At 44.1% G+C, this 72,089-nt stretch overlaps 2 protein-coding genes across 2 annotated transcripts; one reads left to right on the plus strand and one right to left on the minus strand.

Annotated features, from left to right (window-relative positions):
- The first annotated feature begins 26,096 nt into the window (after positions 1-26,096).
- Positions 26,097-33,931, plus strand: LOC125508856 (protein ETHYLENE-INSENSITIVE 2-like). Its single transcript, XM_048673652.1, has 7 exons — positions 26,097-26,638; positions 27,242-27,328; positions 27,494-27,607; positions 27,692-27,904; positions 29,179-29,355; positions 29,517-32,105; positions 33,281-33,931. The coding sequence occupies exons 1-7, from the start codon at positions 26,381-26,383 to the stop codon at positions 33,560-33,562; spliced, it is 3,720 nt and encodes a 1,239-aa protein (XP_048529609.1). The 5' UTR covers positions 26,097-26,380; the 3' UTR covers positions 33,563-33,931.
- Positions 33,932-37,219: 3,288 nt separating this feature from the next.
- Positions 37,220-40,988, minus strand: LOC125508857 (protein DCL homolog, chloroplastic-like). Its single transcript, XM_048673653.1, has 3 exons — positions 40,663-40,988; positions 38,064-38,178; positions 37,220-37,663 (listed from the first exon to the last, which is right to left on the minus strand). The coding sequence occupies exons 1-3, from the start codon at positions 40,899-40,901 to the stop codon at positions 37,466-37,468; spliced, it is 552 nt and encodes a 183-aa protein (XP_048529610.1). The 5' UTR covers positions 40,902-40,988; the 3' UTR covers positions 37,220-37,465.
- Between the last annotated feature and the right edge of the window lie 31,101 nt (positions 40,989-72,089).

Genomic DNA, 72,089 nt, shown 5'->3' on the forward strand with positions numbered 1-72,089 from the left:
AGGATTTCGTCCGCCGAAAGCGGGTTGCATGACGCCTTTATGAGTCTACTAACGGGCTTTGAGGTACGTAAAATGATATACCTTTGTGATAGTACCGCACATTTTTAGGTGTGCCCTGTGTAGACAGTAGCCCCTGAGACTCTGGTTGTCACCGAGAACAGCGGAAAACAGAGGATCATAGTCCCAGGTAATAACCATACCGCCTTTATGTGCAAGTAGTGGAGGCTTCGGTGGCTAGTCGGACTCATGAGTTTGCCGAACTAAAGCGGCAACTGGATGCGGCGGATGCCGACATCGAGCTTGTTAACAAGCGGCTTGACGAGGCACAGGGTAAGTGATATTTTCTGGTGAATGTCACATAGTAAGAGCAGCATGATGTCAGTATCTTTAATATGTTGTGACTACAGATCGAGCTGCCACCGTGGAGACCCTTTGGGCGGAACTTGCCCGGGCCAAAGAACAAGCAAGGAGTAGTAATGCGGCTGCTTTGAAGGCGACCGAAGAGTTAAGAGCCGAGAAGGCCGCGCATTGCGAGAGCAAAGAGAAAATGGCCAAGATGGCTGTAAAGTTGAAAGACACTGCCGACCGTTGTCAGTTCCTCGAGGAAGAAAACCGAGCGAAGGCGACGGACCTTGAAAAGGCCACGATGACGACCAAAGACACCCGTTCTGCCATGAGAGCGAAGAAGGAGGAGCTGCGTGAAGCGTGTGACATTGTGGCTGGGAAGCCCTTTTTGCTGCGGAGGAAGTTCGGAGATCCGCAGTATGCCCCTCTGGATCGGCTATGGAGTTCGGCAGATGCATATCTGGACTTGGTGGCGAGCGTTGTCGATGCGGCCGAATACTTCCGAGATCAAACAGATCGTGAAGTGGACAAGCTGTTCTGGTCGCAGTTTAACGTTCCAGAGCGTCCACTTCCATTGACCGATCAGCTAGCCGAATGGGCCGAACTCAATAGGTTGTCCGGACTCGCCATGAGGTCTGTCATGGATCAGTTATGGCCGGGAGGCCAAAGCCGAACAGTTATTTTAGCCTAGTACAGCAGTTCCTTGGTGCGGTGCCGCGCATCAATGCGATGAAGAGGTCGGCTTGCATAGAAGGCTCGTGGATGGCCCTTGTCCGTGTCAAAGCATACAGGGCGGAGATGGATGCTACCACTGTCGCGGCGCAGGGTTCGGCCATAGGCCGAGTGGCTGCCGAGCACTATTTTTAAGAAGTTCTTAAGGGTGCTCGTTTGATAGAGGCCCAGTGCTCGAAGAATATTATGTTTGAGTGACATGTATTCCCGTTGTAAAAACAATGTTTTATTAAATTTATCAACGCTGTGTTTATACTTTTGCCCGAAAGTATTGTGATGCCTCCTGTGCGGCCGTTTATGTATATATGTATATAACCTGAAAGATTGCGGTCGTCGGCTTTAGCCCCCATGCATACAATGCGGGGGTGTTCGCAGAAGACGCGTATTCACACTTAATCCAACGTCTTGGTCCTAGTAAGGAGGTGATAGCGCGGCGAACTAGGCAACCGGACTATGATGCTTTAACACTTTCACTTAGCCATAGGAGTTTGACAATGGGGCTACTATATAGCCCCTGGTGGCTCCGCACTCGCCTGGATTCGGGGTGCGTACATGCCTGGCCGAGAAACGGCCCTTCGTTAATGCGGAGGAATCTCGAAGATTCCGATAGGTCATCGAGTGGTTAACCTGTCTCACGCTATATCATGACAGTCAGTTTTCGGCTTTCTCTACTAAGGTGCTCGTCCGGATGAACCAAGGCACAATCGTAGTAGTTCTCCTGGTGCCGCCTTAGCCGATAGAGCGGAACGTAAGGCAGCAAAACACAGGAGCCGGGCAAACCCAACATTTGACCAAAGACATGATTCGGAGCTGATGCATATAAGGCCAAACTCATGACGCCAAACACTCCCTAAGGTATTCGGTGTTTATGGTGTAAACCGGGTCTAAACAGTACCCTTTGTAATAAGCCCCTGGTGTCTAGGTACGTGCAGTATTCTGGCGTGGCCACATGCCAAGACGTCAGCATCCTTCTCGGTTGTACTGAGAATCCGAGGGATGTAAATCAACAAGAGACAGTAAAAAAGGTTTACGCAGGGTCTTAATCTACAAGAATCCTTGGAACGGGTCCATGCTGCACGTCTGCGCCTGTGTCTCCGTTGTGCCGTATTCTGGACAGGTGTAGCACGATGGTCATCTGAAAAAGAGAGGAACTTAATTGAAAAGTTGTCGTGCAAAAGTTAAGTTATACTAAATAAACAATATACAGTTGAAAATGAGTGAAGGTGAGCCTTATTGCCACTTTTGCGTGCGCGTTGAGCCCCTTGTATTGTAATAGGGGTATAGCCATCAAACCTGTATTAATTACATATAGCTGAGCTAGACTCGTCTAGCCGTGTTCGTGGTCTTAACGACCTATCAAATGCTTGAGTTGGTGAGGCCGTTTAGTGTGCGGCGGCTAAGGCGGCCACACCGTCTTCGGCGCGCAAGGAGCGCTCAATATTTCCATTTACTGTAATGATGCCACGTGGACCGGGCATCTTGAGCTTGAGGGAAGCGTAGTGCGGTATTGCGTTAAAGCGAGCGAAAGCTTCGCGTACGAGTAGTGCTTGAAAGCCACTTTGGAACAGAGCGACGTGGAAGGTTAAATTTTCGTTGCGGAAGTTGTCGGGGGAGCCGAATATAACCTCTAGTAGCAGGGAGCCCCTGCAGTGAGCCTCCGGGCCTGGCGTTACTCCTTTAAAGGTAGTATTGTTGCGGAAAATTTTTGTTGGGTCTATCCCCATTTTGCGGACTGTGTCCTGATATATCAGATTTAAACTGTTGCCGCCGTCCATCAGGACTCGGATGAAGTGGTATCCGTTAATTATTGGATCTAATACCAAGGCAGCCCATCCTGCACGCCGGATACTTGCCGAGTAATCCCGATGGTCGAAGGTGATCGGTTGGGACGGCCAGTGGCGGAGCTCCGCGGTGATAGACCCTGGGGCATGTTCCTCTAAGGGTGCCGCTTTGTTTCTCCCTTTTATCACGTGCAACACGTTGACTGTTTTGACTTCTAGTGGGAATTTCTTCTGTTCCCCTGTGCTTTGATTGCGAGGCTCATCCTCGTCTTCACTTGGTGTATCCTGCCCCTTGTGTTCGGCGTTGAGCTTGCCGGACTGTTTAAAGACCCAACATTCTCTGTGGGTGTGATTTGCAGGTTTATCCGGGGTGCTATGGATCTGACATATTTGATCCAGAATTTTGTTTAGGCTGGACAGTTCGTCTCTGTTGCCTTTAGAGGGCGGCTTCTGCTGGCCTGGCCGAGAGCTTCTAAATCCGGCGTTTACCGCCGTGCTCTTCGGGTTGTCTTCCTTATTCCAGCGCTTGTTCTTGCTGCGTCGTGATTTCCCATTTCCATCCCTGGCTTCGGATGTACTTGGGTCGCTGGTGCTGCATCTGGCTAACCAGCTGTCCTCGCCCGCGCAAAAACGGGTCATGAGGCTTGTTAATGCTGCCATTGTTCTTGGCTTTTCTTGACCGAGGTGTCTGGCAAGCCATTCGTCTCGGACGCTATGTTTAAAAGCTGCTAAGGCTTCGGCATCCAGACATTCGACTATTTGGTTCTTTTTAGTGAGGAACCTATTCCAAAGCTTTCGGGCTGACTCACCGGGCTGTTGAGTTATATGACTTAAATCGTCTGCATCCGGTGGTCGGACATATGTCCCTTGAAAATTTGCCCGAAAGGCGTCTTCGAGCTCTTCCCAGCTTCCGATGGAGTTTTCGGGGAGGCTTTTAAGCCAGTGCCGAGCTGGCCCTTTGAGCTTGAGGGGTAAGTACTTGATGGTGTGGAGATCATCTCCTCGAGCCATATGGATATGGAGGATGTAATCCTCAATCCAGACCCCAGGGTCTGTTGTTCTGTCGTACGCCTCTATGTTTACGGGTTTGAATCCCTCTGGAAATTCATGATCCAGCACCTCATCGGTGAAACATAGAGGGTGTGCGGCACCCCTGTATTTGGGTGTACCGTGGTATTTGGATGTTTGTTGTGTCGCATTGTATGTTGGAGCGCGCCTGCGTGGTCCATAGATGGATCTAGTTGCGTCGTCCTTTTGATGCGAGCCCTTGCGTGGATCGCATACTGGTTTATGTGCGGCATCGATTGCCGCTTTATGTTGGCTATGAGGTCGTCTATCCGACCGGATGGCCGTTTTATTTTTTAATTGTGGAGGATCTAAGGCCTCCTCATCGAATTCAGGTAGCAACTTTCGCTTCGGATAGCTCTTGGTGTGGCGATTACTGCTGTACTTCGCTGCTGTGTTGAGTACTTCACTCCATTTGATTTTGAGTGTGTCTTGTGCAGCCTTGAGCCTTTACTTATGTTTTTTCAGACTCCTCGCCATGGCAACAAGCCTTTGGTGGGCATTATGTTGCTCCTGGCGCCTGTCCGGTGTGATGTTGTCCGGACTGTTATCTTCGACGGGGTTGGGTTGTTCGGCTAGATTTTCCGTGTTGCCGTGGTCGGGCAATGGTTCACCCTGCTCTAACGTTGGGTCTATGTGATCGTTATTTCTGCCGAGGCGGGGTTTGGAGCGGCGTTTACGCTGCCGCTTTGACTGCTGCTTGAGGGAACCACCCTTCGCTGCGTCCTTCCGTTCCTCGTCGTTATTTTCTTTGGGTGTGTCCACCATGTATACGTCATGTGATGAAATGGGCGTCCAGTGCCTTGTGGGCAGTGGTTCCTCTTCGCCTCCCATATCATCGTCCATACCGGCGATGTCTTCGGAGTTGAAGTCGAGCATGTCGGTTAAGTCATCGATAGTGGCTACTAAGTGGGTGGTGGGTGGGCGGCGAATTTCTTCGTCATCCGCATCCAAATCCTGCCGGACGTAGTTCGGCCAGGCCTCTCCTGACAAGGAGAGAGACTTTAATGAGTTCAGTATGTCGCCAAAGGGCAAGTGCTGAAAAATATCTGCGGAGGTAAACTCCATGATCGGCGCCCAATCGGATTCGACAGGGACGGGCGCAGGCGGTTCGGAGTCCGTGGCCGGAGAAGGATCCGGCAATTTGGCAGCACGACTCTCGTGAAGGGTAAAGTTGATATTCGGCTCGATCGCCGCAGAGGGTACGGCCTCCGTGATGGGGTCTATCCACCCATCCATGGATGGCGAAACTGGCTCGGAATTGAGGGTCGGAGCGGCTGCCGGTGCGATCTCCTGAATACGGTCCGATGGTAGAGCTAAATCATACTCATCATGATCGCGTGGCGCACAAGGCAGGGGCTCAAATCCGTCGAAGATCAAGTCTCCGTGGATATCGGCCGTGTAGTTTAAGCTTCCAAACCTGACCTGGTGGCCAGGGGCGTAACTTTCGATCTACTACAGATGGCCAAGCGAGTTGGCCCGTAGTGTGAAGCTGCCGAACACAAAGATCTGTTCGGGGAGAAAAGTCTCACCCTGGACTGCATCGCTATCGATGATCGTAGGAGCCATCAAGCCTAACGGCGACGACACAGAGGAACTCTCAATGAAAGCACCAATGTCGGTGTCAAAACCGGCGGATCTCGGGTAGGGGGTCCCGAACTGTGCGTCTAAGGCGGATGGTAACAGGAGGAAGGGGACACGATGTTTTACCCAGGTTCGGCCCCTCTTGATGGAGGTAAAACCCTACGTCCTGCTTGATTTATTCTTGATGATATGAGTATTACAAGAGTTGATCTACCACGAGATCGGAGAGGCTAAACCCTATAAGCTAGCCTATGGTATGATTGTATGTTGTCCTACGGACTAAAACCCTCTGGTTTATATAGACACCGGAAAGGGCTACGGTTACACAAGGTCGGTTACAAAGGAGGAGATATACATATCCGTATTGCCTAGCTTGCCTTCGACGCCAAGTAGAGTCCTATCCGGACACGGGACGAAGTCTTCAATCTTGTATCTTCATAGTCCAACAGTCCGGCCAAAGGATATAGTCCGGCTGTCCGGAGACCCCCTAATCCAGGACTCCCTCAACCGTAGTTTGAGGAGTTCATGTATTCAAGTGTTAATGCTTTGGTCCGGTACTCTATTAAAAGGAGGCCTTATATCCCTTAGTTTCCAATAGGACCCCGCTGCCACGGGAGGGTAGGACAAAAGATGTCATGCAAGTTCTTTTCCATAAGCATGTATGACTATATTCGGAATACATGCCTACATTACATTGATGAACTGGAGCTAGTTCTGTGTCACCCTATGTTATAACTGTTGCATGAGGAATCACATCTGACATAATTATCCATCATTGATCCATTGCCTACGAGGTTTTCACATATTGATCTTTGCTTAGTTACTTTTCCGTTGCCACTGTTACGATTGCTACAAAAACTGCTACTGTTACTTTTGCCATCGTTACCGTTATTTCCATACTACTTTGCTACTAAATACTTTGCTGCAGATATTAAGTCTTTCAGGTGTGGTTGAATTGACAACTCAACTGCTAATACTTGAGAATATTCTTTGGCTCCCCTTGTGTCGAATTAATAAATTTGGGTTGAATACTCTACCCTCAAAAACGGTTGCGACCCCCTATATTTGTGGGTTATCAAGACAATTTTCTAGCGCCGTTGGTGGGGATCATAGCTCTATTCTTTGAGTCACTTGGCATTTATATCTGTTGATCACTGTGAGGAACTTGAAAGATGAAAGAACAAAGATTGTTCCCTCAACTACGAGGGGAGGTAAGGAACTGCCATCTAGCTCTGCACTTGATTCACCTTCTGTTATGAGTAAATTTGCGACACCTACACCTATTATTGATTCTGATATGTCGCATGTTATTGATGATGCCACTTCTGCTATGCATGATGCTTATGATGAAACTACTTCTATGCTTGATAATACTGTGCCATTAGGTGAATTCTTGATGAACAACTTGCTAAGGTTAGAGAGAATGAAATTATTGAAACAGATAATATTGATGAAAGTGATGATGAAGATTCCCCCCTAGATATGAATTGTCTGATGCACCTGAGGTTATGTTATGGATGAAGAAACTACTAGAGATCTTTTAGCTTGCAAAGATAGATATGATCTTAAGAAACTGTTAGCTAAGCTGAAAGAAAAGTCTTTGAATGCTAGAATGAAATATGACCCTGCTTTTGCTACTTCACCTATCTGTATTTCTGATAAGGATTATGATTTCTCGGTCGATCCTGAGTTAATTACTTTGGTTGAATCTGATCCTTTTTACGGCTATGAATCTGAAACTGTTGTGGCACATCTTAATAAATTAAATGATATAGCCACCCTATTCACTCATGAGGAAAAAAAGTCGTTACTACTATATCCTTAAGTTATTTCCATTCTCATTAAAGGGTGATGCTAAAACAGGGTTTAATTCCCTTGCTCCTGGTTGTGTGCGTAGTCCCCAGGATATGATTTATTACTTCTCTACTAAATATTTCCCCGCTCATAAGAAACAGGCTGCCTTAAGGGAAATATATAATTTTGTGCAAATTGAAGAAGAGAGTCTCCCACAAGCTTGGGGGAGGCTTCTCCAATTACTTAATGCCTTGCCTGATCATCCTCTCAAGAAAAATGAAATACTTGATATCTTTTATAATGCACTAACCGATGCTTCCAGAGACCACCTGGATATTTGTGCTGGTTGTGTTTGAAGGGAAAGAACTGTTGAGCAAGCTGAATTGCTATTGAATAATATATTGAGTAATGATAATGATTGGACACTTCCTAAACCAACTCATAAGCCAACTCCGAAGAAAAGGGGTATTATATTTCTCAGTCCTGAAGATATGCAAGAGGCAAAGAAATCTATGAAAGAAAAGGGTACTAAAGCTGAAGAAGTTAAGAATTTACCACCTATTGAAGAAATACATGGTCTTAATAACCCGACACAGATAGTAAAGGTAAATTCTCTCTATAGATTTGATGAAGGTGATATTCCTCGTAATAAGTCTGCTAGCCAATGCTTGGATGAGTTTGATAATTTTATTGTTAAACAAGAAAACTTCAATGCTTATGTTGGTAGACAATTGAAACATAATGCTTATATGATTGAACACTTGAGTGATTATATGTCTAGAGTTAAAGGTGACCTTAAACATGCTTCTATGGTTACCACTCAAGTAGAACAAGTGCTTAAAGCACAAGATGATTTGCTTAGTGAATTGAATAATAAGAAAAATGATAATGTTGTTAGAGTTGTGACTAGAGGGGATAAAATGAATCAGGAACCTTTGTATCCTGAGGGCCACCCTAAGAGAGTTGAGCAAGATTCTCAGAGAACTAATGTTGATACACCTGGTCCGTCTAAGAAGAAGAAAAAGAAAAATGATAGGACTTTGCATGCTTCTAGTGAACCTGTTGTTGACACACCTGAGAATCCCAATGATATTTCTATTTTTGATGCTGAAACACAATCTGGTAATGAACATGAACCTAGTGATAATGTTAATGATGATGTTGATGCTCAACCAAGCAATAACAATGATGTAGAGATTGAACCTGTTGTTGATCTTGATAACCCACAATCAAAGAATCAACGTTATGATAAGAGAGACTTTGTTGCTAGGAAGCACGGTAAAGAAAGAGAACCATGGGTTCAGAAACGCATGCCTTTTCCTCCTAAACCATCCAAGAAAAAGGATGATGAGGATTTTGAGAGCTTTGCTGAAATGGTTAGACCTATCTTTTTGCGTATGCGTTTCACTGATATGTTTAAAATGAATCATTATGCTAAGTATATGAAAGATATTGTTACAAATAAAAGAAAGATACCGGAAGCTGAAATTTCCACCAAGCTTGCCAATTATACTTTTAAAGGTGGAATACCTAAGAAACTAGGAGATCCCGGAGTACCAACTATACCATGCTCCATTAAAAGAAACTATGTTAAAACTGCTTTATGTGATCTTGGAGCCGGTGTTAGTGTTATGCCTCTCTCTTTATATCATAGACTTGATTTGAATAAGTTGACACCTACTGAAATATCTTTGCAAATGGACGATAAATCAACTGCTATACCTGTCGGTATTTGTGAGGATGTGCCTCTTGTGGTTGCAAACGTTACTATTTTAACGGACTTTGTTATTCTTGATATCCCCGAGGACGATAGTATGTCTATTATCCTTGGTAGACCCTTTTTGAATACTGTAGGGGTTGTTATTGATTGCAATAAAGGCAATGTCACTTTTCATGTTAATGGTAATGAGCATACGGTACACTTTCCGAGGAAACAACCTCAAGTCCACAGTATTAGTTCTATTGGAAAATTTTCAATGATTACTATCGGAGGTTTTGAATTCCCTCTCCCTACTGTCAAGAAGAAATATGATATTCTTATTGTTGGGGACATGCATATCCCCGTTGAGGTAACCTAGTGTTATTCGAAAAATTCTCCGGTTTGATGCGATTCGGAAAGAGTTTGTTAACAAGACTTGATCAACCTTGTTAGTGGATTCCTTTTGATGAGCATGAGATGGATGAAGTTAGAAAGCACAACTCGCTGTACCCTCCTTTTACTTTCTGTTATTTAGATTAAATAAAGCAAAAATAGTATTTTCTGTCTGTTTTCTGAATTATCCTTGCAATAAAAAATACCCCAAAAATAAAAGTTCTCCAAATGTTCTGAAAATGAAATATGATTTTTTGTGGAATATTTTGAGAGTCTCTGGCACTAAGAACACACCAGGGGGTCCCACCATTTGGCCATGAGGGTGCAGGGCACGCCCAACCCCCTGGGGCGCGCCCCCTGCCTCGTGGACCCCACGTGGCCCCCCTCCACTTATTCTAGCATCCACACACTTCGTCTTCCTCCAGAAAAAAATCATCCTGTGGCTCAAACCCGTGTTCTAGCTCATCTTGCTGCCATTTTCGATCTCCTTGCTCAAAGCTCCATTCACAAAACTGCTTTGGGGGATTGTTCTCCGGTATGTGACTCCTCCAATGGTCCAATTAGTTTTTGTTCTAGTGCTTTAATTATTGCAAATTTTTGTTGCTAAGGTGACCCTGTTCTTGAGCTTACATGTCAAATTTATATGGTCAAAAGTAGTTTTAATGCATGATATAGCCTCTAGGCACTTGGGGGAGTAGTTGCTATCAATCTTGTTGAGTTTGGTTCACTTTTATTTTGAGTCACTAAAAAATTCAGAAATTTTTCAGAGAAAGAAAAATGCATAGGAAAATGTACCAAGGTGGTTCCTCGAGGAAGAAAGGACCAAGGCTCGCGATACGTGAGCCGGACGATGAACCACCGAGGGAAGCTCAAGTGCGGCCTTGTGAATGGCCGTCAGAGAAGTTTATGGTCCAGGCAGGCATCAAGGATGAATTTGATACGTATATGCGTAATGCTGATCTTGAGGACTTCATGTCAGATAAGTGCCTGCGGTACCACTACTTAACTGATTCCTTTGTGAGGAGGTTTAAATTTACATCCTCGCGCAATTCTCACACTGTTTTATTTGAACTTTTTGATAAATCATATACCATGGACTTAGAAGATTTTAATACTCTTGTAAACTCCCGCAGTGTGGCAATGTTAGTGAACCTTGCAAATCTGAATATAAGGACTTTCTTGCTAGTATCACTGTGGGAGAATCTAGGGAAATCACACAAGCTACCATAGGGAGCATTCGTTTCCCTTCCATACATTATTTTGCTCTCTTTATTGGTAGATGCATTAACGGTAAAGATGAGGCTTGTCACATGTGCGTTCCAAATCTTAATGTCCTCAAAATTGCGGTATTAGGTGATAAACAATATAACTTGGGGGCCATTGTTGCACGAAGGTTGCATCTTAACGGTATAAGTAGAGATTTTCTTGGTGGAGTTTATGCAACTCGTGTAGCTAATTATCTTAATATACCCATACATGGAAATGATATAGAGTTGCCTCCTGCTTATCTAGATTATAGTGCTATGGTTCGCCATCAGTTTCTTGAGAGGAATGAACAGTTCCTCCAGTACCGACTAATCTTTGACAGACAACGCACTGTCCATGTTGCCTTCCATGCTCCTACTTTCTTTAACTTTCAGGCAAAAAGGAGATATGTTATAACCAGGGAGGAGGCGAACGAGTATGAGAGGAGGATGGAGGCAGCTCGCCTCGAAGTTGCAGCTCTTCAGGCAGTAGCTGCTGCATCTCAGTACGACCCCAGCTACGACTTCGGATATCCGCCAGGACAGCAGTGGCCATAGACCAACTTAGGCCAAAAGCCTAAGCTTGGGGGAGTACGTATTTTTCACCGACATTACATTCATGTTCACACACTCATTCTAGTTGTCGGTGCTCATACTTTTTCATTGTACTATCCATGCTAGTTTATTTTCTTTTTCTAAGCCTTCTTCTTGTGTGTTTGAAAAACCTTAAGAAGAACCAAAAAAATTAGTTGTATCTTTTAGCTAGTTTACTTTCCATGCTTGTAGTAGTAGTAATTAAAAGAAAACCCAAAAAGATTTCTCGTTCTTCTTTTGCTTGTTGGGAGCTTTCCCATGTAAATAGTTTTATTTCTTTTCTTATTCTTTGGGAGTCGAGAGGAGAAGACCATGATGAAAAAGTTGAGCGGCTCTCTTATGCATTATTGTTGATTTAACCAAGAGCTCACATTACCTTGTCTTCTCCCTTGTATTAAATGCTTGCAGATTCCAGCTTAGTCCAATGCACGTGCACTATTATTATTATCCACACCGTTCGGTCGTGCAAGTGAAAGGCAATAATGACGATATATGATGGATTGATTGAGATGAGAGAAGCTGGTATGAACTCGACCTATCTTTTTTTGTAAATATGATTAGTTCAAACTTCCTGATTCAGCCTATTATGAATGAAACATGTTTGCAATGACAATTAGAGATTATAGTTTCCCATGTCATGCTTAATTAGGTAGGAGTTTATAATGGTTTACCTTGCGTGCCAACATGCTATTAAAATGGTTGTGATGTGGTATGATAGGGTGGTATCCTCCTTTGAATGATTTGAGTGGCTTGACTTGGCACATTTTCATGCATGTAGTTGAAACAAAATCAACATAGCCTCCACGATATTTATGTTCATGATGATTTATATCCTACTCATGCTTGCACTCATTGTTGATTAATCTTAATGCATGTTCATGACTGTTGTCGCTCTCTAGTTGGTCGCTTCCCAGTCTCTTTCTAGCCTTCACTTGTACTAAGCGGGAATACTGCTTGTGCATCCCCTTCCATAAACCCCGAAGTTATTCCATATGAGTCCACCATACCTCCCTATATGCGGTATCTACCTGCCGTTCCAAGTAAATTTGTATGTGCCAAACTCTAAACCTTCAAATGAAATTCTGTTTTGTATGCTCGAATAGCTCATGTATCAACTAGAGCTGTCTATATCTTCCATGCTAGGTGGGTTATTCTCATGATGAGTGGAATTCTCTCATCACTCACGAGAAAATGGCTGGTAACCGGGATGCCCGGTTCCATGCTCAAATCAAAATAATTGCAAACAAAACTCCCCCAGGATTGTTGTTAGTTGGAGGCACCAGTTGTTTCGGACAAGCCATGGATTGATGTTTGTTGGTGGTGGGGGAGTATAAAATTTACCATTTTGTTTGGGAACCGCCTATAATGTGCGTAGCATGGAAGATATCAAGATCTCTTGGTTGTTATGTTGACAATGAAAGTATGCCACTCAAAATATTATTTATCTTTGTTTCTAAACTCGAGATCTGGCACCTCTGCAAATCCCTGCTTCCCTTTGTGAAGGGCCTATCTATTTACTTTTATGTTGAGTCATCATCCTCTTATTAAAAAGCACCAGTTGGAGAGCACCGCTGTCATTCGCATGCATTGCTATTAATTTACATTGAGGATGACCGTGACTGGATCTCTTTTACCATGAATTACAATGTTTAGTCAGTCCTTGATCTTCAGGGGTGCTTGCATTTATGTTTTGCGGTCTCAGAAATGGCTAGCGAGATACCATCTTGTTATATCATATTATGATTGTTTTGAGAAAGTGTTGTCATCTGAGATTTATTATTATTGCTCGCTAGTTGATTATGCCATTGATATGAGTAAATATGAGACCTAAATGTTATTGTGAATATGGTTAGTTCATAATCTTTGCTGAAAACTTGAATGCTGGCTTTACATATTTGCAACAACAAGATCAAACAGAGTTTGTAAAAGTTTTACTTTATCACTTTCAGTTTGTCAACTGAATTGCTTGAGGACAAGCAAAGGTTTAAGCTTGGGGGAGTTGATACGTCTCCGATGTATCTACTTTTCCAAACACTTTTGCCCTTGTTTTGGACTCTAACTTGCATGATTTGAATGGAACTAACCCGGACTGACGATGTTTTCAGCATAATTGCCATGGTGTTATTTTTGTGCAGAAATAAAAGTTCTCAAAATGACCTAAAAATCCACGGAGACACGCTTTGGAATTTATAAAAAATATCGGCGAAAGAATCAGCATCAGGGGGCCCACACCCTGTCCACGAGGGTGTCGGGCGCCCCCCTGGGGGGCGCCCCCTGGGACTCCACCGACCTCAACCCCAACTCCATATATTCACGTTCGGGGAGGAAAAAATTAGAGAGAAGGATTCATCATGTTTTACGATACGGAGCCGCCGCCAAGCCCTAATCTTCCTCAGGAGGGCTGATCTAGAGTCCGTTCGGGGCTCCAGAGAGGGGAATCCATCACCATCGTCATCATTAACCTTCCTCCATCACCAATTTCATGATGCTCTCCGCCGTGCGGGAGTAATCCCATCGTAGGCTTGCTGGACAGTGATGGGTTGGATGACATTTACCATGTAATCGAATTAGTTTTGTTAGGGTTTGATCCCTAGTATCCATTATGTTCTAAGATTGATGTTGCTATGACTTTGTCATGCTTAATGCTTGTCACTAGGGCCCGAGTGCCATGATTTTAGATCTGAACCTATTATGTTTTCAGGAATATATGTGAGTTCTTGATCCTATTTTGCAAGTCAATAGTCACCTACTATGTGTTATGATCCGGTAACCCCGAAGTGACAATAATCAGGACCACTCCCGGTGATGACCGTAGTTTGAGGAGTTCATGTATTCACTAAGTGTTAAATGCTTTGGTCCGGTACTCTATTAAAAGGAAGCTTTAATATCCCTTAGTTTCCAATAGGACCCCGCTGCCACGGGAGGGTAGGACAAAAGATGTCATGCAAGTTCTTTTCCATAAGCACATATGACTATATTCGGAATACATGCCTACATTACATTGATGAACTGGAGCTAGTTCTGTGTCACCCTATGTTATAACTGTTGCATGAGGAATCGCATCCGACATAATTATCCATCATTGATCCATTGCCTACGAGCTTTTCACATATTGATTTTTGCTTAGTTACTTTTCCGTTGGCACTGTTACGATTGCTACAAAAACTGCTACTGTTACTCTTGACAACGTTACCGTTACTTCCATACTACTTTGCTACTAAATACTTTGCTGCAGATATTAAGTCTTTCATGTGTGGTTGAATTGACAACTCAACTGCTAATACTTGAGAATATTCTTTGGCTCCCCTTGTGTCGAATCAGTAAATTTGGGTTGAATACTCTACCCTCGAAAACTGTTGCGATCCCCTATACTTGTGGGTTATCACCCAACAAACACCTTCGGAGGCACTTGTAGAGCATCTTTATAATCACCCAGTTACGCTATGACGTTTGATACCACACAAGGTGTTCCTCTGGTATTCGGGAGTTGCATAATCTCATAGTCAAAGGAATTTGTATAAGTCACGAAGAAAGCAATAGAAATAAAACTTAACGACCATTATGCTAAGCTAACGGATGGGTCTTGTCCATCACATCATTCCCTAATGATGTGATCACATTAATCAAATGACAATACATGTCTATGGTTAGGAAACTTAACCATCTTTGATTAACAAGCTAGTCAAGTAGAGGCATACTAGGGACACTCTGTTTTGTCTATGTATTCACACATGTATCAAGTTTCCGGTTAATACAATTCTAGCATGAATAATAAACATTTATCATGATATAAGGAAACACAAATAACAACTTTATTATTGCCTCTAGGGCATATTTCCTTAAGTCTCCCACTTGCACTAGAGTCAATAATATAGATTACATTGTAATGATTCTAACACCCATGGAGTCTTAGTGTTGATCATGTTTTGCTCGTGGAAGACGCTTAGTCAATGAGTCCGCAACATTCAGATCCATATGTATTTTGCAAATCTCTATGTCTCCCTCCTTGACTTGATCGCGGATGGATTTGAAGCGTCTCTTGATGTGTTTGGTTCTCTTGTGAAATATGGATTCCTTCGCTAAGGCAATTGCTCCAGTATTGTCACAAAAGATTTTCATTGGATCCTATGCACTAGGTATTACACCTAGATTGGACATGAACTCCTTCATCCAGACTCCTTCATTTGCTGCTTCCGAAGCAACTATGTACTCCGCTTCACACGTAGATCCCGCCACGACGCTCTGCTTGGAACTGCACCAACTGACAGCTCCACCATTCAATATAAATATGTATCAGGTTTGCGACTTAGAGTCATCCGGATCAGTGTCAAAGCTGGCATCGACGTAACCATTTACGACAAGCTCTTTGTCACCTTCATAAATGAGAAACATATCCTTAGTCCTTTTCAGGTATTTCAGGATGTTCTTGACCGCTGTCCAGTGATCCACTCCACGATTACTTTGGTACCTTGATACGTCTCCAACGTATCTATAACTTTTTATTGTTCCATGTTATATTATATTCTGTTTTGGACATTATTGGGCTTTATTATACACTTTTATATTATTTTTGGGACTAACCTATTAAGCGGAGGCCCAGCCCAGAATTGATGTTTTTTTGCCTATTTTAGGGCTTCAAAGAAAAGGAATATCAAACGGAGTCCAAATGGAATGAAACCTTCGGGAACGTGATTTTCGAAACGAACATGATCCAGAGGACTTGGACCCTATGTCAAGACATCAACCAGGAGGCCACGAGGTAGGGGGGGCGCGCCTACCCCCAGGCGCGCCCTCTGCCCTCGTGGGCCCCATGTTGCTCCACTGATGTACTCCTTCCTCCTATATATACCTACGTACCCCCAAACTACTAGATATTGAGCTAAAACCCTAATTCCACCGCTGTAACTTTCTGTATCCACGAGATCCCATCTTGGGGCCTGTTCCGGAGCTCCGCCGGAGGGGGCATCGATCACGGAGGGCTTCTACATCAACACCATAGCCTCTCCGATGAAGTGTGAGTAGTTTACTTCAGACCTATGGGTCCATAGTTATTAGCTAGATGGCTTCTTCTCTCTTTTTGGATCTCAATACAAAGTTCTCCCCCTCTCTTGTGGAGATCTATTCGATGTAATCTTCTTTTGCGGTGTGTTTGTTGAGACCGATGAATTGCGGGTTTATGATCAAGTTTATCTATGAACAATATTTGAATCTTCTCTGAATTATTTCATGTATGATTGGTTATCTTTGCAAGTCTCTTCGAATTATCAGTTTGGTTTGGCCTACTAGATTGATCTTTCTTGCAATGGGAGAAGTGCTTAGCTTTGGGTTCAATCTTGCGGTGTCCTTTCCCAGTGACAGTAGGTCAGCAAGGCACGTATTGTATTGTTGCCATCGAGGATAACAAGATGGGGTTTATTTCATATTACATGAGTTTATCCCTCTACATCATGTCATCTTGCTTAAAGTGTTACTCTGTTCTCTTAAACTTAATACTCTAGATGCATGCTAGATAGCGGTCGATGTGTGGAGTAATAGTAGTAGATGCAGGTAGGAGTCGGTCTACTTGTCTCGGACGTGATGCCTATATACATGATCATACCTAGATATTCTCATAACTATGCTCAATTCTGTCAATTGCTCAACAGTAATTTGTTTACCCACAATGAATGCTTATGCTCTCGAGGGAAGCCACTAGTGAAACCTATGGCCCCCGGGTCTATCTTCCATCATATTAATCTTCCAACACTTAGTTATTTCCTTTGCCATTTATTTTACTTTGCATCTTTTATTTCTCTTTATCATAAAAATACCAAAAATATTATCTTATCATATCTATCAGATCTCACTCTCGTAAGTGACCGTGTAGGGATTGACAACCCCTTATCACGTTGGTTGCGAGGATTTATTTGTTTGTGTAGGTGTGAGGGACTCATGCGTGGCCTCCTACTGGATTGATACCTTGGTTCTCAAAAACTGAGGGAAATACTTACGCTACTTTGCTGCATCACCCTTTCCTCTTCAAGGGAAAACCAACGCAAGTGCTCAAGAGGTAGCATACTTCCCTGCTAAACTTATAGCAAGGCACACATTAGGTCTGGTACACAGCATTGCATACATGATAGAACCTATGGCTGAGGCATAGGGAATGACTTTCATTTTCTCTCTATCTTCTGCAGTGGCCGGGCATTAAGTCTGACTCAACTTCAACCTTGTAACGCAGGCAAGAACCCTTTCTTTGACCGATCCATTTTCAACTTCTTCAAAACTTTATCAAGGTATGTGCTTTGTGAAAGTCCAATTAAGCGTCTTGATCTATCTCTATAGATCTTGATGCCCAATATATAAGCAGCTTCACCGAGGTCTTTCATTGAAAATTTCTTATTCAAGTATCCTTTTATGCTATCCAGTAATTATGTATTATTTCCAATCAACAATATGTCATCCACATATAATATTAGAAATGCTACAGAGCTCCCACTCACTTTCTTGTAAATACAGGCTTCTCCAAAAGTCTGTATAAAACCATATGGTTTGATCACACTATCAAAGCATATATTCCAACTCCGAGAGGCTTGCGCCAGTCCATAAATGGATAGCTGGAGCTTGCACAGTTTGTTAGCACCTCTAGGATCGACAAAACCTTCTGGTTGCATCATATACAACTCTTCTTTAAGAAATCCATTAAGGAATGCAGTTTTGACATACATTTGCCAAATTTCATAATCATAAAATGCGGCAATTGCTAACATGATTCAGACAGACTTAAGCATTGCTACGGGTGAGAAGGTCTCATCGTAGTCAACTCCTTGAACTTGTCGAATACCTTTCACAACAAGTCGAGCTTTGTAGACAGTAACATTACCATCGTCACTGCTCGTCCCCAGTGGCCTTTAATTGGGTATCAAGACCCGCCCGGCGATAAACCGCCAGGGCACTTGTGACTTGTTTGTGTGCAGGAGAATAATCAAGTTTGATCTGCATAAATCAATATTGTCATAAGAGTAAAAGGATCATCTTTCAAATTGGCGGATCAGCAGTATTGCGCAAAACAGAAACGTGCACGATGGCATGATAGATTCAAGTTTTTTACTACCCTATTACATGACTCCATGAGCCAAATGGGATCAAGTGTTTTTGCAAGAATCAAATATATAAATCGCCTTGCGGTTCACTCTTCTTGGCCTTGCCGGCTTGAGGCTTCTGGGTCATCCTTTTCCGGTTCTTCGTCCTCTTCTGCCGTCTGAAAGTTTGGTGATGACCGATCGATGCCAGATAAAGCTTGAAATTCAGCCTCGTCATTTATAAGATCAGACGACTCAAATTCAAGGGCAAAAGTATGCTTATGGATTGGGGGGATTAAGTCCATCACTCGATAAGCCAGAGTCGGCATCTTCTGGTTCTCCTTGTCATAAACCAGATGGTGCCTTGAAAGGTCCGAGTCATTGGCAATCATAGTCGCCATTGGACGTATCTCTCTCACGCAAGCAGATAAGTCCTTCTGATCAAACGGTGTACCATCCTCTTTCAAGCTTGGGTAACCAGTGGCTACCTCAGACGGTTCAAGCTCTGGTACCCATGCCTTGGCCCGTCTCAAAGCCGCCACAGCACCGGCTCTCGCAGACGATCGCTTCATTTCCTCCATTCTAGCAGGAAGCATAGAAAGTTTTTTCAAGACATCTATCAAAAGAGTAGGTGCCTGATTCATTGGAGAAATTGCAGCCAGTGCATGTTGAGTTCTGGTGTACAGCTTTTCGACAAGTGTGTAGACAGCTTTGAGCTTCACAAGCATGTCCTGCTTAAGGTTGCTGCTCCTAGGACTTGAAAAAACACAGATTGGTTAATGGCGGTTTATATTAACATGACAAGGATTCACTTTTTGATGATTATCAAAGCGACTCGCCAAAGATAGCAGAAACCATCTGAGAGACACGGTGCTTTAAGCCGGAGAGTTCAGTGGTTACTTCTTGAAGAGCTGCCTCGGCTTTTTCAGCTCGCTGCGTTAAAACAATCTTTTCTTCAGCCCAAGTGTTTTTCTCCGTCTTAAAACTGGTCTTCAGCTTTTCTGATTCAGCTATGCTAAACCTCCGCCCACTCGGCCATGAAATCTGCCAGCACCTAAGATTTAATAACTCGGCACGGGCAAAACACAGTTTTGAAAGGGAGGAATTTAGTTTCCCATTTGGCTATATGTCCAGTTGCATCCCTGTTGTTAATGATGTCTCCAAGGGGGACCTCGGATGCCACGGTGATAGACCACTCTTGAAAATAGTGCCACAGTTTCCGAGATGCCATGAAGACTGCGTAAGCGATCTTCTGGTAGTGCAGATACCTTGTTTTACATAGGGTTAATACCTTGGAAACATAAAGTATACCGACTTGCAACTGGAATTTGTGACCCCCAGCATCGCGTTCGACCACGAGGACCACGTTGACGACTTGGTTGGTGGCCAAGATGTAAAGCAACATCGGCTCACCTACTCTAGGTCATGTAATTATAGGATTGGTAGCGAGGAGCTTTTTGATGTCTTATAGAGCATCGCTTGCCTCACTGATCCATTTGAAATTCTTTGTTTGCTTCAGGAGTTTGTATAGTGGCAGGGTCTTTTCCCCTAGTCGAGAGATGAATCGACTGAGGGCGGCTACGCAGCCTGTAAGTTTTTGGATGTGATTGAGCTTGGTAGGTATTGCTAACGCAACCAGGGCTCAGATTTTAGCTGGATTGGCCTTGATTACTCTATGGGAAACGATGAATCCAAGTAGTTTGCCTGCCGGTACCCCGAAGACGCACTTCTCCGGATGGAGCTTAATGTGATATATCCGGAGACGGGTGAATATTTCACCCAAACCCTTTACTAGCCGACGGACGTCCTTGGTTTTGACAACCACACCATCTATGTAGGCTTCCGTCGTCTTGCCGATATGATCCTTCAGGCACGTTTAAATCATGTGCTAGTATGTTGCGCCGACATTTTTTAATCCGAACGACATTGTGTTGAAGCAAAATGGCCCATAGGGCATTATGAACGACATTGCTTCCTGATCAGATTCCTTCATCTTGATTTGGTGGTATCCCGAGTATGCGTCCTAGAAACATAAAGAGTCATGTCCTTTCGTGGCGTCAATGATTTGGTCGATGCGCAGTAAAGGAAAAGGATCTTTAGGGCAAGCTTTGTTGATGTCTTTGAAATCAAAGCAAAGCCCCCAAGATTTGTCCTTTTGGGGCACAATGACCAAGTTAGCCAACCATTCGGGGTGCTTGATATCGCAAATGAACCCGACTTCTAGTAATTTAGCCAATTCCTCACCCATAGCTTGACGCATGAGCTCGGGGAATCGTCGAAGTTCCTATTTAACTGGTTTTGAACCTTTGATCAGGTTATGCTCGGCTAGATCCCTGGCATATCTGAAGGATGCCAGGCAAAAATATCCCATTTTTCTTGAAGGAAAATTCGTAGTGCCTCATCGGTCTCTGGGTCCAACTCAGCACCAATGGACGCCATTTTATTTGGGTCCATAGGGTGTACTTGAAATTTGACAATCTCATTTGCTAGTTTGAACGAGGCCGATTTGTATCTTTTGTCAAAAATGACATCATCTGAGTTGACCGTGGCCCGAAGCGTTGTTAGTTCTTTGACTGTAAAGGCCTCTGCCAGTGACTCGAGGGCTAGTGAGGCCGTTTTATTTTTGGCTCGGAGTGCCTTGTCCGAGTTGCCAGTGACAGTTATTACTCCATTGGGGCCTGGCATTTTGAGCTTCATGTATCTGTAATGGAGTACGGCATGAAATTTTATGAATGCTTCTTGCCCGAGTAGGGCGTGGTAGCCACTTTGAAAGGGTACAACATGGAAGGTTAACTCCTCGGACCGATAGTTCTCAGGAGTACCGAAGACCACATCGAGAGTGATCTTTCCCTTACATCGTGCCTCCCTTATGGGAATAATACCCTTGACGTAATGAAGTTATGTTGGATGCGAGTTGTATCAAGTTGCATTTTTTCCAACGTGACCTCGTAGATGAGGTTTAAGCTTCTACCACTGTCCATTAGTACTTTATGTAGCCGGCATCCATCTACTATGTGGTCGAGGACCAGGGCGGCCGAGCATCAACTTAAGTCGATCGCTGGTTGGTCGTACAATTCGAATGTGACCGGGGTGTCCTACCACGCAGCCGGAGGTGTGCGTATCTGGGCATGGCCGAGCTCCTGTAAAGCCCGTTTTCTTTGGTTCCTGGACCTGTACGTTTGGTAGATCATCAGGACCTCGGCTTCGTCCGAGGATTTTGCCGAACGGTGAATAGTGCGCCTATCTGCGAGGATGGCCTCGCCACTCTTAGCCACTTGTTTCACAACCCAACATGCTCTAAGGCGGCGGGTTCTATTGGTGTTGAGAAGAACAGAGTGTATAGGGCATGGTTGGTCCAGTAGTCCGTCAAGGGCGGTCTAGGTTCCTGTTTTCGCTCTTTTCGTGATGATTCAACTAGTACGGGGTGCCCAGATGGTTCTCCTTGTTGTACGAGGTCAAGGTCTTTTAATTTTATTGACCGAATTGGTTTAGCATTTTCGGCTTGAGCCAACCACACGTCTTCAATGGCACAAAACTTCAATACCAGTTCGGAGAGCTTGAAGAAATTTTGAACTCGACACCGAGCAAGGGCGTTTAACACACCCTCGTTGTCACAATTGTGACGAAAAGCGGCTAGCACCTCGTCGTCGGGGCAATTGGTTATTCTGTTCTTGATGAACAAGAATCTCGACCAGAATTGCCGGACGGATTCCCAAACTTGTTGTTTTATATACATTAGGTCCCAGACATCGGAGTCCCTGAATTACTTGGGCAATACTCGATGTGGGGGTGGGTGGGATAAAAAAATTCAATTCGACGGGAGGAGGGGGACTCCAGCGTGCTCCCGTGTTCCTTGCAGGGAAGGTGCACACACACACAGAGAGAGAGAGAGAGAGAGAGAGAGAGAGGTATCCGGGTCCAGTCTGACATCCGAAACGTCTGCCTCTTCCAGCTAATTGATCTCGTGCCTATCTCGCAGACGGGAGCTTGGATATGAGGTTTCCTCAAGTCAGATTCCATCGACCGAGCTAATCAAAGGAGCATAAAGTTCTGAGCAGAGTTCCCGATCACACCTTGTGGCCTCGAGGGGGGCGTGCGGCTTGGGACCTGTCGTGCCTCTAGACGACCCGTCAGTAAGAGTCATTGGTGCACTAGAGGTAGCGAGGGGACTCCGGTTGCTAAATGGTGAAACCATTGTCTCAAGCTGATCACACAGCAAGTTCTCAATGAAAGCACCAGTGTCGGTGTCAAAACTAGCAAACCTCTGGTAGGGGGGCCTGAGCTGTGAGATCATATCGATGGGTAACAAGAGATAGAGGACATGATGTTTTTACCTAGGTTCGGGCCCTCTTTAAGGAGGTAAAACCCTACGTCCCGGTCTTGCTTATATTATGGGAGTATCAAAGTATATAGTTGATCTATCTCGAGATTGTAAGTTGTGGTCTAAACCCCATGGGTATGATGATGATGATGATGATGATGATGATGATGAAGGAGTTGGCCTATATGGACTAAACTATCTGGTTTACATAAGCACCAGGGGTATCTAGGGTTATGCACGGTCGGTTACAATCTAGGGATTACATGACGAATCTAACAGATATACTTGAAGTACACGCCAAGTCTTCGGTCGAAGCAGACTAGAGACCTCCAAAGTCCCTCCTCCGTAACGGGTCGGTAGTCCGGCACATTGACTAGACCAGCTAGACCGGGACCCCCTAGTCTAGGACACCATCACCAAGGTTTGTTCCTCTGTCGATATTATTACAGAGGCATTGAATGACAAATATTTGGGATTGCCGGCTACAGTTGGGCTTGATAAAAGTGAGAGTTTCGAGTATGTGATTGACCGGTTAGTGCTGAGACTTAATGGTTGGAAGGAAAGATGTCTACCTTAAGGAGGCAGAGAGATCCTAATTAAATCAGTAGCACAAGTTATACCCACTTACGCGATGATCGTTTTTAAAATTCCCAAAAACTTGCAAAGGAATCACAGACGCGATATCTCGTTTTTGGTGGGGCGATGATGTAACTCACAAGAGGATGCACTGCTTTGCATGGTGGAAGATGTGCATACCAAATAAGAAAGGTGGCATGGGGTTTAGAGATATACGTTGCTTTAACCTTGCATTATTGGCTAAACAATCTTGTCATCTCATTGATAACCCAGATTCCCAATGTGCATAGATCTTGAAGGAGAAATATTACCGAGATGGTGATCTTATGTGTGCAACGTTGAAAAAGAAAGCTTCATATACTTGGCAAAGTATTATGGCTGGGGTTGAAACCTTGAAACTTGGGCATATATGGAGAGTAGGGGATGGGTAGAAAATCAATATTTGGGAGGATGATTGGATCCCACAATCTCCATCAAGGAAGGTGATTACAACTAGATTAACAACATGCTAACTCGTGTGAGTGATCTTATAGACCCTGCATTAGGCGATTGGGACGAACTACTGGTGAGGCAAATGTTTTGGGAGATGGATGTCCAACGGATCCTTGCAATACCCCTTCCCTTGCATGAAATGAGAGATTTCCTGGTGTGGAATTGTACAAAATCAGGGACTTTACAGTGCGCTCGGCCTATCATTTTTTATGGCAATCCCAGTTTGGCCACAAGTTATAGAATTCTAGGACTCGATTTGGAGCCTATAGTGTCCAACTAAGACTTTTTTATCTGGAGGGGGCTATATAGCGCGATCCCGTGCCGATCAGTACTAGCCAACAAGCATCTCAAAATCAATGTGTGTTGTCCTACTTGCAAACTAGGTCCTGATACGATCAAGCATCTGTTGTTCGAGAGTAAGCTTGCGTCGGACGTGTGGAAGTTGCTTGGCATCGAGGATATTATCAAAAGGGCGATATGTGTGGACAGGGTTGGTGAGGCTATAGTAGAGCATTTTTTGTGTATAATGGAGCATGATATTCATATATTAGGTCTGCCCAAGCTGAGAGAAACATTGGCAAACCCAGCTTGGTATTTTTGGTATGAACTTAGAAAATTGACCCATGGAGAAGAAACTCAAAGTGCAGTCCAAATAAATTTGGCGGTGAGAGGAGGCAAAATTCATTATCTCATGCAGTCTGAAACCAATGCGGAGAGTGGCTGGTTGGGTAAAGCCAAGATACGGTTATGTGAAACTAAACGTTGATGTTGGGTTGGATCTAGATACACTTGAGGGATCGATTGGCTCAGTGTTGCGGGATCACAACTGGAAGTTCATTGCTGTTGCAAATGCATAAATTGATATATGCTTTGATTCTTTCACATGAGAGGCTATCATGGTTACATTTGGCATGAATCTTGCGTTGGATGTTTGTAAGTGTTTTGCATCTAGGATATTATCAGAAAGGTGCTCGATGTGGATAAGACCGGTGAGGCTATAATAGAGCACTTGTTGTGTATGAAGGAGCATGAGTTCATATATTAGGTCTACCCAAGTTGAGAGAAACAGCGGCAACCGCAGCTTGGTATTTGTGATATGAGCGTCGAAAATTTACCCATGGAGAAGAACCTCAAAGTGCAACCCAAATAGATTTGATACTGAGAGGACTTGCGACAAATTTCATAATCTCATGGAAACCAATGCGGAGAGTTGGTGGTTGGGTGAATCCAAGATACGTTTATGTGAAACTAAATGTTGGTGCTGGGTTGGATATGAATACACTTGAGGGATCAATTGGCGCAGTGCTCCAGTATCATAATTAGAAGTTCATTGGTGTCGCAAATGCAGAAATTGATATATGCTTTTGATTCTTTCACGTGAGAGGCTATCATGGTTACATTTGGCATGAATCTTGCGTCGGATGTTTGTAAGTTGCTTGGCATCTAGGATATTATCAAAAAGGTGCTAGATGTGGACAAGACCGGTGAGGCTATAATAGAGCACTTGCTGTGTATGAAGGAGCATGAGTTCATATATTAGGTCTACCTAAGTTGAGAGAAACAACGGCAACCACATCTTGGTATTTGTGATATAAGCATCGAAAATTTACCAATGGAGAAGAACCTCAAAGTGCAACCCAAGTAGATTAGATAGTGAGAGGACTTGCGACAAATTTCATAATCTTATGCAGTCCGAAACCAATGCGGAGAGTTGGTGGTTGGGTGAATCCAAGTTACGATTATGTGAAACTAAATGTTGGTGCCGGGTTGGATATGAATACACTCGAGGGATCAATTGATGCAGTGCTCCAGTATCACAATTGGAAGTTCATTAGTGCTGCAAATGCAGAAATTGATATATGCTTTGATTCTTTCACGATAGAGGATACCGCCAGTTAGATTTGGCATGAATCTAGCTCGTACAAGGGATGCAGTAAGACTGAGATCAATTCTGACAGCGTGGAGGGGTTTAAAAAAATTAGATGGCAGCTCTTCTTCAATTGCTAGTGTCATCTTTGATGATTGCTAGTTCACGTCCTTGAATTTTAATCATGTAATCTATAATCACTGTATCAAAGAGAGTAACTAGGCAGCTCACGGGTTAGCTAGGATAGCTGAGTTTTCTCCTTCTAAATTAGGGATAGATTCTACCTCTAGTGCAATCATCCCAATACTTGTAAGCGATATTACTCTTCTAACACATGAATAAAGGAGGAGATGATGGTAAAAACAACAACAGCAGCAGTAGCAACAGCCACACGAGATCCCTCACCTGACACCAGCAGACACAGCTGAGCCACAGAGAATCCCCTCCAATCTCTCCCCCATCTTCCCCGACCCCAAGAACCCATCTCCCATCAGTCCACCATCACTCTTCTTCCTCCCCCTTCTCCATCCATGCCCCTGCCCCTCCCCTACCTCTCCGCCCTCCTCACCCCGCCCCCCTCCCCTCTCATGCTCCTGCGTCTGCCCCCCTGCCTCCTCTCCTCCTCGTCCTGCTCCGCTCCTCTCCTCCTCCCCGCCATTCCTCACGATCCCAGCCCGCACCCCTAGGCAACCAAGCCCGCGACCCCCGATCCGATCCGTCCTCCCCGTCACGCAGATCGCTGGCTGTGCTAGTCTAGTGCCAGCCGGGATCCCGCCTGCTCGCCGCCGTCTCTGGGTTCGTTGCTAGCGCGCTTCTTCTCGCTCCGCCCGCCATGGACGGCGTCCGGAGCTTAGCACAGTCCCTGGGAGCCGAAGATGGCGGCCGGAGCAACCTTTTCCGCACGCTTGGCCCGGCGCTCTTCATCTCGATTGGGTACATCGACCTCGGCAAGTGGGTCACCACCGTGGACGCCGGCTCTCGCTTCGGCTATGATCTCGTGCTGCTCGTGCTGCTCTTCAACTTCTCCGCCGTCCTCTGCCAGTACCTCTCCATATGCATCGGCATGGTCACTACCAAGAATCTTGCCCAGGTAACCACCACTCTCCTCGCTTCCTTCTTCGTCTTGCTTTGCAGAGTTATTCAAACAGCTCTAGCGAGTCGCCATGGATGACCTAGATACGATTGACGGTGATCTCCAATGATACAATAGCTCCCATGTAATCAAAGTTCCTCTTTGTTTTTTAAGACAAAAGGTAAATTTTCGTTACCCGGCCATTCGAAAACACAAAGTTTCTTACAAACTGAAAGGTAAAGCTGGGTAGTGTACATGAATAATCAGTGCCCCCAAAACCAGAGGAACACTATCCAGAACTGCACGCAGGTAGCAAACTTGAGCAAAATCACGCCCCCAAAGCCAAAAGGCATTCCCCACAGCCGCACGCAGGCAGCAACCAGCAATCACCCACCCAAAGTTCCTCTTTTTTTTGGCTCCCTTTACCTTTAGAGAATTCAGCTCTTTCTAAATGTTGTCCATTTCCTTTCAAATAAATAAATAAAATGCTGTCCTTTTCCTTTCAAATAAATAAATAAATGTTGTCCTTTATTGTTCTGTATCATTCAGCTGTATGCATCGAATTCGTTCTACGGGAATTTGATTTTTGTTTTGTTGCAATACTTGTACATGAACATGAAGATATGCGTCCAGGAGTACAGTCAGCCAATATGTGTTGGCCTTGGTGTTCAGGCATTGCTGTCCTTGTTAACTGCAGAGATTACCATGGTATGTCTAGGCACTTTTCACAAATCTATATGTTCTGTCAGTGCTTCATTCTGGAAATTTTCTTTTCCTATGTGATACATGCATTAACTTGCCAAAGCATGTGATGTTACTGGTTCCCAAGTTCCAAAATTTTGATGGTCTGACGGTGATGTTTGGTTATTTCAGATATCAGGCATTGCAATGGGGTTTAACCTTGTATTCGAGTACGATGACCTTGTCACAGGCATATGGTTCGCAAGCTTTGCAGTTAATCTACTACCATATGCGATCTCCCATCTGGTAATTTTAATAAAAACTGCATCTCGTACAAGGAACCTTCTCAAATTCTTACGTGCGCTTGGCTCCTGCTTCTGCCCATTACAGGACAAGAAGATGGCTGGAATATTCAATGCCTGCATAGCAGGTCTCGCACTTGTTTGTTTCGTGCTTGGTTTATTGGTTAGTCAACCAAGAGTTCCTCTCGATATGGATGTGATGTTCCCCAAGTTGAGTGGTGAAAGTGCCTACTCGCTCATGGCACTTCTGGGTGGAAATGTAATAGCGCACAACTTCTATGTTCATTCATCATTTGTACAGGTAAGTACTTTCCGTGTTTCTTGTTCATGGTCACTTGAAAGATATTCAGGTAGTGTGGTGCATTAGTTACATTTGGGGCCCTTAATTTTTTTTAAACTTGTCTTCAGTTCCATATCAAGTTTGTGTGGCTGTGTTTAAACTTATATAATTCGGAATGTGCCGTGTATGGTGTTTACGACATTCCATATTTTGTCAATCAAGTTATGCCACCTTTTTCTTGAGATGTATCAACTTATACCACTGACAGTACTAAATACATCATAGACGATACAAAGCTGTTTTTTTCATCACCAGAAAAAGTACAAACTGTTGGAATTCTTGTTGTGCTGGTTTCACATCAATAGCACCTTATCTTCCATTGGAAGTTTTTAAGTGCAGATGTCTGTAGGCCCGTTTGGCCCAATGTAAGGCTTTCCCTTCAGTAATTTGATATGGCGCCTTCATGCGTTCTCACTCTTAGCAGTCAACGATCTTCAGTATTTGCTGTTTGACCTTCAAGACTTTTAAGTTACAGATTTCTCACCGGCTCACCGCTCATAATGGATACCAACATAGCTTTCATACTTTTGTACCCTAAAACTAGGTGGCTCAGATCCACCTTGAGTTTGTACCACATGTGTATAGGTCTGTTAGTCTAGGTTGGCTCATGCAAGGCTTGTATATACCCCTTTTCCGGTAATGGGTAGGCATATACTCCGTACTTGTGAACAGCACAATTCTCTCCCTCTCAGCAGAGTTATCACACAATCTTAACTAATCAGTATCCATGTTGCATTTTGTTAGACAAGATCAATCTTAGTCTGTAAACACCCCACTAAGCCATATAAGTTTAGATCCCGAGTCCTTGTTACCAGTGATGACTTTGTGGTATGATATACTGATGTGGTTTGTTAATCCCTAAAAGAATTGTGTGCGTCTGTGCGCAGGCATGATAGAAGATATGTAATTTATGTTCTTGTTTTCTCACAAAAGGAAAAGGCAAACCTGTTCATGCTACCTTACATGAAGTGTGATGAAAAACTCAACTTGATTTATGGATAATCAGTTGGACTTCTCAGTAAACAAAATGATAGCTAAAACACCAGCATTCTGCAGCCTGTCCCTATGTGGTTATGACTTTGACTTACGAGGTCTGGAAATTCAAACAGTTATATAACACATCAAGTACATCTTCATTTGTTGATTCGAGAAACAAGTTTATTTTGCTTAATTTGTACTCTGCATATTGTACCCCCTTTACCTTGTTTATGTTAATTTGAATATCATATGTGCAGGCTCAAAGAAGATCCCCTGTTACACTTGGGGCCTTATTTCATGACCACCTTGTTTCGATCTTATTTATTTTTTCTGGGGTTTTTCTTGTGAACTATGTTCTGATAAGCTCAGCAGCAGTTGGATCCGGTGATACACTGCTCCTGACCTTTCAAGATGTTGTAGAGCTAATGAACCAGGTCCGTGTCTTCCTTTCTGTACTTCCTACTTACCTTTTAAGTTTTGTATCTGACATGTCCCCCCTATCCCACATATTGAATTATTTGCGATATTGCCTTTTTTTATTTCAGTCCTGCATTGAAGTTATATTCTGAGTTTTTCTGAATCTTGTCTTCTGCAGATATTCATGAATCCTGCAGCGCCGCTTGTGTTCTTACTGGTTCTTCTCCTTTCGAGCCACATCGTCTCACTGTCATCTATTATTGGTAGCCATGCAATTGTAGAGAATTTCTTTGGTATAAACCTTTCTCTTTCGGCACATCATCTGCTACTCAAGGTTTTTGCCATGATTCCTACAATCTACTATGCAAAGGTTGCGGGCTCAGAAGCGATATATCAGTTAATTATCATCTGTCCAGTCATCCAGGCTATGCTCCTTCCTGCGTCTGTTATACCTGTTTTCCGGGTTGCTTCCTCAAGATCAATAATGGGCAACTACAGAATATCTTCATCTGTTGAAATATTGGCCTTTCTCGCATTTCTTCTCATGCTATTTACGAACATCATTTTCAAGGCAGAAATCCTGTTTGGTGATAGCACCTGGACAAACAGCATGAAAGGGAACACCGGGAGCCCTGTTGTACTTCCATATACTCTTATCGTCCTAATTTCATGTTCATGTCTTCTGTTTACACTGTTTCTGGCTGTTACTCCACTGAAGTCTGCAAGTAATGAAGCTGAAACTCTGGAGTTCTCTATGCACTCTCAGAGAGAACCATTGGGCAGTACTCACCATAGAGAAGATGTTTTTCTGGAAGATGTTGCCCATGAAGAAGTTCAAAGGCCTTCTACTGATGCTATTCTCAGGGATCCAATGGAAAGTCATCAAAGTCATCAGAAATCAGCTTTGGAGCATACTGAAAGTTCTGACACCACTGTAGAGTCTGATCCTGACAGTCAACAATCAACTGCTTATGCAGTGAGTACTCCTAAAGCTCAACCCTCACCACCTGTCTACCATGAAGAGCCAAAACCAGTTTGTGTGGCTGACTGGACAGAGTCGGTACCAAAGGTTTCTACAGCCAGTGAAGTAGAACATATTCATGCAGAGAACATCAAACGGAAGAGCGCAACTGAAAAAGATGTTGAAGTAGTAGCAGAAGTTTGCAGGGACAAGGATAGTGTTGCCTCACATAATTTGGAACATGAGAAGTCTGCTGGAGGCAGAGCACCTTCCAATCCTGATGGTCCACCATCTCTTACTTTCAGCAGGGGAAAAGACTCTGATGCTGGCAGTGGCAGCCTCTCGACACAGTCTGGTTTGGGCCGTGCTGCAAGGAAGCAGTTAGCAGCACATCTTGACGAGTTCTGGGGGCATCTTTTTGATTATCATGGTAAGCTTACACAAGATGCTAATGAAAAAAGGTATAACTTTTTGCTCGGACTGGACTTGAGAGCAGCTAATTCTGCTGTGAGGGCTGATAACCAAACCATTGAAGCTTCAAAGAGCCCCTTGATGAGAGATGCGCTGCGAGCATCAGCTACCTCACTGAACTCGTGGGACTCGATGTCCCGTGATAAGGATATCCGTAGTCTAGACTGGAGTTCTGGGCATCAGATGGGTCCAATGGGTTCATCCAACTGGTCTCAGAACATGAATTCACCATATACAGACATTTTGAGTTCAAGCAGCAGCTTACTTGAGCAAAATCCAAAATACTATTCAAATTTCAATATGCCATCTTACTCTGATAATCAGTTCTATCAGCCTGCTACTATTCATGGATATCAGCTGGCATATTTGAGAGGGATGAATGCAAGTAGAAATCAGCACTCTAACATCCCCCTGGACCCAAGACGGGTTCCTAGGTTATCTGAACATTCTTTTCCTAACTATGCTGATCCTGTTATGCATGCCCGCAACCAAAATTTACGGGGTTCATTGGGAGCTAACTCTCCACAAAGCCCAGCAATGAATCGCTTCAATGCAACGGTCGAGAGACCTTATTATGATTCTACCTCTGTTGATGAAAGTGAAAGTGTTGGCTCACCTGGATACTCAAAGAAGTATCACAGTTCACCTGACATATCTGCAGTAATTGCTGCAAGCAGAAAGGCTGCGTTGAACGAAGCAAATTTTGGTGGTGCTGCCGGAAATCAAGCATACCCAAGTAAGCTGGCATCTGAGAGATCACAATATGTGGAGTCGGCAGCCAGGTCCAAAGCCCAAATTGCATTTAATGAGCGCTCACAACATAATCTCCAAAGAGATGTCCTTTCTATGCAGTTGGGTATGAACCCCAACAATAAATCCCTTTGGGCCCAACAACCGTTTGAACAGCTGTTTGGTATGTCAAGTGCAGAATTGAATAAGAGCGAGGTGAACACTGGCCAGAGATCAAGTGGCATGACAAAGGATGATTCCTCTTACACAGAGTGTGAGGCAGAGCTTCTTCAATCTCTTAGGCTCTGCATCATGAATATCTTGAAACTGGAAGGATCAGGAGGGCTCTTTAGGCAAAATGGTGGTTGTGATGAAAATTTAATTGATCAAGTTGCAGCAGCTGAGAGACTTTCACAAGAAACAACTGAGAATCTGTTGTCGGCTGATCTTCTGCGCATGCGCGGTTGTGGTGAAACCTGCGTTTGGCAGGCTACCCTGGTTGTTAGTTTTGGTGTCTGGTGTATCCGCCGGGTACTGGATCTTTCCCTTGTGGAAAGTAGACCGGAACTTTGGGGGAAGTACACATATGTTCTGAACCGTCTTCAGGTGATTCCTTCGTCTTATGTACTTTTACCATTAAAATGTTTTTTTAGGGCAAATGACAGCGGGAAAGGCCCCCACTGATTTTTATTATTATTATAGTAAGTTAGGGATCAACTATACAAGCTATTTACATAGGTCAGGGGAAGGAAAGCAGGGGGGTTGAGGTGAGAGCAGCTAACAAAAATACAAGGAGAGCAGGGGGAGATTATAGAGAATGTACAAAAGAGATTATAAAAGGGAAGAGGATTTGTAGCACCTGGGTGCTCCACACCTATATGAACATTAAGTTCAAAAAAATACCAGGAAAATTTCAAAAAAAATCTGGGATTTTGGGATATGAAACCTGGGTGCCCAATCTACATTCATGTGAAATTTCGTGAAAAAATACCAGAAAACATATCCGTGGCAAAAAAGACAAAGAAATCCTATGTACCGAAAAAAAAACGGTTTGGATGGATTTTAGTTTGGACTGTATTTTCTTCGCTGCGGATACATTTCCTGGTATTTTTCTATGAAACTTCATACGGGAGTAGATTGGGCACCCAAGTTTGATATCCCAAAATTTCAGTTTTTTTTTTAATTTTCCTGGTATTTTTTAATTTAATTTTTGTATAGGGGGTGGAGCACCCATGTGCTCCTGTGTATTTCCCGTATAAAAGGGGCTAGTTTCTGTTTGGATCTGTGGACTAGGAGTGCAAAATGTGGCTACCCCTGAAAGAAGGATCCAGGCATTGGTTGACTCATCCATGTAGCAAAGGTTATATAAGCATCCTGACTGCATTACTTTGAAAATTAACCTCACCTTCCATTAAGTTACTTTAAATGCATATTTATTTGAGCATAGCAAGTTGGGCACATATCAACTTGCTATGCTGTTGGGAGTACTTGACGATGCAAATAAACTGACCCACTACTATATATGGCATTTGCATAGATTGGAGTTTGACTTATAGTTGTATATAATCCACAAGTGGAACAAACTTACCTTAATTCTCAACTTGGCATCTCTCTTGCGATTTCTCCTTGAGAAAAAGACAAACATAAATAATGGGCTTTGTTTGCTCAGTTGTATTGGATTGTTAGATTGTGCTGCTGTGAGAATGCAGAGGCAAAACACCTACTCTTACTGGGTTCATTTTGCTTGGTTTTTGCTGATGTTATATATCTACCTTACGCAGGGAATCATTGAACCCGCCTTTTCCAAGCCCCGGAAACCTCTCACCGGGTGCGCATGCCTTCAGATAACAGGCCCGGGTGCCAGGCCCATTTCTGGCACCTTCACCACTTCAGCTGCCATCTTGGAGACGATCAGGGACGTGGAAGTAGCTATCTGTGGACGCAAGGGTCGAAGCGGAACAGCCGCAGGAGACGTAGCTTTTCCTAAAGGGAAGGAGAACCTGGCTTCAGTTCTCAAGCGGTACAAGCGTAGGCTGTCGAGCAAGCCGTCTGCTGGGCAGTAGCGGCATGTTTTTACTTGTTTTGTAGGGTTTCTGGCGCCGTCCTAGGGGCGGGTCGCCCTTTCCTGCTTCTCAAGTCCTAGTGGTTTTTTCGTTGCACAACGTTTCTAAGGGGGGGCCTGGGAGCTCCTTGACCTTTTTGGGCCCTTCGGTTTTTGCATGTGATGCTTGACAGGGGCCAAGGATGATGCAGGGTAAACCATGTTTTACCGCCTGAGCGCGGTGTGTTGGAGAAAGTGCGATCTGCTGAATCAGTGGTGTCAAGTCCACCACTGCAGCTCAACCGGACTGTTTTTTGGGCCTTCTGTGCCTGTGCCCCATGTGACTTTGTAGAGAGGTTACAAGTGATGTTAATGTGATGTTCGTTTGACATGTGCATGGTTAATGTGATGCTTCTGGACATGAATGAGATGCAATGTGCTAGTCGTGGCAGGAATATTTGATCCTGGGGTTCTCTCTTTATTTCATGTGACCGCCCTGTGCTATACTATCATTCGGCTGGTTTGGCCATGAATTGGTTTGGCCATGAATTTGCTTCGTGGAGGCCAAAATCAGCAGAAATGCCAGGGAGTAGAACCAGGCGCTCGCGTTAGACTTGCCGTGCGTGGCTGTGCTATGCTAGTTGTTGCCTTGTTCGTGCTTGAGTGGAAGCCGCCATCAACGTAGTTCCTTTGGTGCATCATTACGTCGAAAGCTCCCGTGTATCCGTGCGTTGGTGCATCCAGGTGAAGGTACCACAAGTCCACAACCCATGTGTGCTTGCTCGGACGTCTAGATCGGTTGCAACGCGCCTGTGCTTAGATATCCTCTATCTTGATTTGCTTTTCGATGTGAATGGATTTATTTGCCTAGTGCTTCTGGTTAATCATTCTTTCTTGATTTGTACCATATGCATGCTCCTAATGTAGAGGTTTAATGTAGCGCACAACAATGTTAGGCATACCTTAAACTTGTGCACCTAAATCTTGTCCGGCGATCTAAAATAAAATTTCTATGCGTCTAGTGCATGAGAGTAGGGGTGCAGCGTGGCGCCCGATCTGCCTCGCTTCGTATACAGACAGTTTAGTTCTAGTAATTGAGTTTGGGTGGATTAGCTTAAATTGTATTGCCATTCGACTTATGCGGGTCTAAGCGGGACGCCGTCCTGCACCCCTACATGAGAGCATCAAATAGTTGCTTTGTGTTAGGCATGCTTCCTACTTTGATTTCTTGTAGCATATGTTTCTATGGTAATTATTCTTGCTACGACCATTGAAGCTATGTACTTTTAGTAACTAATAGTGAAGTTTTGCGTCACCCGTTACCTGCGTGTGCTTCAATTGCTGCTGGCGTTGCTTCATTGACCCAATTTTTGTCTCAACTATTGCTAGTATGTGCTTCATTGTTTCTCCCTGATGCTTTTACTATACAGACTTTGTGCTACAACCCGGCATGAAATAAAGATGCCAAGTGTGCTAGGGCCAAAAGCCCAAAACGCAGTTAGGTTGTTGACGATGGCGAGCTCGCGGTGCATGTGGGACGGTTCATCCAATTACACAGTGGCAACCATGGTTCATTGGTTCTCTATGCCTCCTCAAAATGGCCTCATGGCATGACGTTGTCGGCGTAAAAGATGGACGTGCTGAGGTGGAGGAAATAGTTGCATGGGTCCTTTCAATGGATGCACATGAAGTCACCGTAGACGCCTCGTCATCGACGGGAACGTCTCCTCCCACTGAAAGCGCATCGCCGGAAATCCTGAAATAAATTCAGGAATAATGCGAGCACCAGAATTTGAACCCTGGTGGGTTGGGGATATCACTGTCCACCTAACTATCTCAACCACAGGTTGGTTCGCAAACAATTTTCTACTTGATGGAAACAAAATCCATAATTCTATGGAAGCATTTTTGGTAGTTGATTAAATATAGCATCATCATGATTTGGAAGCAAAATATATACTAAATCAAAGCAAATTCTCCATTTAACAGAAGCAATGATTCATAGCTGCGAAAGCATACCGCCTTGTCATTCGAAATAAACAATTTTTTATTTGATGGGAACAAAATCCATAATTCTATGAAAGCATTTTGGTAGTTGATTGAATATAGCATCGTCATGATTTGGAAGCAAAATTATATACTAAATCGAAGCAAACTTTCCAACACCAAAGCAAACTAGTCATTGGACGGGACCCTAACTTTTCTACTGTACGTTGAAAACAAGTTGCTTTGTTTGAAAAGAAATCTTTTAGATTCGAAGCAAGTTTAAGTTGTGTCGGAAAGAAAATGTGAAAATAAACAGCATCAGGTGAAAACTTATTTCACCAGGCTTCTGTAAAAATGCAACGTTAGGGATCAGCAGTCTGATCATCCCTAGCACTGCCCTAATATTTATTGGGGTGTTTGGGTTCATATGTGTGAGGTTCAGGGCGAGTGCTGTGATGATGCTCAAAACTGAGGTTTTGAACAATCGATTAATTAAGAAAAAAAGAATTGCCCAATTAATTATGAAAAATCATGCGAAAACTATTACAAACGTACCACAAACGAACTACTCACATGACGTGAAACCCCACAACGACACATACGCCCCTTCAAACTAACAACAACCAACCTCGACATTGCTACCACGCCAAATGACCCAAGAAGAACACCTCGACACAGGACATCATGCTCCTCCCAAACCACAAAGGCAACCCAGTCCAAGAGGACGAGCCAAGAGATCGAAGATCATCCATCAAGCAAGCACATTCGTCTTGCCTATGGCACCACTCTTGCCTTTGCCGACCTTCTTTGATTTGCCCCTTATTGGCGTCCTAGTTAGGAGGCAAGCAATTGACCTACCCAAACCAGGTTTAGCAACCTCCACGCTGGCAAGCAAGTCACAAAGCTCCTTTGCGAAGAGAGCATTAGAATTTGGAGCAGGTGCCGACACACTTGACTCGATGGTCATGCCACTCACAGGCACCACTTGCTTGATGGTCACAGGCGAGGGAAGGGCAGCAACATCCGAAACTCCATGCTCCACGACGCTGAGTGATAGGCTGTCTGACACTTGACAAGGCTCCACGGGGGGTGGTGAGGGCACCAGGGCCACCTCTGAAGCCTGGAAGGATCCCAACTTGAGCTGCTCCGTCGGCAGAGGCGAAGCAGGTTCCCCACACAATATCTTTAGCTCGGGCATGATCTGTAGCACCGGAGACACAACCTCGGCACATGCCTCGCCCTCAAAGCCCGTCAACACGAAGGGCGTCGAACTGGACCCAGCATGAGGCGAGAAGCTACCGAAGATATTTCAATATGGATTACATATAGATCGAAATGAGTGAACAAACACACTAAAACATTCCTTGAGGGAGATAGGACCTGTTTGTGATCCAGTATGGAGCAAAAAAATTCCTCGAGGAAAACTGCCCAGGTCAGTTATAAACAGAAAAGGCACCTATAGGCATCTTATAACTGAATAGTATCAAGGGAAATAAACAGTATAACTGAAAGATAAGAAGGCACGAAACCATTGGAAAGGAAACTACATAAAATATTATATTGGCCATCTTCCTTTGATTGGTGGGCCGCAGGCCAGAGCTTGAAATTTGGCCGTAATACGAAATGTCAAAATCTGAGTCAAGACTCACTTTTAACAGTTAACCCCACATGAAACATTGATACGAATAACACATACGCGTGAATATAGCCGTTTAAGGATTTAGTGCCAGATGATTTAGCAACAAAGTGGATATTGCACATTGCTTTCAAAGAGAGCCTGGACAGTGACCTCATTCACTTGACATACCAAACATAGGCTAAAGGAGACGGTGCGACCAGCTCTACACGCAAAATGCACCATGAGGGTCGATAGTAAGCAGGACCAAAACAGATTTTTGGTGCCAGCCACCTGAAAATGGCAACATTATATAGGTAGTTTCTACTTTGGAGGAAGTAGACCAAGATGTGACCGCCTCTGAACTAGATGATGTTTATTTATAAACTTATCCGCATGGGATGGATAGGCCCCTTTGATGTACGCCCGGAGACACTTGCGGTATGAGAAATCCGCCCAATCGCCATTTGTTCTAACCACATACAGGCATCTGGACATCTTGAAATCAGGATGTTTGTTAACCTACAAACATGATGGGCATGCCACAGATTAGGAGATGTCCACAAAATTTACATATGCTTAGGTTCAAAGTGAAAAGATTACTCTCACAAGGTGAACTTGCACATTATCAAGATTGAGCCTCAACAGAAATAATAAAATTTCTGGACAAATAAACAGGAGAATGGTTGAGACTCGAGACTGCAGTTCTATTCTTATGCTCATGGAGGTCCTCCTAAGAAATCAAAAGTACTGCACACACTAAGGTTCTGAGATATTCTAACAAGCACATGATAAATTTCTGAAGATAATATATTTAATAATACAAGCATGGCAATGAAGAAACAAAGCAAAAATAAATAAATAGATTTGTTCTAGGGTCTCATGTCTATCTTAGTAAAGAGAACCGATCATGCTAACTCACCATAATAGCATCAAGTCCACAACCAATCTTGTCTTCGAAACGGGGGTGGTGAGCAAGAACCTTTTCTACCACAACCTTTTCATCTTCCGGACTTAAAAACGCACCATCTCCATATCTGTTATAACAGAACACTATCAGAAATGTGATATATGATCGTAGGTACACAAAAGCACATATCATTACATAAGTGCGCTTTTCATCAGCTGCACCATTTTTGAAAGATTTCCTGCATTTGATTAAAACAAGGTGGGGCGCAAGGACTTCACAGCTATATAGCACACCCCATCGGATGAACATTACACGGAGCTGGGAATTACAACATTCACGCCCCAAGGCAAACTCATGGACATACAACAACACACCCCACAAGGCAAACTCATGAACATCCAACAACACAAGGCACACGCAACTCATGGACACACTCAACACACGCCCAAGAATTACGAGTGGAGCCGAGGTTGAGACTCATAGACTAATCGTAACTAGTCTAGACTACTGCTGAACTAGTCGACATGGTACCGTAGTACTCAATTTACAGTAATCAACTACTAATAGCTAGTATGTAATGTAGTACATAGTACATACTATATATTATACAATAAAAATTGAGTTGATCCAGAGGAGGATCACATCAGCATAGGAGAGCAGCAAGGGGAGGAGCTCAACAGCAGAGGGGTGGATCCAGGGGAGGAGCAGAACCAACAATGAAGGGAGAGCATTGTAATGCTCCTGGCCGCTGACGCCGTCGGTGATGGTGGGTAGCAGCGGCAGTGGAGGGCAATGGGCAGTGGTAGCGGCCTAGTGCCGGGTGAGGCGGCTCATTGTGGAGCGAGCCTGGAAAGTTAGGGTTGCAATTTTTTTCCCCTCCCGCGGGCTGAGCTCTGCTCACTTATCCCTCCCAAATTGGGTTGATGGACTCAAACAACCAGACAAGTCTAGACTAGTCGATGACCAGTCGCTCCACCGCTCGACTCAACGAGCTAGTCTACATGAAGAAGCTAGTCGTGCCCTACTCCTTCGTCAGGTTCAGGTAACCAATAGTTGATCTGAGAGGTAATTTGTTGGTCAACGCTGTTTGATTGATCTACACAACCTTGAGATGTGCGACGGGCGGGACGAATTCGAGCGGCCGCCGACGGCGGACACAGACTCAAGCCAATATAGGTTCATGGCGAAGCAGCTCACCTGCTGGTCTCCACTTCGTAGGCGGCAGCAGCTGCCTCACCAATTGATGCGCACCTTTTATTCCTTTCAGATCCATTTTTTCCACATAGGCCTCAAAAAAAATTGGGGACCGGGAAATTGATCGCTTCAGAGTACTGAGCATGTGTATAATCAGATTGAGACTACTAGATCAGTTGCACGACTAGTCAAGACTAGTCGTTAGACTGATAATCATTGCACACACCACAAGGCAAACTCAACCCACAAGACGCGCATCTATCCACGGGAGGACAAAGCCGCACGCTGCTGAATGCAGAGCCACCACTAGCTGTCTCAGGGCGTGTGATTGTCAAACAAAAATCGAACAAGCAACTCAACCCAGCCATATGGTCATATCACCTTATGCAATCAACCATATCAACCTTCTTGGACACTCCAATCCCAATCGAATCCCCTTCCTTAATAAAGAGAGCTGAACTATCAAAGAGTCATTCCAGTATTCTAGTTATTTAATTGAACTAGGTATGTGCCTGTGCGTTGCCACGGGACCAAATATGTTTTTAACACAATAAAAGGACCATACAGGACAAATTTTGATGCAAAACAAAATAATATTATGGTCTAGTTATAAAGCATATATTTTCTGATATTTCTTAAACTGACAAAATAGGTATGTGTGTTTTTGATTGATCTTTATTGGGTTACCAAAGATAAGGATGATACTTATGTGCTTACGAACCATGAATTTATTGCTATTTATTGGATTACCAAAGATGTCTGACGGAGGATGAAGGTACGAGCGAAACGCAGGTTCGACGGGAGAGGAAACCTTACGCATTTTTTAAAGTAAGTAGAGATAGTGATGATCCAACAATACATTTTTCATCACAGAATGCTTCGATGGTCCTACATATTCCAGTTGTTTAAACATAACCACAGCAATATAGGAAATGGAAAATTGCGAGGCTAATTGGTTTGGTGCCAACATTTGGCATGGCCAATGCTTGGCAAGCCAACAATTGGCAATATCAAAAGTTGCCAAAAATTGGCAACTTCTTGTGAGGCTGTCAAGTAAAATTCGTAACCAATCAAGCACAAGCCAATATTTGGCATTTGCCAAATGTTGGCATGCCAATTTTTGACATCAAACCAATCATGCTTTGCATCTTACAGAAATATTCACATACAGTTATCTTCCTTGTACTCCTTGCTGCAAATGATATCCATGTGTATTTCTCTTTATAAAACTTTCCAGTTTGACGATTTCTCAGGAAATCCTGATTACCTAGCTCACATTCTTTTACAATGTTTCTTTTTCTCGAACCATTATGGCATGAAAACCTTACGAGTCAAATGTGCACAGCACTGAGAAATCCGTGAGTCTGCGACTTGAGCTTCCTATTCATTGCAACGAGAGGAGAAACGAACAACTGACCTCCTGGAATGGAGGATGTTTTTGACAAGTTCCACGACGGGCCCAACTTCGCGGAGGATCTCCGCCTCAGCCGCCTCCCACTGCTCCTCCTTGGCCCCCGGAGCGGAGGGCTCGTTGCCGGCGGGGAGGTCGCAGAACAGGCGGCTGCGGGTGTAGAGTGCAGCAGAAGTGGCGTGCGGCGGGAAGCCGCCGTGGAGGATGCGCGTTGCCGCTCGAGCGAGGGCGGCGGCCAAGGCCATGACTTCTTCAGCTACGGCGAGAAAGGGTTTCCTGTTTGGGGTTTCAACAGATCGGCAGTATGGGCCTGGGCTTTTTCTCTCGAGACTCAGGCCATCTTAAACCACCAGCAAGCATCTGTTCGAATATGTCAATGACCGTCCATTGAGATAGCAGGCACTTGGCCGCTCGAGCGAGGGAGGAGGGGTTAGCAGGCACTTGGGAATAACATCGCCAACAGGCATCGTCTACAGGCATCGTTGACAACAACATCGCCAAACCCGCCGACATCGCCACGGTGGCCACTGGCGTGGGTGGTCTCACGGTCTCCGATAAAGGGGCCAGCTCTTCCGACAAGATGTCCATCGGCCAGGAGGGCCGGGGTCGAGGGGTCTTACAGCCTGCACCGGCAGGCGCGGCACTTGATCAAGAGGACCAGGAGGGCGCAATGGCTGCTCTTGCCGGGCGGGACAATGAGGTCCAAGGCCAAGTAGCCCTGGAGGACTTGCGCCAGGAAGTGATGCAAAACCAGCAGCTGCAGACTAACGTTGACTCGGTCCAAGCCATCCAGGCGGGTCAGGTGGCCATTTGCACTCATTCTCAGGGGATGCCCAGCCAGGTCCCAGCGCCTGGGGGTGTTAATGGCAGCGTCCTCTTCCAGCCGGGTGTGCTAGAGGCGCTGTCCAGTGCGGTTGCTGCAAGGATCACTACAGGTGGTGGTGTGAAAAATAATGCTGTACGCTTTACATTCAGTGCAGCTAAAAACTCTATGCAGGGCAACTCAAAGAAGAAAGACAAAAAAAAGGGGCAGCCAAACAGAGCTGAGGATGCCCGCAAACAAGTACTAGGGAAAAAAAGGAGGCATTCTTTTGGAATTCAACCGACGGGGAGTGACTTAGAGTTTTCCTTTGAAAAAGAGATGGATAGCTATGAACGCATGTTATATGGTGATGTAACCGTCTCATCCAAACGGGTGTGTATGGGTAGAGTTGTAGCGGTCTAGGACGAGGAGGGCGGAGTTACACACGTCGCAAAGGAGACCGACGAGAAGGAAGAAGAGTACGTTCCGCAGGGAGTGGAATCGGTTGGCGAAGAGAAAGACGAGATTGGCACATCGGCGGCCTCCGAGGAGGACCGCCGAGCCAAATGAAAATCCTAGGATGGAACTGCCGTGGTATGCTCTCCAGCACGGCAGTTCGTGAGCTCCTGGACCTACAGGAGCGTACAAGGGCAGATTTTTTTTTCTGAATCTCATTTGAATAATTGTAAAGCCGATGAGCTTCGTCGTAATTTAGGTTTTGATTCTATGTTTGTAGTGGAAAGCGATGGTAAGGCCGGTGGCCTAGTTTTGTTTTATCAGGAGTCGAATAAAATCAAGTTGAACTATATCTCGCCCCACTTTATTGATATTGTTTTTATGAATGAGGAAGCGGTTCAGTGGCGGTTCACGGGTTTCTATGGTCGTCCAAAATGGAATGAGCGCCATCTTTCTTGGGACGATATTCGCAACCTATATAGTAAGGGCAATCACCCCTGGGTTGTTTTGGGGGCCTTTAATGAAATTTTATACCCATCAGAAAAAGAGGGTGGTATTGCTAGATCACTTGGTATGATGAGAGAATTTCGTGAATGCCTAATGGATTGCGGGCTGGATGACCTTGGCTATACGGGTGACCTGTTCACTTGGAGGAGAGGCGAAATTCGTGAACGTCTTGATCGAGGGGTCTGCAATATAGCATGGGCAAACAAATTTCCACGAGCGGCAGTTATCAATGAAGAACATGTTCATTCTGACCACCGCCCAATCGTACTGGATACAGATTACTTGGATGAAAAAATCTTTAAACGACCAGAAGGACGGGTTAAATAGTTTGAGGCGAGGTGGTTGAAGGAAGAGACAGTTACTGAAATTGTTAAGGCATCTTGGGAGAAAGCAAGACTTGCCGGGATTGGACCATCACTTGCTGATCGTACGAGAGCAGTACATGCCGATCTACATACATGGGACCGGGAAACTCTAAAGGGACCAAAGGTGAGAATTAGAAAATTAAAAAAAGAATTGGAGAGATTAAGGCGGGGGCCATTAAATATGGAGTCTCAAGGTCGTCAGAAGGAAATTATTGTGCTAATTGAAAATATCTTGGATCAAGAGGAAATTTTCTGGTTACAAAGAGGACGGGCAAACTGGTTGATACATGGGGATCGTAATACGTATTTTTTCCATAATGCTGCCACGGCTAGGAAAAAAGAAATAATATAAAGAAACTATTAGATGAGTCTGAAAAATGGTTAACAGAAAAGGAGTTGACGAATCACATAACTGAATATTTCACAAAGCTTTTACATCGGAAGTTCAGCATCCGAATCAAGAAGTTTTATCAATTGTGCGTAAGAGAGTGTCAAACGAAATGAACAATGCTCTACTTGCTCCTTATACCGCAGAAGATGTCCGCAAGGCTTTATTTGATATTGGGGACTTGAAAGCTCCAGGACCAGATGGACTCCACGCTATCTTCTATAAAAGGTTCTGGCCCATGCTAGGGGAAGACCTAATTGAGGAGGTTCTGAAAGCAATCAACACATGTACTATCCCGGATGGTTGGAATGATACTGCAATCGTGATGATTCCCAAGATTAACACACCAGAAAAGGTATCCCAATTTAGGCCGATCAGCTTATGTAATGTGGTATACAAAATAATTGCAAAAATGATGGCCTCTCGATTGAAGATCCTTCTACCAGAAATTATTAGTCCAACACAAAGTGCTTTTGTACCAGGAAGATTGATAACCGATAATATTTTAGTGGCCTACGAATGTTTTCACACAATCAAGAACAAAAGAGAGGGTAGAGAGGGCTTGTGTGCTATAAAACTTGACATGCACAAAGCCTACGATAGAGTCAAGTGGGCTTTTCTGAAGGAGATTATGCTGAAATTGGGTTTCCGTCGAGAGTGGGTTAATTTGATTATGCAATGCGTCACAACAGTAGAATACAAAGTAAGGATAAATGCAGAGAAAAGTGAGAGTTTTAAGCCTACTAGAGGGTTGAGACAGGGGGACCCGCTATCACCTTACCTATTCTTGCTGTGCACAGAAGGGTTGAATGCCTTGCTCTCGCATGCTGAGGAGAATGGGAACATTTCAGGAGTTAAAGTCTGTAGAGATGCCCCACCACTAACTAATCTCCTCTTTGCGGATGACTCGTTGATCTTGATGAAAGCCAACCAACATAATGCGGTGGCCCTGAAATCAGCACTAGATTTATATTGTGCGGCATCGGGACAGCTGGTAAGCGTGGAAAAGTCTAGTATTTTCTTTAGCCCCAATACAAAGGTAGAGGTCAGAGAACACTTGTGTACAATGCTCAATATAATGACGGAGGCCCTGAATGACAAATACTTGGGCTTGCCAGCAAATGTGGGCGTTGATAAAATAGACTGCTTTAAATTTCTGATTTAACGTATTGTTAAGAAAATTAGTGGTTGGAAAGAAAAACTACTATCTGCCGGGGGAAAGGAGATCCTGCTCAAGGCTGTGATCCAAGCCATACCTACCTATGCAATGTCGGTCTTTAAAATTCCTAAAAAAAATTTGTAAAGGAATCATTGACGCGATAACACATTTCTGGTGGGGAGACGAGGAGAACCAGAGGAGGATGCACTGGATGGCCTGGTGGAAAATATGTGTACCAAAAACCCAAGGAGGAATGGGATTCCGTGATATCCACTGTTTCAACCTGGCTCTGCTGGCCAAACAGGCATGGCGTCTCCTTGATAATCCTGATTCCTTGTGTGCCACTATTCTAAGGGCCAAGTACTACCCTGATGGCGATTTGCTGAATTCCAAGCCAAAACATGGTGCTTCCTTCACCTGGCAAAGCATTATGGCAGGCATTACTACTCTGAAACGCGGCTATATTTGGCGAGTGGGAAACGGACATAACATCAATATTTGGGAAGATACATGGATCCCAAATTGTGCCACTAGGAAGATTGTGACTCCTAGGAGGGGACAATTATTATCAAGAGTGGTTGATCTGATTGACCCTGTTTCCAATATTTGGGATGAGGACCTGATTAGACAAACTATGTGGCCCATTGACGCTGAACGGATTCTTAAAATCCCTCTTTCGCAACATAACATGTCAGATTTCATTGCTTGGAGTTATACGAAAAATGGTATGTTCTCGGTACGGTCTGCTTATTCCGTGGAGTGGAATGATCAGTACGGCAGTAAAATAAAACACTCTAACGGGATGGGGCGAACCACAACTAACCCTATTTGGTGTCAGATATGGAAAATATCCTGTCCGGCAAAAGTCAAAAATTTTATATGGCGTACGTTACATGGCACTCTCCCATGTCGGGCAACACTTGCTAATAGACACATGAAGGTCTCGCCCCTTTGCCCTACTTGCTCTCAGGGTGTAGAAGACACGAAGCATATGCTTTTCCTATGTAATAAAGCAAAGGAGGTTTGGAAGAGGCTAGGAATAGATGAGATTATTGATAGAGCTTGTGAGGTTGATCGTGCTGGAGAGGCGATACTGGAATACCTTTTAGTTCTTCCAGATCAAGATTTGCGTATTATGGGGTACCAAAATATACGAGAAATGATAGCTATTTCAGCTTGGTATCTATGGTGGGAGAGAAGGAAATTAGTGCACAAGGAAACAACTCAGAATGCAACTCAGATATCAATGGGGATCATAGCCCTCACATACAATTTTTTAAATGCATCATCTTCAAAGGTGTCCATGAAAAAAGGGGGTTGGCATTGTCCCCCAAGGGGTTTCGTGAAACTCAATGTTGACGCCTCTTTTGACCATGACATGCTGAAGGGTACGATGGGGGCGATTTTGCGAGACGACAAAGGTAGGTTTATTGCAGGAGGAAATGAAAAGATTGACCATTGTGCGGATATTCTGATGGCAGAAGCTTTAGCCCTCAAATTTGGACTAACACTAGCGCAAAGGGCAGGGTGCAATCGCCTAACCATCAACTCAGATAATCTGGAGGTGATTGAGACCATGCAGGATGGAGGACAGTCAACGGGTGCGGCAGCGGCAATTTTCGATGACTGCTTCCACTACGCATGTGATTTTATCGTGACTAGATTCGAACATTGTAATAGAGAGGCAAATAGAGTAGCACATGAACTTGCTAAGTTAGCTAGATTTTCTTCAACTTCAGATTGGTTCGAGGAGCCTATCAATGAAATTGTACTCTTCCTCACAAACGATGTATTGGTTATTTCTAATGAATAAAGTTTCATTTTATTTCAAAAAAAAGAAAAAGCAGGCACTTGGGAACCACCGCCCGCGGACATAACTTCACGGGCAAGAGATCTAAGAGCATCTCCAGCCGTTCGGCTCCCCAAAACGCTTAAAAAGAGCGGCCTAAGGACGAACCGACGCTAGATCGGTCCCTGGGGGCGACCTAGCTCCCAGTCACGCCCCCAGGCGCCTTCCCCAGGATGCGGCAATTTCAAACTTGGGAACTTCCCGCTCATCACAAAACATGCCACAAGTCCGGTGATCATATGCCACAGTCTAACACAGTTCGCGTGATCGTAGGTCATAGTTCGGCATACAAAAAAAAGAGCGCCACAAATCTGGATGCGTGCATCACTCGGCAGGGTCGGCCTCCGGCGTCGACGGAGTCGGCGTGCGCGGGCTTGGCTGTGTCGGAGCTGCTTCTGTGCTGCGTGGCGTCGGCGCGGCTTCGGTGCTGCCGGGCGTCGTGGAGGCATCATCACTCGGGCTTGGTAGCGGCGTGGGCGTGGGCACGGGAGTTGGCGTCGACGTCGTCGGCAGCTGGTTCAGGATGAGGCCGCGCTCCGCCATGTACCACGCCTTGAGCTTCTCATCGTTGCGCTGGAGCATGTCCGCCCCGCCCATCAAAAAAGCTAGGTCGGTGTTCCTCTTCTTCACGGCGACGTTGGTCCGGAGCAGGTCGAGCTTGACGGCGCTGTTCGTCATCAATGCCGACCACCGTGCCTCGGTATTCTCTTCACGCAGGGCCGCTCGGGCCTGTGCATCGGCGAGGCAACGCTCAATGAACTCTTGCACTCGCGCGGCAGCCGCGTCGGCGTGTTTCCCCTTCTTGGCCCCTTTGTTGCCGTCCGGCCGCCCTTCTGACGCGCCCGGCGTCGGCGCGTCCGGCTTGTAGGTCTCCTTGGCCTTGTCGAAGGTGCGCCGGACTTCCGCCCACTTCTCGCATTTGTTGATCCGCTTGTAGACGTGGAGGTACTTGAATTCTTGGTCGCTGTTGCCCTAGCGATACATGGCGAACATGTGCACCAGCTGTGCCTAGGAACAAACAGTTGGTGGGCGCACACGACGAAGAAAAGCGGGAGACCGGCGTGCCATACCTGATTCTCAACGTTTGCGCCGCTCTCCGGGCGAGCCGCGATCTCTTCGACGATCCCATGCCATTTGTTGCACGCCGCCTGGATGAGCCCCCAATGGTTCGCCATTTCCTTCGACCCGCGTTGCATGTAGACGCCTTTGAAGTAGGGGTCAATGAGTTTGCGCTCGTCGAACTCGGCCTTGATTCTCCATTGCCTTGATCACGTACTTCTTCGGCGGCATGGCGGCCGTGGGGAGGCGAGCGGGAGGGAGATTGGCGGGAGAAAAGGAGAGAATGAGAGGGAAGTGGGGGGCGAGGGCGGGAAGAAACGGCGGGAAGAGGTCGACTCGCCGACAGAGTGGCCCCACGCCCCTTTTCGCTTGTGACGGCGCCCCCAGCGCGCCGGGTTCGGCTCGGGTCCGCCGGCGCCAGTTTCGGCCCAAGCCGGCGAAAAAGGGCTACTGGGGCGCGACTGGGCCGACTTTTGGGCGCCGGCGCGGCAAAAACGCCTGAAGAGGGCCTGTTGGGGGCGCGGCTGGAGATGCTCTAATGGCGTCAAAAGCTTCGGGCTCGGGAACTGTTACTGATGAGGACATCAATACCATTGTTACACCCACATCCCCTACTACTACCTATACTAGACCAATTACTAGAGCTCGCGCACGCCAATTAAATTATCAGGTACTTCCGTTTCTTGGTAATGATTTTAATGTTCATGAGAATATGATGCTGCCTAAATTGGATACATTTGTTTTGCTTACAAATGAAGGGCCTGGCATGGATAAGAGTGATGAACATTGAAGCAAGAACAAGCATGGAGTTGATGGCATGCGCAAGGGGAACAAAAACGGAGTTACAAGTGACGATTTCAGGACATTGAAGCCACCATAATGAGTGCATGAAGCCTTGGACGAAATATACAAGATGCCACTTCATAAACTTCGTCCAGAGGCTATTCTAGGTGTTGCGTCACCTTATTATTGGGCCAGGCCCATGTAATTTCGAAATACATAAGTATAGGCTGCTTTTAGAGTCCATATGTGTGGGGAAACAAGAGATAGGGTTGGTTTCAGACCCCTTCCACAAGGGCCACGAAATCCCCCCTCTTCCTCCATATATACAGCCCTTAGGGCACCGTTTAGACTTTGGGTTTTGTTTAGATCAAAAGTTCGCCATAGTTGCAACTTCGCGTACTTCGTTTGTGTTCAACGGCCAGACCAAGGGTCACAGAACCCCACCTTGATCAATAAAGCTTTCCTCTTATATTTGCAATATCCAGATTGCAATCTTAGTTTCTTGCTTGTTCTTTGTTTGCCTGCAGGAAACAGACCTTCGTGGTTAGGTTGATCGTGCTCCGGCGTGGTCAATAACCTCTCGGAGTTGGTTTAGCGATTGCTAAGGCGCGACGTCCTCGCACGTTCGTAGTCGGATCGTCAAAATCGATTTCCTCCAAAACGATAGCCACCATCTCATCGAAAGAGGGGACGCCTTTGCCTCTATCATGTGGTATCAGATTTCCAGGTTGCTCGGTGAGATTTTACAGTTTTTCGTAGTTTAGATCGAGTCTGTTCTTCATACCTATAGTCCACGAAAAAGCCAAAAAAATTAGGGTTAGTTCATCCCATCCGAACCAATCTGAGCCTTTGCATAATATTTTCTGTATTTGCTTTGTTGAATTTGCGGTTGCATTGTCGTGTCAAGTTGCTGGTTTTAGCGTCTAGTCCTTTAGAGTTTCGAGTTCTGTTCACAGGTTGTCACGTCGCCGCTGCCATATATCACCACCGCATCATCATCATCGCTACTTCCATATACCACATATTCACCGCCAATCCGAGTCCATATACGCCACCACATATCCGCCGCCATCACACCAATCCGAGTCCACCTGCAACATATATCCGCCACCAGTCCGAGTTCCACCGGATTCATCTCCGCCACCAGTCCTATTCCGAGTCCAGTATTTTGTTACTCTGTTTTGGATTTCCAGATCACGCCATACTCCAAGTCATGACAGAGAAGGACTCCCCAACTTCCGAGCCATCCGCAGAAGAAAAATAGTTCCAGTTTAAAAAAAACTAAGTCTGGAAAATTCTGGCTAGGCAGTTTTTAGGACATTTGTAGACTTTTTCGAAAAACAATTGTTGCGGAGCAAAAAAAGAGGGAAAAAAGTAAAAAAAGAGAGGAAAAAAGTGAAAAAAAGAAAAAAATTCAGAGTGTGCTCCTCCCTTGCTTACGTGCAGCGACGTGATTTTGTTAGTGTTCTAGGCTCGCGTCTCTAGTACGATCTAGCCTAGGACCAGCACAGTACCATCGTTGAGCATTTATTCAACTTTGCATCTCTAAATTGATTATTGCCGACCCTTTTTGCTACCATATTATAAGCCTTCCCAACTCCACATACATCTACATCGTGCGTTTGACTCTCCCTGATAATCGCTCTATCCAAGCTTTGAGAGTTTTGACTACATCGATTGCCGATCACCGCCTGCTGCTGGGTAAGAACTGGTAAGAATTTGAGATTTGCTTGACGGATTTGTGACACCCACCACCACCACCACTTGTTAGTAGTCTGTAGGATCATATTCTTGTGTGTTTCTATTGCTGCTAACCATGCCAGGATCACAAGCCGACGAGATTGACTGGGAGAACTTGATGAACAAGGAGCTTCATGATAAGTTTCAGCAAATGATGAGTGGACAGGTGCAAGATGTGCTAAATAGATTTGATGAGGCCATGGAGAAGATAGATGGCATGGAGAAGACGTTTGAAACAAAGCTCGATAACAAGTTTGCTGAATTGCTTTTGCGTTTTCCACCACCACCACCGGCTGCACCTGCCGCACCTCTGCAACAACAACAACAACGACTACCTCCACGTCGGGAAACAGCCCTCCGTCGAGCGAGCCGTGTCCCTCTTCAGCCTGGCCAAACTGCTGGTGTTGCTGTTGATACTTCTGTGGCTCCTGCTGCTGATGTGGAGGAGGATGATTATGTGGGAGATTACGAGGATGAGGTTGATCAAAATCAGAACTATGTGCAACCACCAGCACCACAACCACCAGGTCGTCCACATGCAAATAATGGCAATGTTAGGGCTCCCCCTCAGGTACGAGATCATGACCATCTCCCTAAACTGAAATTGAATATTCCACCATTTGAGGGTAGATATGTTCCTGATATATATCTTACTTGGGAGTTAGAAACTGAACAACGATTTACATGTTTACAATATCCTGAGGAGAGACGTGTTCCTGCTGCTGTTTGTGCTTTCACTAGCTTTGCATGTGTTTGGTGGTCTGAACATTGTCGATTATATCCTGTTCCAGCTACTTGGGCTGCTTAGAAAACTGCTATGCGTACTCGTTGGGTTCCACCATATTATCAACGTGAATTACGTCAAAAATTGCAGCGCTTAAGACAAGGAAAAAATTCGGTAGAAGAATATTATCAGGAATTACAAACTGACTTGATTAGATGTGGTATTGTTGAGGAGAATGAAGCTATGCCTGCATGTTTTCTGGGTGGATTAAATAGAGAGATTCATACCATTCTAGACTATAAGGATTATAATAATATCACTCGTTTATTCCATCTTGCTTGTAAAGCTGAACGTGAAGTGCAGGATCGACAGGCATTGGCGCGGGCTAACTTTTCTGCAGGTCGACCTTCATCATGGACACCACGTGCATCATCTACTTCCACACGTTCTGCTACACCGGCACCTCCGTCGGCTACCACCTCCAACCGTGATACAATAAAGCAGGCACAATCACCACTATCTGCCAAGAGCACACCTTCTGGGCCTGCAAAGAGTTCTTCTTCATCCATGGCATCAACAGGGCAAACACATGATATTATTTGTCGACGTCGCAAGGGTGGAGGTCATTATGCGAGAGAATGCCCATCTAAGCGTGTGATGATTGTTACTGAGGATGGTGGGTATGAGTCCGCTGGTGACTATGATGAGGAGACTTTGGCTCTTATTACACATGAAGAACGTGGTGGAGATGATTCTGATCATGAGACGTAATACATGGCTGCTGAAGATGCTCACAGGTATGAATGTTTAGTTGCTCAACGTGTTTTGAGTGTGCAGGTTACACAAGCTGAGCAAAATCAGAGGCATACTTTGTTCCATACAAAAGGGAGTTGTGAAGGAACGTTCTATTCGCGTCATCATAGATGGAGGGAGCTGCAACAACTTGGCTAGCATGGAGATGGTGGAGAAGCTATCTCTCACCACAAGACCACATCCACATCCTTACTACATCCAATGGTTCAACAACAGCGGCAAGGTTAAGGTAACACGTACTGTTCGTGTGCATTTTAGTATCTCTACATATGCTGATTATGTTGATTGTGATGTGGTACCTATGCAAGCATGTTCCTTATTACTTGGTAGACCATGGCAATTTGATAAAAATTCTGTACACCATGGTAGAAACAATCAGTATACTCTTGTTCATAAGGATAAAAATATTACTTTGCTTCCTATGACTCCTGATTCCATTTTGAGAGATGATATTAATAGAGCTAATAAAGCAAAACAGGAGAAAAATAAGAGTGAAAATCAGATTGTGGCAAAAGAATTTGAGCAACAAATGAAGACTAATAATAAACCATCTACTGTTGCTTCAGAAATTAAATTGAAAAGTGCATGTTTACTTGCCACCAAATCTGATATTGATGAGCTAGATTCTAGCAAATCTGTTTGCTATGCTTTTGTGTGCAAAGAGGCATTATTTTCATTCGAGGACGTGCCTTCCTCTTTGCCCCCTGCTGTCACTAACATTTTGCAGGAGTTCGCTGACGTCTTCCCACAAGACGTGCCACCGGGATTACCACCTATTCGAGGGATTGAGCATCAAATTGACTTAATTCCCGGTGCATCGCTACCCAACCGTGCACCATACCGCACCAATCCAGAGGAGACAAAGGAGATTATGCGTCAAGTACAGGAGCTGCTCGACAAAGGTTATATATGCGAATCTCTTAGTCCTTGTGCTGTTCCCATTATACTAGTGCCTAAAAAGGATGGTACGTCGCGTATGTGTGTTGATTGTAGAGGCATTAATAATATTACTATTCGTTATCGTCATCCTATTCCTAGGCTAGATGATATGCTTGATGAATTGAGTGGCTCTACAATATTCTCCAAAGTTGATTTGCGTAGTGGATACCATCAAATTCGTATGAAATTGGGAGATGAATGGAAAACATCATTTAAAACTAAATTTGGTTTATATGAGTGGTTAGTCATGCCCTTTGGGTTAACTAATGCACCTAGTACTTTCATGAGACTAATGAACGAAGTTTTACGTGCTTTCATTGGACGATTTGTGGTAGTCTATTTTGATGATATACTGATTTATAGCAAATCTTTGGAAGAACATTTGGAACATTTACATGCTATTTTTAATGCTCTACGTGATGCACGTTTGTTTGGTAACCTTGGGAAGTGCACCTTTTGCACCGACCGAGTATCTTTTCTTGGCTATGTTGTTACTCCACAGGGAATTGAAGTTGATAAAGCCAAGATTGAAGCTATTGAGAGTTGGCCACAACCCAAAACGGTCACACAAGTGAGGAGTTTTCTTGGACTCGCTGGTTTCTATAGGCGTTTTGTGAGAGATTTTAGCACCATTGCTGCACCTCTCAATGAGCTTACAAAGAAGGATGTGCCTTTTGTTTGGGGTACCGCACAGGAAGAAGCCTTCATGGTATTGAAAGATAAGTTGACACATGCTCCTTTACTCCAACTTCCCAACTTTAATAAGACTTTTGAGCTTGAATGTGATGCTAGTGGAATTGGATTAGGAGGTGTGTTATTACAAGATGGCAAACCTGTTGCATACTTTTCTGAAAAATTGAGTGGGCCTAGTCTGAACTATTCTACTTATGATAAAGAATTATATGCTCTTGTTCGGACTTTAGAGACATGGCAACATTATTTATGGCCCAAAGAATTTGTTATACATTCTGATCATGAATCTTTGAAACATATTAAAAGTCAAGCTAAACTGAATCATATACATGCTAAATGGGTTGAATTCATTGAGACTTTCCCTTATGTCATTAAACACAAGAAGGGTAAAGAAAATGTTATTGCTGATGCTTTGTCTCGTCGCTATACTATGCTTTCACAACTTGACTTCAAAATTTTTGGTTTGGAGACCATCAAAGATCAATATGTGCATGATGCTGATTTTAAAGATGTAATGCAGAATTGTAAATAAGGAAGAACATGGAACAAGTTCGTTATTAATGATGGATTTGTGTTCCGTGCTAACAAGCTATGCATTCCTGCTAGCTCTGTTCGTCTTTTGTTGTTGCAGGAGGCGCATGGAGGAGGATTAATGGGACACTTTGGCGTGAAGAAGACGGAGGACGTACTTGCTACACATTTCTTTTGGCCAAAGATGAGACGGGATGTTGAGCGTTTTGTTGCTTGCTGCACTACATGTCAAAAAGCTAAGTCACGACTCAATCCTCATGGGTTATATATGCCTTTGCCTGTGCCTAGTGTTCCTTGGGAGGATATATCTATGGACTTTGTTTTAGGTTTACCTCGAACAAAGAAGGGGAGGGATAGCATATTTGTTGTCGTGGATAGATTCTTGAAAATGGCACACTTTATACCATGTCATAAAAGCGATGATGCTGTTAATGTTGCTGATTTGTTCTTTCGTGAAATTATTCGCTTGCATGGTGTGCCAAATACTATTGTTTCAGATCATGATACTAAATTTCTTAGCCACTTTTGGAGATGTTTATGGGCTAAGTTGGAGACTAAACTGCTTTTTAGTACTACTTGTCACCCCCAAATGTATGGTCAAACTGAAGTAGTCAATAGAACATTCTCTACTATGCTTAGGGCTGTTTTGAAGAATAATAAGAAAATGTGGGAAGAATGCTTGCCTCATATTGAATTTGCTTATAATCGTTCGTTGCATTCTACTACTAAGATGTGCCCTTTTGAAATTGTGTATGGTTTCCTACCTCATGCACCCATTGATTTGTTGCCTCTTCCATCTTCGGAGAAGGTTAATTTTGATGCTAAACAATGGGCTGAATTGATCTTAAAAATGCATGAGTTAACTAAGGACAACATTGAGCGTATGAATGCTAAATATAAACTTGCTGGAGATAAGGGTAGAAAACATGTTGTCTTTGCACCTGGAGATCTTGTCTGGTTACATTTGCGTAAGGATAGGTTTCCTAATTTGCGCAAATCAAAGCTAATGCCACGTGTTGATGGTCCTTTTAAGGTGTTGGAGAAAATAAATGATAATGCATATAAACTTGAGCTGCCTGCAGATTTTGGGGTTAGTCCCACTTTTAACATTGCAGATTTGAAGCCTTATTTGGGTGAGGAAGATGAGCTTCCGTCGAGGACGACTTCATTTCAAGAAGGGGAGGATGATGAGGATATCAATACCATTGTTACACCCACAGCCCCTACTACTACCTATACTGGACCAATTACTACAGCTCGCGCACGCCAATTAAATTATCAGGTACTTTCGTTTCTTGGTAATGATTCTAATGTTCATGAGAATATGATGCTGCCTAAATTGGATACATTTGTTTTGCTTACAAATGAAGGGCCTGGCATGGATAAGAGTGATGAACATTGGAGCAAGAACAAGCATGGAGTTGATGGCATGCGCAAGGGGAACAAGAACGGAGTTACAAGTGATGATTTCAGGACATTGAAGCCACCATAATGAGTGCATGAAGCCTTGGACGAAATATACAAGATGCCACTTCATAAACTTCGTCCAGAGGCTATTCTAGGTGCTGCGTCACCTTATTATTGGGCCAGGCCCATGTAATTTCTAAATACATAAGTATAGGCTGTTTTTAGAGTCCGTATGTGTGGGGAAACAAGAGATAGGGTTGGTTTTGTACCCCTTCCCCAAGGGCCACGAAATTCCCCCCTCTTCCTCCATATATACAGCCCTTAGGGCACCGTTTAGACTTTGGTTTTTGTTTAGATCAAAAGTTCACCATAGTTGCAACTTCGCGTACTTCGTTTGTGTTCAACGACCAGACCAAGGCGTCACAGAACCCCACCTTGATCAATAAAGCTTTCCTCTTATATTCGCAATATCCAAATTGCAATCTTAGTTTCTTGCTTGTTCTTAGTTTGCCTACAGGAAACAGACCTTCGTGGTCAGGTTGATCGTGCTCTGGCATGGTCAATAACCTCTCGGAGTTGGTTTAGCGATTGCTAAGGCACGACGTCCTCGCACGTTCGTAGTCGTATCGTCAAAGTCGATTTCCTCCAAAACAATAGCCACCATCTCATCGAAAGACGGGATGCCTTTGCCTCTATCAGTTACCGAGCTAGAGGCTATGATGGAAGAGCTGGGGTTGAACGAGGATAACCTCCAAGATGTGGTGGTAGAAGATGATGATCTACCAGAGGAAACCATTAGGTGGATGGCAATCGCTCGAGTTCATATGAAAAAGACCTATAGCCAGTACTGGTTTTATTGGACCATGAAGGCAGGCTGGGACCTCGCGCAGCAAGTCAAGATCCGTCCTCTAGAGGACAATCTTTACACCATGCAGTTCATGTGTCTTGGTGATTGGGAGAGAGTAATGGGGGACGACCCATGGAATTTCAAAGGTAAAGCAGTTGTGATAGCGCCCTACGATGGATTTACTCGACCATCGGCGATCGCACTGGACAAGATGGAAATATGGGCTCAAATCCATGACTTCCCTGATGGCTACTTCCCATTGATTAAGTCTTTGTCAGCAACCATTGGTGAGCACATCTACCATGAACCGAAGTCCCAAGACTTCGAGGGAAATTTTGTGCGAGTTCACGTTAAAATAGACGTCGCCGCTCAGTCTCAATTGTGAAGAAGAAGAAGAGAGAGAGAGATATTCAGAGTTAAATATGAGAGATTGGCAGATTGGTGCGCCGTCTGTGGCCATCTAGGTCATCTGCATAAAGAATGTGGCGACGATATTCACCCATCAAAGTCCCTAGTTTTTAAAGACCCGCGAGCTACTTGGTTCCATGGTCCGGTGCGAGGACCGGGAGAAGGAAATGGTGATCGTGGAGGCAGAGGATCTAGTGGGAGAGGTAATGGAAGAGGAGGACAAGGTGCCCGGGGTCAGGGCCAAAGCAGTTAGAGCAAAGAAGAGGAAGAGCTTGAGGATCCAGAAACACTCCCATATGCCGATACGGAGGATTTGACATCCAACAGGAAGTGGGGAGTCACCAATGCTCCACTACTCATTAGTACAAAGCCAAAACACAACCAAGGGGATCAACTCGCCCTGCCGGCTGCCACTGTACCAGCGAGCCCTTCGTCTAAAAAGGACCCGAAGAGAACAAGGATGACCACCAATCCATCTGACAAGAGCAATGGGAAAACTAAAGCTGTGAACACACAAAATGATGCGCGTTTGGCGGGCCCCAATGGTGGGTCGCGCCTAGCGCAATGAGTTGCTCAGTATGGAACTATCGTGGGGCTGGCAAACCTACGACAGTTCATGAACTTCGAGACCTCTCGAAGCAATATGCCCCCTCTATATTGTGTATTCTTGAAACTTAAATCGAGGGCTCACGAGTTGAGAATCTGGTAGGAACCTTAGGGTATGATACAAGTTTTGATGTAAGCAGCTCCGAAAGGAGCGGTGGATTAGGTATCTTTTGGAAGGAAGAAATAAAACTTGAAGTTATTGGTTAATTTGAATATCATATTGATGTTTGCGCTCATGAGATGGCTGAAACCAAGACGAGAATCACCTTTGTCTATGGTGAAGCCCAGGCACAAGAGTGGTACAAAACATGGGATACACTACGTGGCATCGCTGGTACAAGTAGTCAACCATGGGTAGCGATAGGAGATTTCAATGAGGTCCTTCATGCACATGAACACGATGGTATTGGAACAAGGAGCCAAGCATAGATGGATGCTTTTTGTGATGCTCTGTATACATGCGGCCTCGCTGATATTGGCTCAAGGGGCAAGATTGGACATTTGAGAAGAAAGTGGTGGGAGGAACGTACACTAGGGTGAGGCTAGATCGTGGAGTGGCAAACCCGGAGTGGTTGCTAGCCTTCCCGACGGCCACTCTCGAGCATTTAACAACAACTAGCTCAGACCATGTCCCATTAATGTTGCGGCTGCATGGTTCGCATGCATGTAGGAAGGGCCCAAAACCTTTTAAGTATGAGGTTGCATGGGAGCGGGACCCATCGCTCCTGGAGGTGGTGAGCACCGGTTGGACACAGTCATCTGTGGATTCGGTCAAATAGATACACATAAAACTGGGGTCGCTGTCGGATAACCTGACATGGGATCGTGTGCAGTTTGGTAATGTTCGTCAATAAATTTGTGCACTAAAGAAAGAACTCTAGGTACTGCGATGTGTCCCAGGTAGATCTGGTCCGTCAAGTCTCGAGATTAAGATAAATGACCGGCTGGTGGAATTGTTTCATCGAGAAGAAATTCTCTAGAGACAGTTAGCCAGAGTTGAGTGGCTAATACATGGTGACAAATACACTTACTTTTTCCATCTACGTGCCAGGGAGGCGTAGGAAAAACCAGATAAAGGCTTTGCAGCGATTGGACGGACAGATGACAGATGAGGTGGCTGAGATGGAGACAATGACAACAACTTTTTATGGAAACCTATACACCTCTGAGGGGGTGACCGATATGGAACAAGTCCTTGATACTATTCCATGCAAAGTTACACTGGAGATGAATGAGGCCTTGAACGCTCCATACAATGGTGAGGAGGTAAAAATGCACTTTTTCAGATGTTCCCAACAAAGGCACCAGGGCCTGATGGCTTCCCAACCCACTTTTTCTAGCACCATTGGGAAGTGTGTGGGGAGGAGGTTATGAGGTTACAAAGGTGGTGATCAAAATTGTGGAGGGCAGGGAATCAGCCACATGCATTAATAATATAGTGTTGGTTTTAATACCTAAGGTAAAAAACCCTACTCTGTTGTCACAATTCCAATCCCATCAGTTTATGTAATGTGCTTTATAAGATTGCATCGAAGGTGATCTCTAACTGTTTCAAGCTGGTCCTCCTTGACATAATCTCTGAAGAGCAATCCGCCTTTGTCTCAGGTAGATTAATCACTAACAATATTATCACAGCTTATGAATGCCTCCACTTTATGAAGAGAAATAGGGCAAAGAAGCATTAGTCATTTCCATTGAAACTTGATATGATGAAGGCCTATGATAGAATTGAGTGGCCTTACCTCAGAGCAATCATGGTCAAACTGGCTTTTACTGAAGGATGGGTAAATATAGTAATGTCACTGGTCACCACTGTCAAATTTCCAGTTATATTCAATGGGAAGAAGTTGTAGAAGTTTGAGCCATCCCATGGAATCACACAAGTGGACCCCTTATCTCCGTACTTGTTCTTGCTAGCAGTAGAGGGCCTATCGTGCTTGTTAAAATCCAAAAGTGAGTCATCAAACTTAAGTTGTCTCACTACAAAAAAAATACACTTCCATGATGATGCGTGTTTGTCACAGTAGGTCACGTTTTCTGTCATGCATGTACATCCATGAAGATTTTATGACAGAATCAAGATAGTCATACCTGTGCTGTCGTAGAAGTGTTCCATGATATTACCAAAATTATCATCACGGAAGTGTCCACTTCCATGACGATAAATCGCGCGTCATAGAATTGCTTTCGTCAAGGGTAACCGACACGTGGCATCCACCATAACGGGTCGCCGTTAAGCTATCGGGTTCCAGTTTGGATCCGATAACCCGTTAACAGCCCAGACCAATGGGGATTTTCCACATGTAAAATTCTCAATGGCCATAGGAACCACGTGTCGGCTCACCATTGGACAGATGTCACCCACTCATTGGACCAAAGGCGCCTATGACACATCGACACATGGCACGGCCCAACAGAGGCCTCATATCTCACAAACGTTCGCCAAAAGCCGTTTCCTGACGAATGCCGTATGAACCGTTAGATCGGCATCCGACAGTGTCAGTTTTGCCATGTCTTTTAATAGAACATCCACTCCTCCAACACACAAATCTTCCATGTGAGTGTTAGCAACTTCCGTATGCTCCTCCCTCCTTTCCAAAATGTAATGCATATAGCTTTATTGAAAATTCGAACCTGGCAAACTTCTACCGAGTTTTCGTATACCAAAATGCACATATAGAATACCCAGTATATATCATTTCACTCATCTTCGAGAGGTAACTATAAAGATGGGGGAGGAGTGTGCAAAGAAAGACCGTTGTATCACCTGCAGCAATTTCAACCATCCTTTGGTGTGGAGGAATATCATAGGAACTCTATATTGTTGGGAAACGTAACATGTAATTTCAAAAAAATTCCTACGCTCACGCAAGATCTATGGAGGAGATGCATAGCAACGAGAGGGGGAGAGTGTGTCCATGTACCCTCGTAGACCGAAAGCAGAAGCGTTTGACAACGTGGTTGATGTAGTCGAACTTCTTCTAGATCCGACCGATCAAGCACTGAATGTACGACACCTCCGAGTTCTGCACACGTTCAGCTCGATGACGTCCCTCGTCCTCTTGATACAACAAAGGTGTCGAGGAAGAAGATGAGTTCCGTCAGCACGACGGCATGGTGATGATGATGGTGAAGTGATCCATGCAGGGCTTCGCCTAAGCGCTGCGAAGATATGACCGGAGGCGTAAACAGTGGAGGGGTGCGCCGCACACGGTAACAATTGTTGGTGTCTTTTCTAGGCACCCCCTCCCCATGTATATATAGGTGGGAGGGGGAGGGGAGCAGCCATGGGGTGCCCCAAGTAGGAGGAGTCCTACTTGGGGGGCCTATCCCAATTCGGCCTCCCCCCTTCCTTATTTCCGGGGGGGGGGGGAAGGGAAGAGGAGGGAGAGAAGGAAAGGGGGGCGAACCCCATCTTTCCCTTCTCCTATTTGGCCTCCTTCCTTGGGGCGTGACGCGCCACCACTTGTGGGCTGGTGTGCTCCCCTCCTATGGCCCATATGGCCCATATCTTTCCCCCGGATTTCCAGTAACCCCCCGGTACTCCGATAAATACCCGATACGATCCGGAACACTTCCAGTGTCCGAATACTATCATCCTATATATCAATCTTTACCTCTCGACCATTTCGAGACTCCTCGTCATGTCCGTGATCTCATCCAGAACTTCGAACAACATTCGGTCAACAAATCACATAACTCATATAATACTAAATCGTCATCGAACGCTAAGCGTGCGGACCCTACGGGTTTGAGAACTATGTAGACATGACCGAGACACCTCTCCAGTCAATAACCAATAGTGGAACCTGGATGCTCATATTGTGTAACTCCCATGATGCGGCTATATCTCCCACGTGTCGAGGCACGACTTAGAGGCATAACCACATGGTGGTTTTGTGTCGCAAGAGGGGTAATCTTCACACATTCCCATGTATTGAATAAGAAAGGGATAAAGAGTTGGCTTACAATCGCCACTTCACACAAATAACAAGTTAAACATACATCATCCAGGGTACAATCAAGGTCCGACTACGGAACCAAAATGAAGGAAGACAACCCCAAATGCTAGATCCTCGATCGTCCCAACTGTGCACCACTACTGATCATCCGGAAAAGACACGTAACAACGACCAAGATCTTCATCGAGCACCCATTTGAGCTCGGCTGCGTCACCTGCATTGGTATCATCGGCACCTGCAACTGTTTGGAAGTATCCGTGAGTCACAAGGACTCAGCAATCTCACACCCGCGAGATCAAGACTATTTAAGCTTATGTGTAGGATAAGGTAATGAGGTGGAGCTGCAGCAAGTGCTAAGAGAATATGGTGGCTAACATACGCAAATAAGAGTAAGATGAGAAGCTATGCAACAGTCATGAAGCTAGAAGTGATCAAGAAGTGATCCTGAAACTACTTACGTTCAAGCATAACACAAGACCGTGTTCACTTCCCGGACTCCACCGAAAAGAGACCATCACGGCTACACACACGGTTGATGCATTTTAATTAAGTCAAGTGTCAAGTTCTCTACAACCGGATATTAACAAATTCTCATCTGCCACATAACTGCGGGCATGGCTCTCGAAAGTTTATACCCTGCAGGGGTGTCCCAACTTAGCCCATCACAAGCTCTCACGATCAACGAAGGATATTCCTTCTCCCAGAACAACCCGATCAGACTCGGAATCCCGGTTACAAGACATTTCGACAATGGTAACACAAGACCAGCAAGACCACCCGACTGTGCCGACAAATCCCGATAGGAGCTACACATATCTCGTTCTCAGGGCACTCCGGATGAGCAATCCGTACAACTAAAACCAGCCCTCAAGTTTCCCCGAGGTGGTGCTGCAAAGGCCTCTAGTTTGGACCAACACTCAGAGGAGCACTAGCTCGGGGAGGGGGGGGGGGGTTAAAATAAAGATGACCCTCAGGCTCACGAAAACCCAAGGGAAAGTTATAGGTTGTTAGGCCAAATGTAAAACCAAGGTTGGGCCTTGCCGGAGGAGTTTTATTCAAAGCGAACTGTCAAGGGGGTCCCATAACCCCAACCGCGTAAGGAACGCAAAATCAAGGAACATAACACCGGTATGACGGAAACTAGGGCGGCAAGAGTGGAACAAAACACCAGGCAAAAGGCCGAGCCTTCCACCCTTTACCAAGTATATAGATGCATTAATTAAATAAGAGATAATGTGATATCCCAACATATCCATGTTCCACATGGAGCAATCTTCAACTTCACCTGCAACTAACAACGCTATAAGAGGGGCTGAGCAAAGCGGTAACATAGCCAAACAACGATTTGCTAGGAAGGTGGGTTAGAGGCTTGACATGGCAATAAGGGAGGCATGATAAACAAGTGGTAGGTAGCGCGACATAGCGATAGAACGAACAACTAGCAAGCAAAGATAGAAGTGATATCGAGGGTATGGTCATCTTGCCTGAGATCCTGCAAGGAAGAAGAACGAGTCCATGAAGAAGACGAACCAACGTATTCGAACGGATCCTCGCAAATGCGAAGTTACCAGAACTAACAAGAAGAAGCAACACCATAAAGGAGCAAACAACATGGTAAACCAACAAGCATGAACATGGCATGATGCACAACCAAGTATGATGCATGTCCGGTTTAAAGAGGCATGGCATGGCAAAGTGCAACAAACAATACTACAAGTTAAGTGGAGCTTACTATGCAACAAGTTGCATATTGACGAAACACCACATTCAATTATTTAGTTCGCTCTTGTTTATGAACAAGACAAGATTAAATGTTGGTTAACATGGCAAGAGGTGAAGCATAAGTAAACTACACATTTTAGGCAATTTTAAGTGAGGCCGGAAACAACAAATAACCATTCCGGTAAATCCCCACATGTCATTTAGCAATTGAAGCAAACAACTATTTAAACATTCTTGATGTTGTTATCATGATGCGGATGCCATTTGCAAGTTTTATGCAATATTTATGAAAATGTTGATAAGAGCATGTTATGAAGCATTTGTCATCGTGGCGGAAATGAAAGGGGTGCCACGGCAACGAATCCGAAAATGATGCCACGGCAACATATCGGTTCCGGTAGCTCATGGAGATACCGGTGCAAAAGGAAATGTGACAGGAGCATGTCATGCAAGGATGGTGGGGTGATCCCGGATACCAGGTTCCCACAGATTGACGGTGTGGCAACGAGGAGGAACAACTAACGTTCATGGGTGGATACAACATCCAAACATGCATCTCATACAACTCATGCATTCGTCCACGTGTTATCGTCTCGGCGACTATACCTTCGAAGTGAGCGTTTTCGGGGCGATTCGAGTTCGAAGTGGAGGTAGTGGTTCACGTTTCGAAGAGGAACTTGACGGATTAGAATCCCTTTGGGGTTGTCATGGTACTTGGGGTCTTCGGACTTGCCGGTCTCGTTCTTGCGACGGTAGTGTAACTTGGCGTATCCGAAGGGTACTTGGTGAAATCATGTAGTCGTACACGGTTCGTAGAGGTACTTGACGTCCACGGGGTCGACGATAGGTGTTCTAGGCATCGGGCGTCCAGGTACTTGCCGGGTGATACGTCTCCAACGTATCTATAATTTTTGATTGCTCCATGCTATATTATCTACTGTTTTGGACATTATTGGGCTTTATTATCCACTTTTATATTATTTTTGGGACTAACCTATTAACCGGAGGCCCAGCCCAGAATTGCTGTTTTTTGCCTATTTCAGGGTTTCGAAGAAAAGGAATATCAAACGGAGTCCAAACGGAATAAAACCTTCGAGAACGTGATTTTCTCACCGAACATGATCCAGGAGACTTCGACCCTACATCAAGACACAAAAGAGGAGGCCACGAGGTAGGGGGCGCGCCCTCCACCCTTGTGGCCCCCCTGTTGCTCCAGCGACGCACTCCTTCCTCCTATATATACCTACGTACCCCCAAACGATCAGAGACAGAGCCAAAACCCTAATTCCACCGCCGCAACTTTCTGTATCCACGAGATCCCATCTTGGGGCTTGTTCCAGAGCTCCGCCGGAGGGGGTATCCATCACGGAGGGCTTCTACATCATCACCATAGCCCCTCTGATGAAGTGTGAGTAGTTCACCTCAGACCTACGGGTCCATAGTTATTAGCTAGATGGCTTCTTCTCTCTTTTTGGATCTCAATACAATGTTCTCCCCCTCTCTTGTGGAGATCTATTCAATGTAATCTTCTTTTTGCGGTGTGTTTGTTGAGATCGATGAATTGTGGGTTTATGATCAAGTCTATCTATGAATAATATTTGAATCTTCTCTGAATTCTTTTATGTATGATTGGTTATCTTTGTAAGTCTCTTCGAATTATCAGTTTGGTTTGGCCTACTAGATTGATCTTTCTTGCAATGGGAGAAGTGCTTAGCTTTGGGTTCAATCTTGCGGTGTCCTTTCCCAGTGACAGTAGGGGCAGCAAGGCACGTATTGTATTGTTGCCATCGAGGATAACAAGATGGGGTTTTCATCATATTGCATGAGTTTATCCCTCTACATCATGTCATCTTGCTTAAGGCGTTACTCTGTTTTCATTAACTTAATAATCTAGATGCATGCTGGATAGCGGTCGATGAGTGGAGTAATAGTAGTAGATGCAGGCGGGAGTCGGTCTACTTGTCTCGGACGTGATGCCTATATACATGATCATGCCTAGATATTCTCATAACTATTCTCAATTTTGTCAATTGCTCAAGAGTAATTTGTTCATCCACCGTAGAATACTTATGCTCTTGAGAGAAGCCACTAGTGAAACCTATGGCCCCCGGGTCTATCTTCATCATATTAATCTTCCAATACTTAGTTATTTACTTTGCTTTTTTACTTTGCTTTTATTTTACTTTGCATCTTTATCAAAAATACCAAAAATATTATCTTATCATATCTATCAGATCTCACTCTCGTAAGTGGTCGTGTAGGGATTGACAACCCCTTATCGCGTTGGTTGCGAGGATTTATTTGTTTTGTGCAGGTACGAGGGACTCGCGCGTAGCCTCCTACTGGATTGATACCTTGGTTCTCAAAAACTGAGGGAAATACTTACGCTACTTTGCTGCATCATCCCTTCCTCTTCGAGGAAAAACCAACGCAGTGCTCAAGAGGTAGCAAGAAGGATTTCTGGCGCCGTTGTCGGGGAGTCTACGCAAAAGTCAACATACCAATTACCCATCACAATACTTATCTCCCGCATTACATTATTTGCCATTTGCCTCTCATTTTCCTCTCCCCCACTTCATCCTTGCTGTTTTATTCGCCCTCTTTCTCTATCCTCCCTCTCTTTCTCTATTTGCCTCTTTTTGACCGCTTGCTTTTTTTTGTTTGCTTGTGTGTTGGATTGCTTGCTTGTCACGATGGCTCAAGATAACACTAAATTGTGTGACTTTACCAATACCAACAACAATGATTTTATTAGCACTCCGATTGCTCCTCTTACCGATGCTGAATCTTGTGAAATTAATACTGCTTTGCCGAATCTTGTCATGAAAGATCCGTTTTCCGGCCTTCCTAGTGAAGATGCCGCTACCCATCTAAATAGCTTCGTTGATTTGTGTGATATGCAAAAGAAGAAAGATGTGGATAATGATATTGTTAAATTGAAGCTATTTCCTTTTTCGCTTAGAGATCGTGCTAAAGCTTGGTTCTCTTCTTTGCCTGAAAATAGTATTGATTCATGGAATAAGTGCAAAGATGCTTTTATCTCTAAGTATTTTCCTCCCGCTAAGATCATCTCCCTTAGAAACGATATTATGAATTTTAAGCAACTTGATCATGAACATGTTGCACAAGCTTGGGAGAGGATGAAATTAATGATACGTAATTGCCCTACTCATGGTTTGAATTTGTGGATAATTATAGAAAACTTTTATGCTGGATTGAATTTTGCTTCTAGAAATCTTTTAGATTCGGCCGCGGGAGGCACTTTTATGGAAATCACTTTAGGGGAAGCTACTAAACTCCTAGATAATATTATGGTTAATTATTCTCAATGGCATACTGAAAGATCTACTAATAAAAAGGTGCATGCGATAGAAGAAATTAATGTTTTGAGTGGAAAGATGGATGAACTTATGAAATTATTTGCTAGTAAAAGTGTTTCTTCTGATCCTAATGATATGCCCTTGTCTACTTTGATTGAGAATAATAATGAATCTATGGATGTGAATTTTGTTGGTAGGAACAATTTTGGTAACAACCCGTATAGAGGAAATTTTAATCCTAGGCTTTATCCTAGTAATCCCTCTAATAATTATGGTAATTCCTACAACAAGTCTTATGGAAATTATAATAATATGCCCTCCAATTTTGAATCTAATATTAAAGAATTTATTACTTTACAAAATAATTTCAATGCTTTGATTGAAGAAAAATTGCTTAAGATTGATGAGTTGGCTAGGAACGTTGATATAATTTCTCTTGATGTTGATTCTTTGAAACTTAGATCTATTCCACCTAAGCATGATATCAATGAGTCTCTCAAAGCCATGAGAATTTCCATTGATGAGTGCAAAGAAAGAACCGCTAGAATGCGTGCTAAGAAAGATGCCTTTGTAAGAGCGTGTTCCGCTAGTTCCTATGAAAATAAAGATGAAGATCTAAAAGTTATTGATGTGTCCCCTATTAAATCTTTGTTTTGCAATATGAATCTTAATAATGATGGGACTGAATATGATCCACCTTTACCTAGAAGGCGTTCCAAGAATTCGGAGTTTTTAGATCTTGATGCTAAAATTGATGAAAGTGGGATCGAAGAAATTAAAACCCTAGATGTTGCTAAACCCACTATTTTGGATTTCAAGGAATTTAATTATGAAAATTGCTCTTTGATTGATTGTATTTCTTTGTTGCAATCCGTGCTAAATTCTCCTCACGCTTATAGTCAAAATAAAGCGTTCACTAAACATATCGTTGATGCCTTGATGCAATCTTATGAAGAAAAACTTGAATTGGAAGTTTCTATCCCTAGAAAACTTTATGATGAGTGGGAACCAACTTTTAAAATTAAAATTAAAGATCATGAGTTCTATGCTTTATGTGATTTGGGTGCTAGTGTTTCCACGATTCCAAAGACTTTGTGTGATTTGTTAGGTTTCCATGCTTTTGATGATTGCTCTCTAAACTTGGACCTTGCGGATTCCACTATTTAGAAACCTATGGGAAGAATTAATGATGTTCTTATTGTTGCAAATATGAATTATGTGCCCATAGATTTTATTGTTCTTGACATAGATTGCAATCCTTCATGTCCTATTATTCTTGGTAGACCTTTCCTTAGAACGATTGGTGCAATTATTGATATGAAGGAAGGAAATATTAGATTCCAATTTCCGTTAAGGAAAGGCATGGAACACTTTCCTAGAAAGAAAATTAAATTACCTTATGAATATATTATGAGAGCCACTTATGGATTGCCTACCAAAGATGGCAATACCTAGATCTATCCTTGCTTTTTATGCCTAGCTAGGGGCGTTAAACGATAGCGCTTGTTGGGAGGCAACCCAATTTTATTTTTATTCCTTGCTTTTTGCTCCTGTTTAGTAATAAATAATTTATCTAGCCTCTGTTTAGGTTGTGTTTTTTGTGTTTAATTAGTGTTTGTGCCAAGTAGAACCGTTGAGAAGACTTGGGGAAAGCCTTGATATCTTGCTGTAAAAAACAGAAACTTTAGCGCTCACGAGAACTGCTGCCATATTTATTTGGAAAGTGATATTTAGTTAATTATTTTTTCAGATGATTAATAGATAAATTCCTCGTGTCCAGCAATTTATTTTATAATTTTTGGGGTTCCAGATCTTGCGCTAGGTACAGATTACTACAGACTGTTCCGTTTTTGACAGATTCTGTTTTTCGTGTGTTGTTTGCTTATTTTGATGAATCTATGGCTAGTAAAATAGCTTATAAACCATAGAGAAGTTGAAATACAGTAGGTTTAACACCAATATAAATAAATAATGAGTTCATTACAGTACCTTGAAGTGGTCTTTTGTTTTCTTTCGCTAACGGAGCTCACGAGATTTTCTACTTTAAGTTTTGTGTTGTGAAGTTTTCAAGTTTTGGGTAAAGATTTGATGGATTATGGAACAAGGAGTTGCAAGAGCCTAAGCTTGGGGATTCCCATGGCACCCCCAAGATAATTTAAGGACACCTAAAAGCCAAAGCTTGGGGATTCCCCGGAAGGCATCCCCTCTTTCGTCTACTTCTATCGGTAACTTTACTTGGAGCCGTATTTTTATTCACCACATGATATGTGTTTTGCTTGGAGCGTCTTGTATTATTTGAGTCTTTATTTGTTAGTTTACCACAATCATCCTTGCTGTACACACCTTTTTAGAGAGCCATACATGATTTGGAATTTGTTAGAATACTCTATGTGCTTCGCTTATATCATTTGAGTTATATAGTTTTGCTCTAGTACTTCACATATATCTTTTAGAGCACGGTGGTGGTTTTGTTTTATAGAAGATATTGATCTCTCATGCTTCACTTAGATTATTTTGAGAGTCTTAAATAGCAAGGTAATTTTCTTAAATAATCCTAATATGCTAGGTGTTCAAGATGAATAAATTTTTTCTTATGAGTGTTTTGAATACTAAGAGAGGTTTGATGCTTGATGATTGTTTTGAGATATGGAGGTAATAATATCAAAGTCGTGCTAGTTGAGTAGTTGTGAATTTGAGAAATGCTTGTGTTGAAGTTTTCAAGTCCCGTAGCATGCACGTATGGTAAATATTGTGTAACAAATTTGAAACATGAGGTGTTATTTGATTGTCTTCCTTATGAGTGGCGGTCGGGGACGAGCGATGGTCTTTTCCTACCAATCTATCCCCCTAGGAGCATGCGCGTAGTGCTTTGGTTTTTTATGACTTGTAGATTTTTGCAATAAGTATGTGAGTTCTTTATGACTAATGTTGAGTCCATGGATTATACGCACTCTCACCCTTCCATCATTGCTAGCCTCTTCGGTACCGTGCATTGCCCTTTCTCACATTGAGAGTTGGTGCAAACTTTGCCGGCGCATCCAAACCCCGTGATATGATACTCTCTTTCACACATAAACCTCCTTATATCTTCCTCAAAACAGCCACCATACCTACCTATTATGGCATTTCCATAGCCATTCCGAGATATATTGCCATGCAACTTTCCACCATTCCGTTCATCATGCCACATTCATCATTGTCATATTGCTTAGCATGATCATGTAGTTGACATAGTATTTGTGGCAAAGCCACCGTTCATAATTCTTTCATACATGTCACTCTTGGTTCATTGCATATCCCGGTAAACCGCCGGAGGCATTCACATAGAGTCATATCTTGTTCTAAGTATCGAGTTGTAATCATTGAGTTGTAAATAAATAGAAGTGTGATGATCATCATTCATAGAGCATTGTCCCAAATAAATAAATAAAAGAAAGGCCAAATAAAAAAGGGGAAAGCCAAAAAAAAGAAGGGACAATGCTACTACCCTTTTTCCACACTTGTGCTTCAAAATAGCACCATAATCTTCATGATAGAGAGTCTTTTGTTTTGTCACTTTCATATACTAGTGGGAATTTTTCATTATAGAACTTGGCTTGTATATTCCAACAATGGGCCTCCTCAAGTGCCCTAGGTGTTCGTGAGCAAGCAAGTTGGATGCACACCCACTTAGTTTCTTTTGTTGAGCTTTCATACATTTATAGCTCTAGTGCATCCATTGCATGGCAATCCCTACTCCTTGCATTAACATCAATCGATGGGCATCTTCATATCCCATTGATTAGCCTCGTTGATGTGAGACTTTCTCCTTTTTTGTCTTCTCCATATAACCCCCATCATCATATTCTATTCCACCCATAGTGCTATATCCATGGCTCACGCTCATGTATTGCATGAAAGTTTATATGTTTGAGATTACTAAAAGTATGAAACAATTGCTTGGCTTGTCATCGGGGTTGTGCATGATGAGAGCATTCTTGTGTGACGAAAATGGAGCATGACTAAACTATATGATTTTGTAGGGATGAACTTTCTTTGTCATGTTATTTTGAGAGGACATAATTGCTTAGTTAGTATGCTTGAAGTATTATTATTTTTATGTCAATATGAACTTTTATCTTGAATCTTCCGGATCTAAATATTCATACCACAATTGAGAGGACGAGCAGGAATTAAGCTTGGGGATTCTTGATACGTCTTCAACGTATCTATAATTTTTGATTGCTCCATGCTATATTATCTACTGTTTTGGACATTATTGGGCTTTATTATTCACTTTTATATTATTTTTGGGACTAACCTATTAACCGGAGGCCCAACCCAGAATTGCTGTTTTTTTGCCTATTTCAGGGTTTCGAAGAAAAGGAATATCAAACGAAGTCCAAACGGAATAAAACCTTCGGGAACGTGATTTTCTCACCGAACATGATCCAGGAGACTTGGACCCTACGACAAGACACAAAAGAGGAGGCCACGAGGTAGGGGGCGCGCCCTCCACCCTCGTGGGGCCCCTGTTGCTCCACCGACGTACTCCTTCCTCCTATATATACCTACGTACCCCCAAACGATCAGAGACAGAGCCAAAACCCTAATTCCTCCGCCGTAACTTTCTGTATCCATGAGATCCCATCTTGGGGCCTGTTCCGGAGCTCCGCCGGAGGGGGTATCCATCACGGAGGGCTTCTACATCATCACCATAGCCCCTCCGATGAAGTGTGAGTAGTTCACCTCAGACCTACGGGTCCATAGTTATTAGCTAGATGGCTTCTTCTCTCTTTTTGGATCTCAATACAATGTTCTCCCCCTCTCTTGTGGAGATCTATTCGATGTAATCTTCTTTTTGCGGTGTGTTTGTTGAGACCGATGAATTGTGGGTTTATGATCAAGTCTATCTATGAACAATATTTGAATCTTCTCTGAATTCTTTTATGTATGATTTATTATCTTTGCAAGTCTCTTTGAATTATCAGTTTGGTTTGGCCTACTAGATTGATCTTTCTTGCAATGGGAGAAGTGCTTAGCTTTGGGTTCAATCTTGCGGTGTCCTTTCCTAGTGACAGTAGGGGCAGCAAGGCACGTATTGTATTGTTGCCATCGAGGATAACAAGATGGGGTTTTCATCATATTGCATGAGTTTATCCCTCTACATCATGTCATCTTGATTAAGGCGTTACTCTATTTTCATTAACTTAATACTCTAGATGCATGCTGGATAGCGGTCGATGAGTGGAGTAATAGTAGTAGATGCAGGCAGGAGTCGGTCTACTTGTCTCGGACGTGATGCCTAAATACATGATCATGCCTAGATATTCTCATAACTATGCTCAATTCTATCAATTGCTCAACAGTAATTTGTTCACCCACCGTAGAATACTTATGCTCTTGAGAGAAGCCACTAGTGAAACCTATGGCCCCTGGGTCTATCTTCATCATATTAATCTTCCAATACTTAGTTATTTACTTTGCTTTTTTACTTTGCTTTTATTTTACTTTGCTTTTATTTTACTTTGCATCTTTATCATAAAAATACCAAAAATATTATCTTATCATATCTATCAGATCTCACTCTCGTAAGTGGCCGTGTAGGGATTGACAACCCCTTATCATGTTGGTTGCGAGGATTTATTTGTTTTGTGCAGGTACGAGGGACTCGCGCGCAGCCTCCTACTGGATTGATTCCTTGGTTCTCAAAAACTGAGGGAAATACTTACGCTACTCTGCTACATCATCCCTTCCTCTTCGGGGAAAAACCAACGCAGTGCTCAAGAGGTAGCACCGGGCTTGAAGAAGCGAAGGGGTAGTTGTGGTGTCGATCTTGGCGACGGAAGTGGTACACATTGTGGGGTACTTGTCGGTCCAGTCTTGGCAACAAAATATAGTCAAACTTGAGATGGTCTTGGCGATCGTGAAAGCGCTCCTGTTCGGGAGCTCTCGGTCTTGGTCTTTGCCGGTCATGGTACTTGTCGAAAGGAATCCACCGAGGCGGTCTTGTGTCCCTGTATTCGGAGGTCTTGGCAAAGACAAAAGGGCAGCGGGGCAGCATCACGCAGCATGCTGGCGAGGGGCTACAAGTGAGAGGCCATGGCAGTGGCAAGGTTTGGCCGGGAAGATCCGAAGCAGGTGACAGCAGCACGACGATGCAGGTAACAGGGAGCTCGGGTAAGAGGCGTCACTGTGACCACTGCAGCCGTTGTGGTTGTGGAGGCCTCGAGAAGTCCCTGGAGGAGGTGCTCGGCGGCGCGACAGAGGAGATCTCGTACGGAGGCAGGGGATGGCTGCTTGCAGTGCTGCACGTGGCAAGAAGAGGAGGCAAGACAGCGTTGGTGGAGAGGAGTTCAGCAGCAGGGTGATGC

Source organism: Triticum urartu, chromosome 5, assembly GCF_003073215.2.
Source record: "Triticum urartu cultivar G1812 chromosome 5, Tu2.1, whole genome shotgun sequence".
Classification (NCBI taxonomy): Eukaryota; Viridiplantae; Streptophyta; class Magnoliopsida; order Poales; family Poaceae; genus Triticum; species Triticum urartu.

Coding starts and splice junctions, on each gene's coding strand:
- LOC125508857 (XM_048673653.1), bottom strand. CDS start 40,901: ATGGCCTTGGCCGCCGCCCTCGCTCGAGCGGCAACGCGCATCCTCCAC. Junction 38,179..40,662: donor AACATCCTCCATTCCAGGAG/GTCAGTTGTTCG, acceptor CTGTTATAACAG/ATATGGAGATGGTGCGTTTT. Junction 37,664..38,063: donor GTGGACTTGATGCTATTATG/GTGAGTTAGCAT, acceptor TCATGTTTGTAG/GTTAACAAACATCCTGATTT.
- LOC125508856 (XM_048673652.1), top strand. CDS start 26,381: ATGGACGGCGTCCGGAGCTTAGCACAGTCCCTGGGAGCCGAAGATGGC. Junction 26,639..27,241: donor CTACCAAGAATCTTGCCCAG/GTAACCACCACT, acceptor ATGAACATGAAG/ATATGCGTCCAGGAGTACAG. Junction 27,329..27,493: donor TAACTGCAGAGATTACCATG/GTATGTCTAGGC, acceptor TGGTTATTTCAG/ATATCAGGCATTGCAATGGG.